Source organism: Oxyura jamaicensis, chromosome 18, assembly GCF_011077185.1.
Source record: "Oxyura jamaicensis isolate SHBP4307 breed ruddy duck chromosome 18, BPBGC_Ojam_1.0, whole genome shotgun sequence".
Taxonomy (NCBI): Eukaryota; Metazoa; Chordata; class Aves; order Anseriformes; family Anatidae; genus Oxyura; species Oxyura jamaicensis.
In genome coordinates, this window is record NC_048910.1 from 7872390 (window position 1) to 7944478 (window position 72089).

A 72089-nucleotide genomic window follows, 5' to 3' on the forward strand; every position below is an offset into this window, starting at 1 on the left:
TTACTTATTTATATATATATATTTGTATTGATAGATATAAAGGTGTCTATGTTATATATGAATCACAAAATATTTGTCCTAAGTCTATATAGAAATTTAATAATTATATTTTAATATTGCATACTTAACAGAATTTCTTTGAATAATTTTATATTGGTTCTGTATAAGACCTTAGAAACATTGAACCATAGGATGGTTTGGGTTGGAAGGGACCTTAAAGATCTAGCACCAGCCCCCTGCCCATGGACAGGGCACCTTCCCCTAGATCGGGCACTCTGTGGCCTTGAGCACTTCCAGGGAAGGACGTTTAGTTTAAAGCCATTCCCCTTTGCCTATCACTACGCACCCTGACAGAGACCCTCCCCAGCTGGCCCGTAGGCCCCTTTGGGTACAGGAAGGTCTCCTCAGACCCCTCTCTCCTCCAGGCTGACCAGCTTGCAGCCTCTCCCCACAGGCGAGGTGCTGCAGGCTTCTGAGCAGCCTCATGGCCTCCTCTGGCCTCGCTCCAGCTCCCCATACACCATATATACATATATACATCCCTGTTCGTGTGTATATATAAAGGTTGGGGTTTAAAATGTATCTTATGCACAAAATGTACTTTAATAATTCATAAAAATGCACCCTCCCATATACATGTCTGTGTATCTACATATAAATTTTTCATATTGTGTGTTTAACAGAATTTACTTAATGAACACACTGAAAGATGTGTACAGACATTCACACATAGAGCGACCCTGACCCTGCCGCGTCCCTGGTGCCATGAGGCCTGGGCCTGCCCATCCCTATGGCCATGTTCTGCGGCCTGTGTCCTGGTTGCCTTTAACATCACACCCTGTCCTTCCTCTGCCAGCTGCATTGCCCCCAAAAACACCTCTGGCAGCCTGTGTCGATGGGCTGCTTCAGGTTTTTAATCAAGAACAGAGCCAGCGCTCAGTGTGTGGCCTTCAGCCAGCACAGCAGAACCCGCACCCCGGCCAGCACTGAGGCCGCATCTCCAGCCTGCACGAGTAATGCCCGGCTGCTGGCAGCCTGGCTCTTCCCCACTGACCTACAGCTTTGTTTGCTATTTTTATGGGATTTCAGCCTTTCTCTGAGGAGCACCTGCCGCCTCAGGGTGCCACCAAGGGCCCACTTCAGCTAAAGCTGTCCTTACGCCCCCTCCTTGCCCAGCGGGATGCATGGCACTTGACAGCCTCCTCCTCTCTGGGAAAGATGGCATCCAAAAGCAGCGCCACGAACTAATTAATGGCTGGTGCTGAATGCAGCGAGTCGGGGGGTGGGCAGCTGACCCCCAGGGCTGAGCAGGACATAGCCGCCGCTTGCCATCGGTTAAACCGCCTGCACCTCCATCCCCGCAGCCTCGGTTCCCATTTGCCGGTGCCTGGTGCCCCCTGGAGGACACCGGAGACCTCACCACGGCCATGGCCAGCCGCAGCCGCCCCCGTTTCAGGGCCAGAAAAGCCCCACGAAGACACGGAATACAACGTATTTATAAAAAAATCTATAAAAATGAGCCTATGATTCTATGATTCTATGAAAATTGCCTCCAGAAAGAGCCCACAGGCAAGAAACTACGGCACTGTAACCTCAGCACTGAGCACTGGGTCCTGCACTGCCTTGTGAAAATGTCGCACTCCTGGCTCTGTCACGTTTCAAGCCTGGCTGTGTTGCTGGGCTCACACGGCTTTGCTTTGCCTCCGGACACACAGGTCAGGGCTTGGCTTGGTGCATGACAAGGCTGGGCTGGGGTTTGCGTTGCCCCGGCCACCATTAGCAGGGCTCAGTGACCTGGGTGAGATCTTCCTGCTCATCCTCTTCCCCAGAGCACGTAAGATATAAAATAAATACGACTTTACCAGGCGCAAAGAACACATCTTGGATCAGCAGCATCAACAGGAGTTGGACTCGATGATCCTTGTGGGTCCCTTCCAACTCAGGATGTTCTGTGCTTCCACGATCCTATTAACACAAGGGTGTCACTTATTTACAGGGTTTTAAGCTCTGCTTGCTGGCAAGGAGGCAACGATGGCTTTGGAGACCTGGGGGTCTAATGCTGACAGGGCTTAGCAGCCATTGCAGCCGTTTTGGTGCCCTGCTCAGTGTGCGAGCACTCCTTGCAGCCCTGCCATCACTGGGGTACCCAAGGGTGCCCTGTAGTCTTTTTTTTCCTTTTTCTTTATTATTTTTTTTTAATAAGCTCCACTTTTCATGAAACCTGTAGGAATTTAAAAGCTTTAAGAGTTTTTTTTTTACCCCTCTATTAAGCTTGTTCAGCTATGTTGCCTTCCGAGGCAGTGGCGACCTGGTTCAGGAACGGCACGGCGACCAACCCCAGGCTGCTCGGGCCATCTGCTCACAGACCCTCAATGTGGAGGATGGCAAATGGCGTTTATTGCTGAGTTACACAGAGTTATATAGCTTGGGTTTACAACGTCACTTCCGTCTGCTTACATCATAAACTACACACTATTGCCTATCAAGGGAGGGGCTCTATCCATCCGTACAGCGCGATATCTTCCGGCCGCCAGACCCTAACTACCTACATTTCCCCCCTCCCTATGCATAACTAAATTAGCTCAAATATAACAATCTAAAAAATTCTGCTCCTGTCTCAGTTCTGTACTTTATAAAAATCTTAAGAGGTAGACATCATAACTTGAATAAAAAGCATAAAGCACAATAAACAGGAGAAAACTAGGGGGTAACTGGTAATAATGGTGTGTAACTTGGGATAGCTAGGGATAACTGGGGATAACATTGAGTAAATACACTCTTAAAGCAGTTGCTGGTGTTCTACCAACATAATGTTAACTTTCTCTAGCCGGCTTTTAACAAACGACACAAGCTTATTTAGTATACAGGGTCCAAAGATCAGTGTTATTATGATCATTGTGATCGGCCCTACCAAGGTAGATACCAGGGTGGTTAGCCATGGTGAATGGTTAAACCATGGTTCAAACCATCCTTGTTGGGCTTCTCTATCTCTTTTTCTTTTTTTTTTTTTTGTTATGTTTTCCTTTATCACTCGATCGCTTGCAGTGTCCTGCAGGAGCCACTTGAATGGCTGATGGTGATTGTAATCTGATTCTGTCTTACCTGTAGTAACAAGCCCCAGAATCAAGATCACACAAAGGCATCGCAGTCCCCCCCCCCACAGAGGCCGCTTCGCTGTTGTCTGGATTCTGCCAGTGTGGAACTCTCAGGCTTAGACAGGGCGCTTGCCAACTTGTTGACTTCTCTTGTCACCAAGGTATACGGATTACGGGGGCGTCCGATGATCCAGTCCTGTGAACAGAAACTCACAGTTTTCATTAGTTTTATTCTGAAGGTCCAGTTTGATGGATTTTTATCTGGGGGGGGGGGGGGGGGGGGTTATGTAAAAACGTGATCCCCACTCCCAAAAAACTTACACATGGTCCTTTTTTAATTTTTGCGCTCGTGATTTCGAACCCGTTTGTTTTTAGAGTTTCTGAGACTGTTAACACTAGCTGGTCCACTTGACTTCCTGACGGCGCAGCGATCAGGATATCATCCATGTATTGAATGATAGTCGCGGTCAGGTCACTGTGCTGAACTGGCACCAGCGCCCGATCCACCGTGATCTGGCAGATAGTAGGCGAGTTGATCATTCCTTGAGGCAGCACTTTCCACTGGAAGCGTAAGTTGGGGAGTTGACTGTTTGGAAACATGACAGAGAAAGCAAACCGCTCCTTGCCTTCTTCATGTAGGGGTATCGAGAAAAAACAATCCTTAATATCAAGGATGGCACAAGGCTGTCCTTTTGGTATCATAGAGTTCATAGGCAACAACGTTTGGACAGGACCCATTGGTTGAATTATCACGCAGGTCATGGAGGAGGTCATGGAGGAGGCGAAACCCTTCACCAGTTTGCTTGGGTATTACAAAAACTGGAGTGTTCCATGGGCTAGTAGAAGGCTCTATATGACCTCGTTGTAGTTCGTGGTCGACTAGCTCAAGAAGAGCATCCATTCAAGAATTCGACAGGGGCCACTGCTCGACCCACACTGGGTCAGACAATTTCCACATCAGTCTAATCGGTGGAAGTGGGTATGCGGCAGTGGCCCTTATGGTAAATTTGTCACCCTGGCTTTTAATAGGGCTAAAGCGTCCCTTCCCAACAGGGGTGGGACTCCAGACATGACATATAGGAAAAGAGTAATGGTTTTCTCCGGTCCCTTTTCAGTGTGGAGCGTGATTGCAACCAATTGAGCGCTCTTCCGAGCTCAGGTTAATCCCCCAACTCCACCCACCATGGGGGCGTCTTCCAATTTCCAACGCGGAGGCCAGTTCGTCTCAGGGATAACTGTAACGTCTGCTCCGGTATCGATCAAAAAGGGGACACTAATGGTGGTGTCATTTAAGGTATTATAAAGGGAACAGATCCCCCACACCACTGGCGGGTTATCACACTTTACTGCCAGGGCCACCCTGGGGTCTCGCCCCCAAAGGGTGGTCCTTGCTGTCCCTGAGATAAGGACAGGTTCGGCTGGACCGTCGGTTGAGCTGTAAAGTTGGTCGCCTCTTGAGGGGGCAGTGGGTTCGAGGGCACCAGGTTCGAGAGCACCGCGCCCCATCCGGGGTTGGCATAATTGGGCCGCCTCATGTCCCAAGTTGGAGAGGGCTGTGCGCGGCCCAGTTGCCCTCTCCCCTTCCCGTTTCCCTGGGTTTTAGATCTGCATTCCTTGGCAAACTGCCCTTTCTTTCCATAGGCCCAACAGGGTCCTCTGGGTCGGTTTTGGCGTGGGGGGGTGCTGTTGGCGGACCCCCCAACTGAGAGCAATTTGCCGTGACGTGGCCTGCCTGGCCACATTTAAAACATGTCATCACGTTAGCTATTGTGGTGCGAACAGCTACCTGGATCAGGGCTAGGTGCTCTTCTTTCGCGACATGTTTAATCATGTCTGTGATACTAGACCCTGCCGGCAGTGATCGCAAGATTTCTTTGGTTGCCGAATTACACTGCTGGCATAGGCATTCTGCTACGACTGGACCTTTTGCCTCCACGGGCAGTAGTGAAGAGTTGACCGCTGCCTGGAGACGATCTACAAATTGCATAAAGCTCTCACTTTCTCTTTGTTTTATTGTCGACCATGGCGACAGTTTGACAATAACTCTAGAGGCTGTACAAATAACTTCTCTGGCCGCACAAGTAGTTGCCATAGCTTCATGGGCCCGCAGGCCCTGGGCTTGCGCCTGGGGGGAGTGATCATTGCTGGGTCCGTACCCATTAGCCACTGCAGGCTAGAGCCATGTAGTGGGTGATCCGCCCCAGTTACTTGGGCCAGTTGTCTCGTACAGTTGTCCTCCCATTCTTGTTTAAAAACGATCATCCCTTCCCCGTCAAAGATCAGTCTACAAGTTTGTTTTATATCAAACGGGGGCATGTCGTCTCCCCTGAAAACACCATCTATGAGGGTCGAGACCATAGCAGAATTAAGCCCTTTATCCGCGATGGCTCGTACATCCTCAGGGTTTATTGGCGAGTGGACTCTCTGTCCCCGGTCCGTCGCCGGGACCGGGACTGCTAGCGTGGCTGATGGGGCCCAATCGGCGCACGCAATCTTATTTTTCCTCCAATCCGTGAGAGGAATTTCTCCCCCTCGCGGTTCCGCTTTATTTCGGATGGGGATATTTTTGCTTTTGACTCCGTCTGTCCCCATTTCCCTCTCCTCCTCCTCCTCCGAACGTGAACCAGTACCGCATCCGCAGCCGGAACTCGACTGACCGGTTACTTCCGGGTTCCGGTACCCTTTTGTGGAGCTCCGGCCCCGCCCACCGGCCTTGCGGGCGGGCCGTTCCCTCCCTCCCGGCTCGCGCCGCCTTCTGCCCGGCGGGGTGCTCGCCCCGCAGAGGCATTTTGTCAGACGGGCGTTCTGACTGACTCTCTGCCCCTCGCTCGCGCCTCTACCTCCCTCCCGGTCGCCCCCACAACTTTTCTCTTTCTCGTTCTCCTCCGCCTCCCGTTTGCGCGCGTTGGTTAGACCTGGCACTTCCCCCCTGTTCCCGCCGGAGGCGTCTTCCCCCCGCCGTCCGCCTTCTCGTTCGGCGCCATCTTGGGCCGCGTATGGCGGTGGTCTCGCCCAGACTTCCTCAGACCCTGGTTTCCCAGCGGCGCCCCTGGCTTCCTCGGCTAACCCACCCCAAAAGGATTTAGCTCGCTCCTGCCCCTCCGTGAGGGATTGAGGGGGCACGTCGCCCTCTCGCAGATCTTTGGGCTCAGCAGAATCGTCACCATCTGGGGGATGCAGGGTCCGCGTGGCTGCCCCGACTCCCAGCTGCGGGGTGGCCAACAAACAGGCCTTTCCTGCCCTCCAGGTTTCCTGTGCTTGTATGGCCTTCCGCAGGGCCTGTATGACTTTCCCCCACGACTTAAGGTTTTTCCCACAACCTGAGGACATCATCTCCTCGGCTAGCGCTTTAGTGCACTTGTCCCACACTTCAGGGTGGAGAATATCCATGACCCCAATTTGTAAATGACCCCAATTTGTAAAAGCCTCACAACTGCGAGAGTAAAATCTTTGGGTTTACAATCAATACCCCATTGCTTATGTAATTGTGATATGACCTTCACAAGGGCTTCCATCTTCCTTGTTGGTCCGGGAGCGTCGTCCCCGCCGGGCTGGTCCTGCCGCTCCGGCCGCCGTTCACCCGAATCCAGGAGACGATTCCCGGGTTTCGGCACAGCTACTTAAAAAGCATTACTCTGGAGGGAAATGAACAGGTAGGTGAATGCCTGGCAGCTGTGTTTTCCAGAGCAAGACAGACTTGGAAAGAAGGAAAGGAAAAGGAAACGGAGCCTTAAATTGGTACTTTAAAGAAAGAAGTAGGACTCACCATCATGACTGAATATGACCTCGGTTTCTACTGCATGTTTGCTTTTCATTTCTACATACAATCACACCACAAATGTGAGTGTGCTTGGGAGAAATGGGAGATACTGTGGGTGTGAATACAGAGCTGCATTTCATTGCCAGCTACAGAGAAACCTCTTGAACAACTGCAGCTGTATCGGCACAAACCCTCAGTCACTGCTGCAGGGGGCTCACAGCTCCAATGCCATGTGCCTGGCTGGGGATGCCAGGCCCCGTCCTGCAGCACTGGACCCTGCCAGCTCCAACACAAGGGGTCATGCACGAGCCATGCTCAGCTGCTGAGAGCTGGGCTCAGCTCCAAACCACTTTTTTTTTTTTTTTTTTTCTTCATGGCTATCATCTCCCTGATATATTTCTACTATATTTCTCTCTCTGTGATGCTGCAGCAGGACAAGGGACCCTGTGAAAATGTGGGGCCAGGTCCTCACCAGTCATGGTCGTGAGGGGCTGCAGGGCCAAAGGCCAAAGTCACCAGCGCTGGGGGACAAAGACGGTGTCACCACATCAACACCACAGCTTTGTCCCATACTCAGCCTGATGGCACTGGGACTCTCCTGAAGCACAGGCACATCTTCGTCTGAACCAGGAAGCCCAGGCTTCAGCAGTGCACAGAGACAAAGGAGCATTTAGCAGGAGATGGCTGTGGGTGGGGCGGCCACTGTCTGCTCCTGGTGCAGATGGGTCCTGAGGTCAGGTCTACAACACCAGCTGGCACGCAGCAGCCCCCTGCATGCACCCCAGGGCAGGCCTGGTAATGTGGCTTGCCTTCCTGGGCTGGTAGATGCTGGTTTTGCTCACTTAACTTCTATCTAGGTTCTTGTAGCACACTTACATTAAGCACACATATATGTACATATTTTGTATGTACGTATTTGAGCTCATGTAAGCATTTAAATACACTCGTGTATGCAAGGACTCCGCGTACGGTTCAGTTCAAGTTGTACATGCATTTTAGTGCCATAATGCAATGATCCGTGTTGCCTGATTAGATGAGGTGGGGCATAGGGATGCTCCTTGGAAAAGGACCTTCCCACTGAGAGGGGGGTCAAACTCCAAGCACTGATGCTTCAGCACAGCCTGGGACACGAACTCAAGGGCCCGAGGCCAAAGGAAAACCAGCATAATTCAAAACGAACAAATAAACAATTATATCAGATAGTTTATCTGAACTGCTTCCAAACTACACACATACTAGATGAGATAAGCACAGAGCCCCAGTGCTAATGAATCCGATCCTGCTGCCCTGTGCAGGCACAAACAGCAAGGATGGCCCCAGCAGCTGTGCCTAAGAGGGAAAACAAGGAATGACCAATAGGATCTTTAGAATAAATCTGGGCCTCCCAGAGCTCCAGCCCACCAAGTGTGTGGGTAGCTAGATTTTTTTTCTTTCTTTTTACCTGGTGGTCAGGGTTTCCAAGTCTTTCTCCCTCAGGCCCCCACAGTGGATGACAGCCTCTCACACTGTGCTGCAGCCAGCACAGATGGGATCCAAAACGCCATCAATCACCACCAGGCACGTAGGAACACACCTCCCACTGCAGTCCTTTGGTGCTACAAAGACGAGATTTGAGGTCTCTGTGGACCTCTTGGGATTCATTCATTGCTTAGGGGACACCCGGATCCACAGAGGCTTTCTTCTCATGAAACACAACAGGTGCACAATCCCCTGCAAATTGCAGCGTTAGGGTGGTGGTTAGGAGGGTGGCTGCACTGGTTGAGCTTGGCCAGTGCTACCCTTCTGCTGGTGGCAGGAGTGGCCCAGGGGCAGGGAAGCATGGCTGTAAGAAGGGGGCAAAGCACTGTGCACTCCTGCCCTTGCACCCCACAGCTGGGGGTCACCTTATGAAGAGCATGAGAAAGACAAGGACTGCTGGAGATGTGATACAAGGTATAGAAAATATAGCCCGTGAAAAAAGATGGAAGAAATTGTGTTTGAATCTAGGGGAGAATAAAGGAAGGGAAGAAGCGGCTGTCTGCAGACACAGAAAACCTCACTGTAAGGGCTCTTCTCTGAGCACACCGCATACAGGACTAGGAGTAATGGGCTTAAGCTATAGCAAAGAAAATAAATACAGTTTAGATTGCAGAAAAAAGTATAAGAGGGCAGAGGGTGAAACACTGAAATAAACTGCCTGGGAGGATTGTGAAATCCCCATTGTTTGAGGCTTTTTAGAGCAGGTTGGACAAGCCCATCAGGAATGACAGGCAGAGTTCGTCCTGCCTGCAGGCAGAGGATGGGCTAAAAATACCTGAGTCCCTTCAAGCTTTATTTTCAGTGATTTAGCAGAAGGCTGATTAAGCTGTGCAGCACCACCATCATCTTCAAGACAAAGGCTGCTTTCATTCAAACACATTCATAGATGAAGGCTTATTTTTTTAAAAAAATCAGCATTCCCTTCCTAAACTCATCCCTAGCTTCCCAAGTGTCTGGTTTTTAATTAGAGAAGATGGTTGAACTCCCAGAGCAATGACAGTCAGTCCTTTAGTGTGCATCACTAAATCATTGCTCATTGAAGCCAAATGTACCATGGATTCCCTAAGTTCACTGGGTGTTGTGGGTTGGGTTTGGGTGTTTCAACATATTCAATAACTAGAGCTCTTCATCCAAAGAAGCCTGTGGTCTGATCTGAATGTCTAGGTGAGGCTTGGTCTCCCGCTGATCATGTCGAGGAAGCTTCATACTGTCACCGGTCACTGCCTGCACCCCAAACCTCTGCGTCACTCCTGGAACCAAACGTAACACACCAGAAAGCAAGAAGAGCTCTGCTGCAGCTAAAGCCACTAATTCGGTAGGTCCCTACTAATGGCTTTTCACCTACATGAAAATATAAGGGAGATTTTCAAAGGCACCTAAAGGATTTGGGAGCACAAATCCACAGCCAGCATGGCTCATGCTGCTAAGCAACAAAGACATGAGCATATCCTTCTGAGAGCACCCAAGCCTCATTAGAGTCAATGATGTAACTTCGGTTATAAAACTGGTGTTGACTTAACTGCTAGCCTTCTGCAAGAGGATTTTGGTTTCCTAGCTTATCCTTAGTAACAAGTGCCCTGGTCATGCAAAGGGAACAACATTGCCACCCTTACTGCATGCAGTCAGACTCACCATGTACAGGGCAGAGATGCCTGGTGCGACACAAGCCATCCGACACCCAGTTCAGCAACAAGACGTCAGCCTGCTGCAACATACTACCCGATCAGGAATTTGGAAAACTTCTTTCAAAGAAACACCTGCTTTCCCTAGAAGTAGACCCTATAAGATTTAAATACTGCATTATTTCAGACTGTACATTGTATGGACATTCTAAGGGGCTCCAACTTGAATATCTTTGCATTGAATTTTCGATGTAGGCTGTAGAGCACATCTAACACCTTACACGGGGCAGCCTGTGGGTGTTTAGCTCCAGGCATGGCACTGCTGCTACACCACTGCTCGTGCCACAGTTGGGCTGCACATGTAATACCATCATGGCTGTAATACCAAATTAAAAGCATCAAAATACTTCCAAATAGCCATTAGTGAACATTTCAGGCACCTTATGTACATTCCCTTTTAAGGCTATGACAGCATTTCGTGAATTTAGCCAGACAAATGATGAAAATGAAAAGCAAACACTTCAAACATAATAGAAGAATGACAGCAAACAGCCCCTAGCTGTTGAAGAACAACTGTCCATGCCACAAGCTAATCAACCTGCTTAACTTCACAGGAAAGGCAGAGAGCAGGCAAGCGTCCGCCTTGTCCTCCCGGTCATTCTTTTGTTAAACTATTTTTAGATTTAATCTTCTGACACCTATTGACAGTGAAAGCAATTAATGAGCAGAGACTAACATCCTGCATTCTTTTAAAAATAGCTATGCATGGAGAAAAGACTTAGTCAAGCACATGATGTGAACATGACAGACTTAGTCTCCAGAGAAATCATGTAGCTAAATACACCAGAACTAAATAAAGAATTGTATAGGTGACTCAGTTTTCCAAACATGGGGCAGGGCCCCGAGTGTGAGGAAGTTAAACAAAAGGATTAAGAGAAAAACACTTATGAAAAGCTTAGCATCTTCTGTTTAAATGGCTCATTCTGCACACATTTCAGTAAGAAGCGACACTAAAAATGCTGTTACACCTGTGCGATTTACACAGTTCCAAGGTCAGCATGTAAGAGCTCAGCTACAAGCTCAGAAAATCATGCAGTAAACTATGAATGTCTACCACAGTGACAGCCCTGAGCCCAGTAAGTGTGTTATTCCCTTCAGTGTACTACCAATACTGTGGCAATGCTGGGATATGTAACAAGAGTGCTACCTAAGAGACACAGGCTTGGCATTTCAAACTAGAAAAAAAAAAATAAAAATCAGAACAAAAACATGTAAAAAGCATTAAATATAACCACCTTGTATCTGCTAATATTGGGCCATTCTGAATATCTAGAATTCAGGTATCTTTAAAAATTGAGGGAAACTGATAAAAAAAAGCCTTCAGTCCAATAGATACAGCAAAGGCTGCAAAAGCCATTTTTAGACACTCGAGACTCCTTTGAACAGACTTCATTACTTTCCTAGAGCTTGGAGGCAGTAATACAAATTCTTATGATAATCAAAAATAATTAAGAGGGATGCGGGGAAAACAGAACTGAAAAACTAGTCTTTTATGACTGCTTTTGTTAACAGAGAAAAAAATTACTTGAAAAAATCGTTGAAATACAAAAAACAAACATACTCTAGCATAAGTTCTTCAGTGAATCCCTTCAGGTGACTCACAACTAATTCACTTTCTGAGACCATATGAAAGTAAGAGTAGCAGACTGCATTTCCAAAAACTGCAAAGCTTTAGGCTTAACGAAGACTCAGGAGGGAGGGACAGCTACTGCAAGCTTATCAAATAGCAATAGTTGAAAGAGATCAGCAGCTTCTTGTGACAGTGTGCTAGATTATTTTTCCTGTCCACAATTGAGGCTGAGGGTGCCATTCATCAGCAGGTATTTCACCACGAAGGTGCAGAGCTCCCTAGTACCCACAGTACCTGTTGCATCCTGGACATCTCTGGAAAGACCCATTTGCAAAACTAAAAAGCTTGTTATCGCTGCTTCATTTAGACTCAGTGTACTTGTTGCAATTCTAAAACCTAGAGACAAAAAAACTAGAAGAGCAAATGCTTTTAAAAAATTTTGCTTCCAGAAGATAAAGAAATCACATCTTTGTTACTGCAGAAAGCATTACCAGAACAAGCACTATTGTTACTCCTGGGAGGAATCAGCCTGGAGAGCTCAATTAGCTGGCAGAGGGGGCGGGGAGTGGAACACAAAAGGATAATTGACATAATATTTGTTTTGCAGACAGAAATGCATTTTTCTTTCAGCTTGTCTATAATTTATGCAATAATACACCTACAAGGATAAGAGGAAAATTATGTATTTTAGTGTTGTATATTTGAACAAAACCAGTACAAATGAGAAAGCTGATCTAAAAATGGCAAAAATAGCAAGGTCCCAACACTGACCAAAATTTACACATAAATAAAATCTTCTCCCACACCCACCGCACAAATGGAATCATTTGAATCATAATCCTTCCTATATTTTTACGGAGTTAACTATGCAAGCATGATGGTTGCATCATGTTCATACCACCTGCATCAGGAGCAGTGTTAGTCCCTTACTTCCCTGCCTAAGTATTGGAGGGGGAAGATATATTAATACAGGAATACAAGGGTTTCCAAATTGCACAAAATGTTTATTGTTAGTCTAGTACATTCAGTATCATATTGACTAGAATACAGTAATTCAAAATATTTTTGGCGAATTGAAGTTTTTTAAAAACCATTTCAAACACTTCAAAAAGCAATGCCATGAAAAATTAACTTAAAATTAAAACAAACATATCTGAGCAATAGTTTCACTTTTGACTACAGAAAACCTTTACATGGGTTTTAGTGGTTTTAACAGTACTGCATTTAAACAAAATATATGAAATCACAAAAAGTGGAAAATACTAAAATACACACAATGTTAAAAAACTGAGGCATCCAGATGTGAGACTTGTACTTGGAATTACCTGCCCAGTTGTCCCATTTTTACTCTTTTGGGGCAGTTAATTACTCTGCTGTAGTGGTGCTGTTTCTCCAATCATCTGCTAACACTGTACAGCAACTCTTCTTCAATGCCTTAAATCTAAAGTTTGTCCCTCTTATTAAGTTCCATTTACAAATGTATATAATCTAAAATATGCAACCCACTGACAAACCTAGGTGCAATATTAAACGGTACCTTGAAAAACATCCCTATCTTGCTACTTATCATTTGAAGATAGGCAATATTCAGAACAAAATCTGAAAAAGGCAACAAGTTTTGCTTGTTTTTGAATACTGACATGAAAAACAGTAAATTAGAAAAAGGATAAAGTCAATCTTAATATAAGACATTCATTATATAGTGGGACAGATTACAATTATTGGATAAACAGTATTACAATGACTCTTCTACAACTGGTCATTAAATGCACATGTTCTACAATTGTGACTTACTACCACATTTTGTTTTCCTCTATGGAAAGACAGCAATACAATTGAAGACCAGTTTTACTCTGTGTTAAGTCCTAGAATGACAAGTGCCACTGAATGAAGTTCTTTACTCTTTCCTCCCTAAAAGGCTGTGCTTGTGAAGAACCAATAGCCATGAATTCAAAGCGGTCAGCAGTTGCTCTCTATCTGCTGTTCTGATGAGGATTTCCCAACAAAATGTCAATCAATGACCCCAATCAAAGTTGGTGGGAAGTGGTTCTGCTGGCCAATTCAAATCCCCTTGAAAAAATCCAAGCCTTAATATTACAGCACCAATATACGTATACATGTTTTAGAAAAGTTACTAACCGTTTTGGATAGAGCGATATTAGCTGGGCACCTTCCTTAATACTGCCAAGGTCTGATGTCAGCTTTCATCCAAACTGCTGCTTGACTGGGCAGCACAGAGTTGAACTGGGAATCTTGAGAAGAAACTTGTGTTAATTACTTCTTTAAAGCACTTCATTTCCATCACAGATAGAGCCAAATTAAGGTGCTGTTTAAGTGGTACTATAGATGAGCAGAATATTACCACGTTCCAACTCAGCAGATGAGCATTTATATTTTAGTTTGTAAAAAGTGGTTATTATAATTACACCTATAATACAACCCTTGAAAGAGGTACGTTTGCTTGTCAGTACAGTATGTGGAATGTAACCATTTCTTGCAAGAGATTTTGCAACATGAATAACTGCATAGATGACAGTTGTGTGTTTTCAGTTCAGTAAATGTACTTTTAAAGTTTACAAAAAACACAAAAAGTTTCTATAAAAGTCACATTGTATCAAGATAATGGGTGGTATAAAAATCATTCCATCTGTGATTCATGTTTAATAAATGACTAGTGGAAAGGTGACAGAAACCAAGTTCAAATCAGAAGTTACATTTTCGCTATTGCACTGACTTCACTTGAATCACTAATTTAGAAAAATTCATGTAGTTAAAAATTGTAAAGTTAAACTAGAATACAAAATTTATTTGTAAACATCAGGTAGCCAGTTCTACTAACATGGAATGGACTCTTAGTACTGCAGTACAGTATCTTAGTTATTTACAGCACTTGCCATACGAAGGACAATTCCAGGACACACACAACATCAGTTCACAGTAATTGTGTTCAGAGAACTACCAACATCAGTGCAGCTTTTCTGTGCAATTTTCTGATTTCCCCGAATTCCTTAAGTCAAATAATACTGTTACAGAGGCCAAGTGCAGATTACTCCCCCCACTCTGATATATATGCATATATCATAAGTGACGAATGATGTCTGCAGGACTTCTGTAAAGGTACTTCCAAATGGCATAGTAATGAACAGCAGCTGCTGTGGCCACAAATACGTGCCAGATGGCATGGGCAAAAGGAATGACTCCATCACTCTTGAAGAACACCACACCAAGACAATATATCAAGCCTCCCCAGGCAACCTCCTGAAGTCCATCGGTGTTGCTCTGACAATTAACAGACAAATTAGAAAACCAGCATACTAACATTTAATTACATTTTGTGAAATACATTATATTTATACAATATGCTTCAATAGCACAATAGAAATAATAGTGAGATAAATCAAAAGTTAAGACAAGTCTGATATTTTGCTTCAGGCTTGTTTTGTTAGCAGAGCAGACAAGCATGAAAAAGCCAATTGCTGAGAAATCATGTTTCTCAAATACAATGCATTAGTCTGATAGAGTTTAAATACTTCTCATCCATTCAATTTTGCCCTGTTTCACTGAAACGAAAAGCCTCTAGTATGAGACAAAAAGCTAGCTTTGTTCCACATAAGTAATTTTTTAATGGGGCAAGAGTCAATTTACTTCCCCCATTTTGACCCAGACCACAGAATCAATCGATTAGATTTTACCTAAAGCTCTTCAACATACCAAGAAAAAAGGACAATTTGTTACCAGAATTTCATTCTACTGTCCTAAAGAAAGCTTCTCTTACAACTTCTAAGTCTTGAGCAGGCATCAGATACATTCATGAACAGTGAAGTCTAGAAGCATTACGTGACAGGTTAATATATTTTGTATCTTCATCATTTTTACTAAAAATCAAGGTAAATTAGTTATTACATCCAATATCCTCTCGGAGGTGAGGATCTTCATGAAGTTTGGAACCCAAGCTCTTTTTATCTAGACTCCGCGGCCCAGATTCAACAAAAGAAGGTAGCATTTCACTGAATGCAAACCATAAATCCAGAAACATAGCTGACTATATTTGGTTCTTCTGCAGGGAAAGTTTATAATTATGGTGGACTAAAATTAAGATCTTTTCAGAGGAAACAGAGCTGCACCAGTTCTTAAATCAGTTATAAAAGGAAAGTTTGTATATTTGTAATGTCAACAATCACATTCCTTACCATGGAGGTCACTACCAGAGCAGGAGAAAATCCCATCGCTAAGTAGAAAAAGAGTTCAACGATCTTATACCTAAGACGGAACAAAATGAACTATTTAAGGTAGAGTACACAAAATACAAAAATTTCCTTCAACAATAAAGAAAATATATCTAAGTTTTTATGTTAGCCTGAGTCCATTCAGCTTCTCAAAAAGCTTTTCACATAGATATGTTTTATTACAACAATAAAGCTGTTATTTATCTCTGTGCATGCTAGTTGCAGACAATACCTTCTTCACTGAATACTGCCTAGATGCATTCATTTGCATTAAATACTAATGAGAATAAAATATTCAGACAACTTATATTCCCTTACTTGAGAAGAAGCTCAACAGATCATTGCCAAAACAATCTGTCTTGTCCACTGAAAGTACATAACAGAAGGTTCTAGAACTTACAGCCAAAACTCAAGGACACATTTCAAATTAGAAACACTACCACTACTACTATTAGAAGGTAGCAGGAGTCAGTAAATCTCAATATATACACAATATAATCTATACATATTACTACATAATTAGAGGCATGAAAAAAGTCATCTCACCTTTTTTCTTACATTACCCACTCTCATTCCTGTTTTATTGTAGCAAAGTTAACAAGTTTTAAAATTGGATACTTCCACCCATTTAAGGGGAGACAATAATATAGCCTAAAGACAGGTTATGACAGAGTGAATGCACTTATCATTTGACAAGATAGAATTTTGCATCACTCATCACTTATTTCCACCATCTCAAAGGTCTTATTTCCACCTACAAAAGGCCAGATACTTTAAGGAACATTCAGAAAGCAATAAAACCACACGGTTTAAAGTTGAATGCAAATAATAATTCTTACTTTTCATGGTAGAGAAATACATAAATGGTCCCTCCAGCAGCCATCAGCCAGATAAACCAACGCATGTGAGATGCTAGAGGTCCAAGCTCACGTAGATTTAGCCTGGAAGTACAGAGATTTCAACAGACAAAATGAATGAATGAAGCATATTGACACAAGAGTAGGAGGCTTGATAAAAATAAATATTCAGAGCTATAACGTAGGCACAATGAGGGAGAAAATATTTGGACATACAGAGGCAGAAGGTATGTTTATATTGATGTAATGACAGCACAATGTGGAATATACATAAACAAAGAGCTTGCTAGTGCTTTCAAATACTACTTCCTGTTTTGCAAATCCCAGGAGATTATTACGTTCCATTGCACAATGCAGAATGTAGGCAATTGCTTATATGAAGACACCTATAGAATGTGAAATGTCACAATGATGGCCTGTTTACATTGGAAAAAGCTTTAATTCTGAAGCTGTGCTTCAGACTTCCTACCATGGTGCATATGATGCTGCAATGAAGACGTAGATCATCATTCTGTCACACATGTGAAAGCAATGCTCCATTGTCCTAGTAGGAAAAAGAACAAGTTCATCAAGTAAGATACTGGAAAGATTTTTATATCATCACATTTTCCTGACACATTTTGGAATTACTTTAGGGGAAATACCATTATCTCCTTAACCTCTTAAAACCATTTGGAGGACTGTCAACCTTTCTTCTACTTCACAAAGTCATAAGCAAGACATGTAGGAGATCAGCGCTCTTCCATCCCTCTCCCTTTCTCCATCTCATCGTACATTCTTCTCACTGTTAAGGAGGCAGAATGCTGTCACATCAACCCTCCCTAATCCAGAAACTTGAAAAATCCTGAAACAGAAATCCTGTTACTACTAGTTAAATGCAATTTATGGCCCAGAATTATATAGGGGTAATAAAAAAACACAAAGAAAAATCACATCTTAGTTTTCCTGTTGCACCCTTGCTCCCAAGGCTGTTAGCCATGTATCACATTTTAATTATCTTGGCAAACTCTGTGTTGAAGTATTTGAGCATGCCATAGTCCCAAGAATCCCTCATTTTAAAATGGGCTTATATCCACCATACACTTGTATTATGTTCGCCCAATGCAATTGCTAGATTAAGACCCATTAGGTTATCAGTTGCATTGGAAGAACAAGAAAACCCTCCTCAAAGGGCACCAGACAGTGTAAGTTTGTTTGCACATGAACTTGGCTCATTATTTCTTCCAACAGAAACAAGGGTTCGGTTTATTTTGTTTGTTTGTTTTGAAGTACAAGGCACTACCCCAACCTTCTGTAAAATCATTACTTTTGGACTACTTTAGAAATACAGTATTAAAACATCACAGAACATGAAAATAAAACATCGTATACAAGAGCTAAAATAATACCTTAAGTGACTCTTTTTCCAAGAAACTATATGAAATACTGTGGAGACAATGAAGAGCGCACAGAGCCCCATGCCATACATCCATGCTGTTATCTTTTCCCATCGATCATCAGAAAGCCGGTGGAGAAGGGCACTACCCACAATTGCAGGAACAATAAGGAACTAAAAACCAAAACAAAATACAAACAAATGTTAGAACTGTACTGGCAACCAACGTAGCTACTACCCACAGTACCATAACAGCAGGGCAGATGGTTTTATGGTATGCTGCAGAGTTACGTGTATGCCATTTGATGGCAGCCTCCAACTGGAACAAACATTTTATTTAATTGTAAGTTGACGCACAAGGGTCTAGACTTCGGCAACATCTCAGACAGCTAGGTTATACCTGCCTGTGATAAGTTTCTCCTCACATGGAATTAGGATAAGCTACTAGCTCCTCTAGCCATGATACAAAATCAGACAACAGGATTTATGAAGTCTGACTTTTTTTTTCCTCCCCATTCTGCTTTGTATTTCTATAAAGGTTTTCATCTTACTTTTACACTCAGATCTAAACCACAACTTGTGCATAGAGGCTAAGCAAAGGACAGACCAAAAGAAACTTAGTTAATTTTTCAATTTGAAATCTATTTCAAGGTGTGCAGTTAAACAGAAGGTAACAGAATTAAGCAAAGGCTTTGCAGAGCTCAGGTTTTAGATATGAAATAAATTGCCTGCAGACTTTTATGAAGATTCTTAATGCACAAATATGAAGTTCTTATACTGCAGTGTATCCCAGACTGTTTTCCTTACCATCTCCCTCTCAAGCAGCTTTAATTCAGATTTTCCAAAGTCACCACTGCTATAACATCATGATAGAATTAGCATGCTCACATAAAGTATCTAAGAGGTGGGCTGCAGGTTTCATACAATCATTTTCCTTTCCAGGATAAATGACCTTATCTACCTATCTGTTGAGCCATACAAATGAGAAGTATGGCATTCTTGTGTCTACAGCATTTGGACCAGAGGTGAAAATACTTTCCGAGTTTTGCAATGAGATGATGAAAGTTGACCTCACACACTTTAAGGCCATAAATAGTCTTCCAGTCTGGCTTCTCATTTATCACAAACCACAGTTTTCCATATACATATCCTGGAGAGCCCTCACATTCAAGTACGGTTAAAAAGTGTTTCACTCCTCTGGAGATTTGTCACTCCTGATATCCACATATGACATACGGTTTAAAGTGTGGCTGAAGCCCTTGAGACAGCAGGGAACTGATTAGATGTGACAGTTGTTTCATTTCATATTTGCAGGAGACAGGAAAATGCTAAGCTCCAGAAGCTTTTTTAGCTGGGTTTCTTTAAGCTGCAGGATCATGCTGCATCCACATTTGTCAGCTTGCTTCCCAATTTCTGATACAAATTTCAATTTGACTAAACTTGACAGAGAACTGAAAAGTTTCAGAGATTCATCCACAAGTGTCACGAGCATGACAAATCCCTACTAAATCTCTGTTACAGGCCTAGGCAGGAGCTGCTCAGAGATTCCACCTGGAGCTCCAATTGAGACCTCCTTATAGGAAAGAAGGCCTCCGAGGAAACTAGATTTTGATATTACAGAACATCTTGCCTTTCTCTCATGGAGATATCCCAGCTTCTTACCAGTGTACTAAAAGAAATGTTTCACAAGATAAGCTATAATGCATAATGCTCAAAGGGACCAACACATAGTTCGCTGCCAATTGCTTTTTCCAAAAAGCTATTGTATATAAAGTTTCAGGATAAAAACAAGCAATTTTCTGATCCTCTTTCTTTGCACCTTCAGAGAAAAGAATACAGCCAGAAATGAGTATGTGGTTGAAGGGCTGAATTCATCTCTTTTCTGCCTTGTCGGGTCTCTAACGAATGATTCTATTTCTCACAGGGAACAATACCATACTAACATGAGAAGGATTTATTGTGTTTTCTTTTTCTCCCTAAGTATTCTATTTGGAAACACTTTGCCTCTGTGCCCAATATGCATCATGGGAACAGTTAGACTAAACAAGAGATGTTCTATTGCTTTTTTTCCTGACCAAAAATAGCTAGATTAAAAACAAAATCCAGAAATGATACTCTGCTGTTCCAGACAACTGGATAAAAGTTCTTTAGGTTCTAACACCATACCATATGACACGTGATACAGTGGAATTTATTAAATCTGATTTGTCTCACAAAAAAAAACCCACTACCACCAACAAAAAAAAGACAGCTGAACAAACATCTTCATTTTAAAAAGTTGCTAGCACAAGAACAGTATTCTTCAGAATAGAGAAGCAATCAGTCCTTTAAAAGGAGGGGTAATTACCAGAAACTTAGTCAAACAACCAGAATTGATAGAATGAATGTGGTTGTGCTGTGTCACTCCTGTAAAGTGACACAGCATATCTAAGTTGCCAACATTCCTAATAATAAAATTAGCTAGAAGTTAAAGAAATTTTGCTTATTTCATCATGAAGTACAATTCTTCCAAATGAATGTCACCCACCAACTTAATGTGCTGTGAACAAAACAAGATCCGTGATGCTCCAATTTACTGCCTCCACTGCCTTCACTAATACTTGCTAAGGCAGAAATGGGGCTGGCAGAAGGATTTACAGAATGAGAGAAAGGCAAGTTTCACTAAGTTTTCTGGAGAAGTGCCAGAACAAAATGATCCTGAAGTTACAACAACACAAAAAGATGACAAAGGATTACAATATACTTGTTTACAGCTACAGGATGGAATCTTTAAGAGGCAGCTTAGGTGCAAGCCCCCTTGATATATATTGCAGAAACTGACTACCACAACCACGACTATCACAAGTAACAGCCACTGTAAAAAACGATCCAGAATCAGTAAGCTGTAGACCTGAGCAGGCATACCTCAGTGAAATTACACTCTCTAGGTATCTCCTGTCTTTTTGGGGTTGCTGAGATGGTACTTTGGTCAGTATTTTATCTGTATTTCTTCCATATTTCTGTAGACAATCTCTCCCACAGAGAGGTTTAAAAAAACGTTAAAATTGCTTTTGTCTGGAACATTCATGGCAACTTAAGTTATTTCCTTTGCACACAAGGCTATGCAGGTCATACAGTAAGCAACACGACCTTTGATGCACAAGCCACTGTGGCAAAGCACGTATTACCATGGGAGAGCGTATGCATGGCTCTCCCGTGCCCTTTATTGAGAGGGAAGTGCTAATAGCATAAAGATAGCCACTACAGTTCCTCTTTGAAAAGGAAGACAAAGACCAACAAAGCAGCCAAAAAGGCCACGTGACACTTAGACGGAACCATGAAGGACTGTGTCCATCTCAAGCATCCTGCTCCACAGTCGCGGCCCTGAAGCCAAGTAGTGTCTCTCTACTCATGAATTTTCTCTTCACAGATATGGACAAGCATCACAGAACAAGAAACCTACTGGTGACTTGGGTTTTGCACTATACAGAGGACAGAGAAACTGCTACTATCAGTCAGGTAGAACTGAGACATTTTCATCATAAGAGCACTTCTGAAATTTTGATGATTCCTCTTTCCATGCTCCAATGGCCTGGAAAATGTTCCAAGCCTCATTTTTGAAATATTTACACTTTTTCCATGCACTGCACAAACCAAAACTAGAACTTATTTTAAGAATAGTTCCTCCTTTCAAGGCAGTTGGAAGAAGCTTTTTAGAGCAGTATAACACAAGTTGTGCCTAAATTCTGAAGTTTTTATAGATCAGAACATGTCTTTTGTCTGATAAACCTTACAAGCACTAAAAAGTTTCAAGATGAAATAGCAACTTGCCCAATGCTTTGATTTAGCTTACAATTCAAATGCTTATTACTCCTGCTTCTCAAAGAGTTTCCTTCCTGTTCTTCTAAACAGAGAGCAGTCTCTTCTGTCTCTACATTCAACTGCTTAGCTGCCCTTCCTGTCTCCAAGTGACTAAAGGCAAGTGCTTCATTTACAAGAAGACATTTTAAACAGCCTTTCTATTAAGAAATCTGAAGACACCTTACTATGCTACAGAAGTTATCTTTTAAATATCGAATCACAAAGTGACGTATGGGATTCTGTATCCCCATTTATTAATGTTTTTGAAGCAGGTGCTTAAACTGACTATTGTATATTTTTAAGTCAAAGCCAGAAGAGATACCTACCTGTGGGCTACAGTTACGCTTGTAAAATACAAGTTGACTGTTTTCTGAATTGCAAGTAAAAAGAAATAGGAGGAAAGTGGAGAATCATTGCTGTTAACCATAAGCTATTTTGTATATATTATGTCACTGCCTAATTGAAAACTTATCTAGAAGCTAATATTCAGCTACTTGGCCTTCTAACATTTAGTAAAACAGGCTGTAACAAGGAAGAGGAAAAAAGCATCCCCCTAGCTTTTTCCATATAGTCTACTGTGTTTTCCCAGAATAGATTTCTATCTCAAGGCTTTAAATTTTGATTAGAAGATATTTATCGCATACAGTTTTATTTAGGAGTAATCCCTGTATTGTAGTATACTTCATATTATATTTTCTTCCAAAGTGTATGCTAACATATGCCCAAGTTGTGAGCAGATCATAGTAGTTTTTATGTAGCTTGACTGTTCAGAATTAGACAAATTCACCATAAACAGCATTATACCACAAAACACTGATATGACACCTCGGCTGTAACCTGCCGCGAACAGGCAGGAATATGACATGCCTGTTGTTCAACTAGATGAAGCCTAGAATTGCTAAGGAGTACAGCAACTTCTGCCAGATATCTTGAGAGCCAACTTTTTGGCCAGGATTTATACAAGGCTTAGGAGATAAACTACGTACTTGTGCAAACTAACAGAATGTTGCTTCATTTCTCTACACAAATAAGCACATATTTACATAATGTTGTACAAGAGACCCTTGGCTTAAAAAACACACACAAGCTTCACTTAGCTTTTCTATATGTAAACGAAGAAGATTCCATTTCTACTAGCAACACAGAGCTGCTGTTTGTTATGTTTGTTATTTATAAATGTTTGTTATTTATAAAATACACACAAAGGATCTAGGAAGAGCTCTGTTCTTAAAGGACTGAAGAGTCCCATGCACCGCACCATGAGCATTTGTGGCTCGCTCAGACACATTGCAGATAAAAGAATGTGGCCAAAGTCAAACATACTTCAAATGTTTGGAGTAAAACAAGAGATCAATGAGAAGCACTAGCTGCCTTTGTAAAAGGGCAAATGCTAAGTTTAAAAAGAGTTTAAGAGTCCTTTCCAACTACAAAAAAAAAAAGGGACTGCTTTCTTTATTTTATATACATATTACACATTCAAATCTAGTATTGGTCTTCACATTACGAAAATAAGGACAGACTAGGATTTTTAAGAGGGCTGTCTAGAGTTTATGATCAGCATTTATATTTTCCCTTTCAAAACAGGGAATTGAAGAGAATCAGATAATCAGTTTACAGATATTAAGTATCAGAACTAAGCCATTTTAACTCTTCTAGCTATTACTATCCACATTATTATGTGTTCCTTTTTTTTTCTTTTTAATTAATCTTTTGCATTCTAGCCTGAATAAATCTCTGATACTTCCAAGATAGAATTCCATATTACTACATGACCACAGCACCAGGAAATATGAGTTGCAAGATCGACTAGAATGTTTACGTATTTGCAGTCATCCTTTCACTGGCACAAGGTAAAACCACCTAAAAACATGAAACAAACTTTGGTAAAATGGAATCTTGAGAAGCATTTGGAACTTCTGGAGATACAGAACAAGGACTAGGTAGTGACTACCAGCCATCTAGTTAGTGTTACATTTAATGGGCTGTTACAGCCGAAGCTTACACAAAAAAAAAAAAATATAAAAAAATACTGAAACACACAGTTCAAAAAAAAATGAAAGTACTTACTGCATGTGTGTAACAATTAGCAGCATGTTCATAGCAAGTGGGTTTGTAGCGGCTGTTTGCTGGAGCTGGGTGGTTCATGAACCTGTTGAATAATTAAGGAGTGTTGTTAGGAAAGTTAATAAACCATCTCTTTGGAGCATCATGAAGGAATACCTCCAACCCAGTAGCATTAAAAATATGTGCACAGACACGTTTAAGGTAACTGTTATTAAAATTCAAATTTTTCTCAAATATGTTCTCTTACCAGAAAGATCAGTTGACCATTCAGTACACAGACAGTCACAGAAGTGTTTTATTTTTTTTTTTATCTTTAACCAATGTTTTTCACATATAGAAGAAGTTGCATATAGAAGTTATACCTCCTCTTTTCCACTTGCTTGGTCAAATAAAGAATTAACTGTCTCCTATTTTAATTACATAATAAAGACTTTTTTTTTTTGAATTATGGTCTTCATCATAGCTGCCAAGGGTTACTCTACTTGAAAGAAATCCTTCAAACTCCAGCAATATTCCAGTTCTATAGCACTTCAGAATATGTCAACTTGACCTTTGTCTTTTCTACTCCTATAGCAAGCAGTATTTGCTGTTGGAGTGTCAGATGGCTCAGGTTTTATTCTTTGCAGCTGGTGCTATCTTCTGTCTGTAACTAAGACAAGTTACACAGAGAAGAAAGGATATGCTAATGGTTAACTCAGAAGAGGAACCATTTCAAGAGGATTTCCATGACATTCCATTTTTTTCTCTAAGAATTTTCAAACATTACCTAACAAACAATCAATCTCATCAAACAAAGCCTATGCAAGTCAAACCAAGTGTGATGAAACTTGAGAAAGTTATGGAAGAACTAGCCAAAACAAACGTTGCATTTAACTATTCCAAGAAGCCCAACATTTGAGCTGTTTCTGTGAAAATATGAAAATTAAGCGTGTGTATAAAAACCTTGGAAAACCAGCACACATCCATATACAATCATTAAAAATCAAAGTCAGAAGCTACTGCAACAACAGTACCATGCGTGTTAGCCCAGCGCAGCCTACTGTTATACAAAAGAGCGGCTTTCACTACTAAATTCTATATTCTGTATACTAAATTCTATCGTATATTCCAGGTTATGGCAGACTATTATAAAACTATGCATTGGCAATTAGTCAGGTATCCAACAAGGCAGGAACAGCTTCACAACAAATACAGAACATGTCTATGTTCAGAACTGACAACAGCCTTATTAGCAGTATTTTTATACAGGGATTGTTAGAAAAACGTTGGTCCTGCCTCACATCCCGCCTGGTTTAAGTCAGAAACAGTCCTATTTTCGGGACATCTATAAAATATTGACCAATTTCAAAACAGGGAGAAAAAAGGGGGAAAGATAAAAAAAACACACACCAGAAAAGCCCCAGTCAACCAGAATCTTGTTGTCTGAGCAAGCAGTTCCTGATTTATGGGATAAGATACTTGGTTTACAAATCATTTAATAAACCTTTTTTTTTTTCCTCTAAACTGATATATGAAAATTTGCTAAGACTTAAACAGCCTTGATAAAGTAAGACAGTATCATCATGTCCAAATTACAGCAATTTCAAAAGAACTGTTTCAACTGTTACTAATGGAAAGGATTAAAAGAAATGTGAATTTTAGTCACAGAAGCTGAGTATAAAATGTTACAAATGAATAGTTCCAAGGAAGTTAATGTATAGAAATGGCTTTTTTTTTTTTTTTTGCCAGTGAAAAATAACACTCTTCTCTAAGAGGATAATGAAATTGTAGTCATATGCACAGGCTTGCGGAACATTTGGAAAACAATTCTGTTGCCCTGTGCATACAGATCTTCAACAGCTGCTCAAGACCATCTCAACATCATCTAAAGATGGAACGTTCAGTTCACTCAGTTCTGCTTCCAAGTTTGGAAAACATTTAAAAATAAAAGCATCTGTTGGCTCAGTTGAGTGACCAGGATTAGACTGCCCTTGCTCAACTCCATAGACTCAAAGTCACAGAAAACCTTCCACTGATCACATCTAGAATATAATTAAGTTTCCACAGCGGCCATGGTGGTACCTTGGAGGTCTTACAAGAAGAGAGAGGCTACAAAAACCTGAAGAACACAGAGGAATAAGCTTATCCTCAGTATTAGTCACAATTTCTATTGTTCAAAACTTCTGTATCATCTAATAAACTATAAATAATTGAAGGTAGCCTGCTAATGGGATCTTCCATTACCCATTAGAGGATTAGAACATGAAGATATTAACAAAGCTATCCTTTCTCTATTATCTATGCAAAGGGCGTTTTCCCACTCTTGGTGCCAACACAAGAATGATGCAAATATTCATTTATCTACATGGTAACTTTGTCTGAAATCTGACGCTTGCCTGCTTTTCCAGGCAAATTTCACACATGCACCTTTACTTTCAAAACATTTCAAACATCCTTTTTACATTAAAAAAAATATTTCAGTTCTGATAATTTCATTTAAAACAACTTTCTTTTCTTCCAGAGTTCTGGCAGAGTAATACCGCTAGGAATACTTCATCCATCTCTTCACTTACATGTTTATACCACCACCACCAGCATGTTTTAATGGGAGCCAAGACTTTACCTGTACTTTAACAAACAGGCTCTCCAAACAGCCCAGCACCTACCTGCTTTACATTTGACATACCTACACTTCTTTCTGAAACATGTCAACTGCCACAGACTGCAAGACCCAGACAGCAAGTGCTGCAGCATATTTGGTTGGCTCATGGCTCACAGACAGCATTTTTAGTAAAGCCAAACTTCAGTTATCTCCCTGTGATTTTTTATAATACTTATAAATGTTACAACTTCCGAGGGAAGATCTTTCAAAAAGTCGTCGAATAGGGGAATAATCAAATGCAGCCAGTGCCACTCTTGAGTTTGCCTCATTTCCAACTGACTTCATGTTCAGTGCTTTGAGAAACAGACCGGACATTTGAAGATAGCTCCTTTCTGATAGTACGTTGAAGAGCTCATCAAAAGCAGGACAAATCATTTTGACACATTCAGTTTAAAAAGTCAGTCATTTACTCCTCTAGTTATGTACACATAGGGCACTGCAACACAAAGGCAGAAGAATTTGGTTGTAGACTTATTCACAGTATGGAGGCAAAAACTGCTCCATTCCTTCTTCAAGGCAAATGAAGAAAACAAACCACACCACGGGCAACAACTGCTTTTGTTTTCTGCAGCGTGAATAGTGTAATACTAGGACATCGTTTTGCCAACTACTTACAGGTCAAGTTTGCCTCTTCTGAAAAAAAAGATAGTTTTGAGGAATACACACCTTGCTAACAGAGGAAGTTCGACCGACAGCGCTCAAATGCTGTTTACTCCTAAACAAAGGCTCTCCATAACACAGCGAGTAAGGTTATTACCAAACGCAGGACAGCCTGAACAAGTGCACTCCAATTTACAGGAAACATCTCTAGGTGAATGCTTTTGATTCTCAAACAATCTAACATATTCTTTAACAGCAGCCCTAGTGAAATTGCAGTCATTCGTCAGGAGATATACCAGAGTATCTCACAAGAAAGGGCATATATGTCTCCATTTAAGGTACTGACAATCTAAGGTCTTTAGCATAAAATACTAACTCCTTCAAAGTCAGAAGACGATATGGATATAACTACAGAGTCTGAAAAAATAGTTTGAGCATCAGGATGCAGCATTTTCAGCTTAACTCAGCTCAGCAGGCTTCGTTGCCAGAGGACAAACACATTGAGCCAGGACAGCACCACTGACTGCTCAGACACAGCTGCTCCAAATTCTACATAATCAGCTCTTGGTACTATGTTCAGTTCCTTACAGATCGCCATGAAGAATACAAGCATCTCCAAAGTTTCCTGATTTACTTTAGATAAGCATGATATAGTCTAACTTCTTGTACTGGAATTTGAAATTTCTGAATCTAAGACTAATAAGTACTTGGGGCCAGCCATGAGATCATAATGGTTTTGCATTCAACTCTGTTATAAGTTTAAGTAGCAAAAATGAACACATGCTTGGCCTCAAATAGATCTTGAGCTTTAAGAACATTCAGGCTTTATAATTTCACATCATATAAACAACATTAGTTAAGAAATACATTCCCAGCGGAAAAGACAGTGAAAGACACGCGACTTCGTTTAAAACAGGGGAGGAGAAACTCATACCCTCATTTCCTTTACACAACCTGACCTTTGATCTTGAAACACTTCAAATAATTAGCATTTTAAATATATAGACTAAACTGTTTTTTCCCCCAGAGACCATTGATCTCAAGTTCCTGTTCATTTCCAAGGGGACAGATGCTGTATGACTCACAGTGATTTCAGAATTAAGAGATCACAGTATTGGGAGAGAAAGGAGCAGGAAAATTGGAGGGTCCTTAATGCTTTGTCTTAGCTTGCAAACCCATCTTTAAAAAATAATAATAAGAAAAAAACAGAATCCTAAATCTATCGCACATACTTGTGTGGCATATGTTCTCTGGTATCGCCGTAAGCTTATACCCAAAACTGCAGAAGAGAAAACACCTTTCAAATCTTGCTTTGTTCTCGATTCCCATCTGCTGAATGAATTGTTCTTTGAAGCATGAAGCAAAACATCAGTAAAAACAGCAAACATCAATAATGGTCTCAAAGATCTAGATTTTTGGGGGTGTGGGGGGTTTCTTTTCAGGAAGTATATTTCCTTTATTCAGGTCAAAAGGCCTCATACTTCCTTTTAGCAGCCTAAAAAACTCATTGTCTCTTTTTATATCTTGTTTTGCCTTGTGCTTTCCAGCAGCAGGAGAGACCAGGGAGACCTCATAAGCCACAAATAACAGCGTATCTCCAGAAATTGCAACAAGGTGGGGACAACTCCACAAAAACAGCAGTAGCATACATTAAGTTGGGCTGTATATCTAGATACTGAAACAGTTTGTTATGTTGTCTAAGCTCTTTGCTTTTGAGAGGAAAAGCAAAAACCACAAGCAGGCCAAAATTGATCAGCACCACATTTTCGTTTATAACCGCGTAGGTAAGATTTTGAAGAGAAACAGGCAGGTTTATAAGCAGCTTGATTCCTTCTGACCAAATCAGTAGATATTACCTCTTTATGGATTCAGTCCATTCGGTTTAAAACAGAGGCATATTTCTCTGGACTTAGTACCTTCCTTCCTGGATTAGGAGATATCTAGTTGTGGTTTGCAACTACCCAGATAATTTATCTTTACTACTGCTGAACAACTGAGTCACAGAAATAATTCCGATCAACAGCAGCAGACCACTTGTTTGGAAACATCCGTGAAATTGCATATGTAAAGATTCATGTTACAGCATGACGCTAAAGACTAAATGAAATCAGCTATAATCTAGGAATCCATTAACAATTGTGGTACCACACACACATCAGGTCCTGGAAAAAAGCATCTCTGCACCCCACTGACTTCCCAAAGGATTCCTCAACCTCCTGGCAAGTACGAAAGGCAAAACCTCAAGTGAAGCACGGGCAGAAGTCACACCGGGTGCAGCACATCTGGCCGCAGGGACAGGCTAGCACATCACCCTAGGTGTGGGTGGCTGCAGAAATGAGGTCTGATCGCGTTGGTATCTCCCCTTCCCGCACTTCCCTTTCAGTTTTATTTTGCTTTTAACCCCCAGGCTTTGGTTTCTCGAGCGAGGCGGCGGAAGGAGAGCAGGGCAGCCCTACCAGAGCCTGGCCTCACCTGGCGGCAGCCTGCCTCCCAGAAGTTACCAGCCCTGCTCCTGGGCTTTGGGTACCCAAACCCCTCGGGGACCCGCGTTCCCCTGAGGGCCCCCCCGGGAAGGGGAAGGCGGGCAGCATCCCACAGCCGCCCCGGCCCCACAGAGAGCCCGAGCGTCCCGGGTCTGTGACACACGGCCGGATGCGCGACCCTTCACCCAGTTAAAGAGGGAAAAAAAAAATTAAAAAAAAAAAATAATGAAAACAGACACACGGGTCCCCGCTCCCGCCCCGCTGGAGAGGCGCTGCTCGCGGCGTGTGCTCGCCCGCTACAGCCAGCGATGCCCCGGCCCTCAGCCCCGGCAATACCGAGAAACGCTCCCGTGGCTGCCCCCAGCCCGGCAGCCTGACCGCGGGGACAGCCGGGGGTCCCGGCCCGGGGGGGATCCCTCACCTCCTAAACCTCTCCTGGAGCCGCCGCATGGGTCCTGGCCGCCCGCCCGGCCAGGCGGCGGCGAGCGGGGGGTCGGGACGGGAGGCTCCGGGCGGCTCCTGAGGCGGCGAGGGCCGGAGTCCGGGCCCTCATTGGCGTGCGAGCCGCCGCGGCGCCGTCCGTCGGCGAGGCGCGGGAGCCGGGCGGGCGAGCGGCGGCTGCGGGCGGCCGCTTTAACCGGCCCCTCGGCTCCCCTCAGCCCGCCCGGTCCCCGCTTCCCTCCGCCCCGGCCCGCCCCCGGCCGCCCGGCCCGGCCCGCCCCGCCCCTCGCCGAGGCGGCGGCCGGGCCGTGGCGGGAGGATGGCGGCTGCTTTATGGCAGCCGCGGCGTGAGGCGACCGCGCCGCACCATGGCACACAAATAAGCACATAGCTGAGGGTTTGGCTATTTAAGCAGGCCTGATTTTGAAACTGCAGAAGCTGAAGGAGCCCTTCCGTGAGGGAAGCCGGGTGGCGGCGGGCTCTGAGCACCACACAGGCCCTTGTCCCTGTACCACGCAGGGGGCTGCCGGGCAGAACACAGCAGAACGGGCTCCTCCAGCAAAGCCGTGCCTCTGCTGTCGCATAGAGCTGCACGTGGAATAATTTACTGTGCTCTAAACCGAGGTTACAGCGGCTGGGCTGCTGCTGATAACCTGCTAGCTATTTTACTAGTTCCCCCAGCTGTTAGCCACTGAGGTGTTACCTGCTTAAACCGTAAACTTTTCCAAGCAAGGGTTATTTTACATGAATGAAGAAACATCGACCATATTTCTATGAGATGAACGTGGAGTTGCCTTCCATAGTACAACTGGGGCATGAATTAGGAGAACATTAAATTATTGAGTAAGCTTCTGTCTTCTAATCTAAGACCTTGTTTACAGTGGGATTTGAACTGTTAGAGCCCTCAACAAAAGCAATTAGTACAGGCACACCAAAGCAAACCACCAGTTTAGACAAATAAACTATATCCAGCATCAATATTATTTGTGGCAGGGCAGAGACAGATGGGATCGGATCTGCTGGCCGCTGCCGCAATGGTTTACGAGTTGCCTCCCCAGCCGAAGGTGCCACCTCTGCCAGGTGGCAACCAGCTCCACCACAGGCAGTAGAGGGAAATGTGGACATTGTCACTTGGCTGGCAGTCAAGCTAAATCTGGCTTTTCATGGCCCTCGGTCCCTTTTATTAAGTCTTCCTCCACATCAGGAGTTAACAAACGATTAGGTGGTAACAGCTCTGTAAACTGCCACAGCAAGACTTGCTTGACCCTTGGTTTCTCTCCTTTCACGATGAAGTAAGCTCTTCTGGGACGAATTGCAATTTTCAGTTTCCCACGGGGGCTTGCTGCAATGATAGCTGGGGCCGGGCCAGGTGCTGCAGACAGGCAATCGCTCAACTTTGCTCCAAGGCAAGGGTAGAACATGGGGCTGGAAAGGAGAGCTCCTGAAATGCAGAGCCAAGCTAGTTCCTGGATGCTTCTCCTGAGTTTCAGGAGGGCTTAAATTACTTCCATTAATCTCAGTGAGGTATCACTGTTAATAAAGTGGTTCAATCTGTCATCTGATTTAAGTGTCATGGCTAATAAAAGAAAGCTCCATGTTGCGGATGTACATCCTGCTTATGTTATCTATTAATCCAAAAGGAGCAAAGCCTGAGGACTCCACTGAAGAACCCAGCCACATGCGCATGACTGCATTTTATTGGCATCCCAATAGCGTGGCTTTATTTTGAGGTGGAACTTGTGGTAGTACAGCTCCCTTCCTTAATACCACATACACATCCTTGCATTCCTCCACTGCTGCCCCAGTAATTTGTTCGTTCAGGCTGTAAAAATGTTCAGGAAAATACGATTCTGTGGACACCAGGACTGGAAGACTGGCTTTTTTTGTGGTTCTGGTAAAAGCTGGAGCGACTCCTGTAAAACAAATCTTCTGCAACCTTCAAAGGTGCCCACAAAGTCATCGCATTTTATCTCCATCTTCTCTCACTCCCACTGCTCTTCTTTGGCTGCTTCCTCTGTCTCTTCCCAAACCCCTCTCATTATCTTTTCCTTCCCTGCTGCTTTTCACATTTGATCTAGATTCTACCAGGAAATGTGTCACAGAGGCTTTTTCTCCTCTGTTTTCAAAGCCACTTTTTCCATGTTTGTTCTGTGGTCACAGATACCACACACTGTGAGATCTTCAAAACAACAATTACTGTAGCTTCCTGTTGTTGGAGCATCAAAGATTTACAAATTAAAGATCTAGTTCGAATCACTGTTTCAAACTTGTTTCTTTTGAATAACAACAAGAGCATTCAAACCATGAAGCTTGACAGAGTGGAACCAGGTTAAGCAGACCACCAGCCATCATGAGAACTGTGATAAGACTGGAAAAGTTTTGACAACACTCTTATCGAACTGAATCTCTACGTCTCTTAAGGATAACACTAAATTACTCAGCATAGATATATTTAAAGTGGTCCTGGCCAATAACTTTTTTTTTTTCGTACCAGTGACTCTGGTTGAACTCATCATTTTTATTTTTTTTTTTAATTAAAAATAATACAAATTTTTTTTTTTTTTTTTTTTTTAATATTAGAACAAAACGCCTTATTATGGATGAAATGACTATTAAATTTAAATCCTAAAATTTGGCAATAAGCATACAGAATTAAGGAAGTAAAAAATCTTATTAATTTGATTACTTTTATCAACAAAATACGAAAGAAAAAAAAAAAAAGAACTTTAGATGGAAGTGGTTTTTTGATTCAAAAGTGTTCTCAAGACTAGAATTATGTGATAGTAAGTTCAGCTGGGAATATATTTTAATAGACGAGTCAAGGTTACAAGAAGATGGAAGAACTTTCCTTACTGGATGCATCACTGCTATAGGGGTCTCTCATGTAGTGCACTTGGAAGAACGACCAATGGAAAATAAATGGAAAAGAGCTCATTAATAAGGAATTTAACTTATTTTTTCATTGGACAAAGAGAATTTAATTCTGATCAGTGCTGTGAGGTATTCATAAAATGGATTTTACAAGATGAACGAGGCAATCCCGCTTTGATCCCTAATAGAAGGTGTTTGCATAGCAACCCTGTCACTAATTGCACTTCTTGACAGTCTCAGCAGCGTGGTCAGTGACAGCAGGAGCTGTGTGGTTTGCCCTTATTGTTTCTAGGTCAGATTTTACCCACGCAGAATCTCCTGCACATCCGTCACGGGAACTATCTACAATCTAGGGACAGAGGAATTTGTTCTCCTGGACATTTAATCCATCACTTTTATGAGCATTAAATTGACACAGACATGTGTCATTTCTTAATCTGACATCAAGTATTTTTATAGTATTATGCAAATATGGACACAAAAGTGGGGTCTGTAGTTACAGAAATGGCAGTTTTCACTCTATTACAAAATTGTCCTGGTTGCACAACCCTATCAAGCCAATAGGCAGGACTTGCTGAAAGCTTCCTTTTCCCCAGCCAAGGTGAAATTTTAAGTGCCACATGAGGTGTCAGCGGGGAGTGAAATTCTATCAGGAGGTTAAGCTAATAAAACTAAACATCTCGCACAAAACCTGAGTTTCTTCTAGCCATTTGGCACAGGCGAGTTGCTACCACAAGCCTCCACAATATAACTACTCTCTTGATCTGTCGAACAGATAGCAGTCACACAAACATTTGTAAGCAGCTCCACAGCTGCCAAAACAGCCCCATCAGGGACCTGACACTGCTAAGAAATGTTCCCAGGTACTCACTTTTCGGAGCTGCTGGTGCTGACGGGCTCTGTCAGAGCAGCAGGACGGCACGCGGTGGCTCGGGAAGCTCTCGGCCAATTTACGCAGCGGAGGCGAGCTGAGCAGCACCAGGCCCTTAATGAGGCACGGGAACAAGTCTGACAGGTGAAACACCTCTCCACTCCCAGTTTACATGAGAGAATAAATCAAGCGTTTCTGGTAAATAAGGGTGGGGAAAAATACCTTTCTGCATTCTTTTTACTTCATAACAAATAGAATATGGGAATCCAGCCTTTGCCTTCCTGTCTTAGCAGTGTATGTGCTAATGGATGAAGCTGATGGTTTGACAGAGGTTTGATTTAGAGGCTTGAGAGGCAAAGTTCCTTCCCTTTCTTAGGTTTAGAGTACAAATTCAGAAATAAGCGATGTTGTCACTGAGTGACTGCTTCAAACATGCATGTGGTCATGGTAGATTTGCAGTCCGACAAAGCTCTTCTTGGCTGGTAAAACAATTTACTGATGCAATTTTTGAAGGAAATCCTATTCTTCAAGGTTCTAATAGGAAAACTGGTTTTGCAATAACGCGGCCTGTAAGACCAGGACAGCAACAGGTCCCTCGTGAGCCCGAGGCGAGGCTCTGAGCACTCCACTGGGCTCAGGTTCGCATCCCCTTTGCCCCTTTGCTTGTGCCCAGGTGCATCCCGTGGCACACAAGCTGGCAAACCAACCCGGGGTCGCTCAGAGGTGGGCCTGTTCTTTTTTTTTTTTTGCCTTTTTTTTTTTTTTTCCTACAAACTGACCCAGCTTTCTGCTTTACTGACAGTCTTTTTTTAAGCATAGTGCAAAGGAGAAGCATCCTATACTGAAATGCATGTCAACGGTCTTGTGAAACAAGCACCCCCCCCTCCCTCGGCCTTCCCCCGGCCTAACTAATAAGGTCATCCCACTGAAGGCAGCTTATAAATAGCTTTCCAAACACTAATGGAATTAGTTCTGCCCTGGACAACTTTTCCAGGGTGACACAGGTATCTAAGAAGGGCTGGCTGCTTGGCATACACAGCCACTTGCAGTGGAAATAATGTTGAAACAAACATTTACCTGATGTCATAGCACTCTTGCTGCCAGCATTAAACCTGAAATGGGATTACAGCATTACTTAGTAATATAATAGAGAAGATTTACTGCAAGTAAAACAAGTGATTTTAGAGGGATGTGCCTTGTAGCAGATTAGATTAGGTTAGGCTAGATAATTACATTTAAAAATCTGCTGAAGGCTTCTTTCCGTCAGTGTATCTGAGAGAAGGGTAATTTTCTTGGCTACAGAACCCTCCAGATTTTGTGGGGACAACAAACAGCTTTGTTGGGGAATAATTCAAAGGTACTTCAAGTTAGTAGGGATCTTTAATATTATGGCAATCAACGGAAAATGAGTAGGGTAGCTATAAAATCTCAGAGAGTGATGTTTTAAAATTATTTCATGGCTTAAATCATCTGTGAACTGAGCCATTGAATCCCTTTGAAAGCAATAGCTGAATTATTAACACCTTAAATTTGGTGTGAGATCTGAAATTTTATACTAAACAAAAAAATGATTTGTTTAGAAAAATGACACCAAAATTCAGAGACAATACATATCGATTGTTCAGCGATGTGGAGACTTCAAACCACTTAGAATTAAGTTCCTAAACAAGAGACAGACATGAAATTATAATTTGATTATCTATGTGACTAATGAAGTTTAATTGCATCTTCAAGGAAAATAATGCAGAAACATTATTTTGCAGTCATTTGGCCTGTGTATCAGCTAACAGTCCTGCCATGTATTGCATTTGAAGATGAGCCTGTTTCAGATTGTAAATAACATTACATAGATTTCAGATTACACACTGAGAAAAATAAAGGTCAAATTTGATATTAATCTATCCTTCCCAACAAACAAACAAAAATATGAAAAAGGCCTTTTTGTAAATGTGATAATATCCCATGGCACACTTAGTCATAAAAACACGGCGTCTCAGATGCCAGTTGCTGACATTGCTTTTAAAACACCAAGACTTTTCCATGTTGTGATTAGCAAATGTGTGCTCATCCGGAGTCACAAGGTACCTCAAATGTATTCCAGCCAGGTACATTTTCTCGTAGGATTGCAGTGCTGTGTCTTACAGGAAAACTTTCTGTTGGAGTGAAAGATCAAATTTCTCCTTATGGATGTTAGGCGCTCAACCCTCTAAGATGAAGAAGCTCCCACAAGGCCAGGAGGTGCTTTGTGTGCCTGAAAGGAGATTAGAGCTGCAGAGAACAAGGAGAGAAAAGCAGCACTTGTTGGGCTGGGTACTGGCCTTGGACCAGCTGCACGCACACGTCTGAGTCACCGGGTGAACCGAGTCTGTTACTGACGGCAAAGAACTTGTATTTCAAACAGCACAGAAATATCCTGCTTTCCATTATTGATCCTGTAGTATTTCCTTTGTGAAACGTTAGTCATAACGTACCAGAATTCAAGGCTTATTTAGAAACGTCTGTTTGTTTTGGCTTTCAGTAATTGTACTGTGAGAGAGAGGATCAGGGATTTCAACCTGCTGCTTACGGCTGCTAAGTGCAGAGCCCTTGGAACCTCTCCTAGGTCTCCCATCAGAAATAAGTACATAATTTAAGCTAACAGGCAAATGTGAGTTTTTTTTTAAAGACAACCTAGTCCTTAAATTCACTCATAAAGAGAATTTTATGCACAAGACCAAATCAGGACAACACGACCTGCGGGCTAAGGAGCTGCTGTTGAGTTCAGGTTTGGTTTGGATGGTACTGTCAAGGATCCCTGAAAAATTACATTTCAGGTTTTCAAACCAAAGGTGTAACAGAATTCAAACTCATGAGATTTGGGGTTTTAGTCTGCCTTTAGGAAGCTTGCAACAGCAAATAAAAAATAACTCTGACTGTGCTACTTTCACTGTTTTTAGAAGCCTTCTTTTGAACATAAAGCTTTGACAGATGTTGACAAGAGCTCATCTTCCATCTTTCTCTCTTGGGGTCAAGCGTGAGTGGGGAGAAGTGGATCTGGCCTAAAAGTGCCCATCATTTTCTTAACCTCTTTCGAGGGAGTTCTCCTCCTTCATCTACCTTTAAGTTCCTTTCCACTGACAAAGCAGACTGCTTTAACTGATGTTAAGTTAAAGGTAGTTTGCATGGCGTTGACATACAAGAACTTTTATCCCCCTTTTTTCTTCTTGCCATTGTTTTTTTTTTTTTTTTTTTTTTTTCTCTGCAAACATGCCTGCCATCCATAATCGCTCTCCATACCTCATTTTTGACATCACAATCAATGAAGTGAAATAAGCTGTTACTTAATGGGTCTGACATAAAATCCATTTAAGTTAAAGGAAAAACTCTCATTGTTTCCTATCAGCTGTAGGTCAAGCCTAAAGAGAACAGAGGGAGTGGAATTCAGCCCATCATTTGTCATCCGAGAGGAAATGGTTTCCACATCCCATTTGGACTACTTAGAGATTTTAAACATATTTAGCGAAAGAAAACAAATTGATTTCATGTCAGTGGTTAAATGGTTGGAGTTTTACTGTGATTGGATATTCTTTCATTTTCAGATTTTTAAAATAAGTTTGCCTGAATTGTATTAATTTTTATTATTGTATTTCAGCTTACAAAGCTTGCTTTTTTTTTTTTTTTTTTTTTTCCCCCCAATATTTTAAAAAAATCAAGTACAGGAGTTAAAACCCAAGGAAGGCAGCAGTACCAACGAGGAGCCAGACTGCCTGCATGGCCATGGAACACCAGCTCTTGTGGAGCCAGGCAGCCTGTGACCATGGGCTGCACCTCCTGCAGTGACCCTGCTGGGCTTCTCACAGAGCTGCTGGCAGCCTGTCAGGTCTTGTTTGTTTGTTTGTTTGTTGTTTTGTGTGTGTGTGTGTGTTCCTTAAATACATTTGAAAAGGGAGAAAACATCTATCCTCAAATGCACATAATTATCTTGGGTCTTCTAGGTTATATAATTAGAGTTAGTAAAGCATGAATCCTTTTTTCTCTTTTGCTCACAACCTTTTCTAAATGTAACTCAAAAGCAAACTGAACCTGTGTGTTACTAGAGGCCAGCAAAAGCCTGTCCCTGACATATCTCCAGTCTAAATAGCACTTGTTAGCCTTGCAAAGAGGGAGCAGAGGGGCTGGCAGGGACAAGATGAGCTGGGTGGTCATCTAGCTGATAGGTGGAGACAAATTTCTTTCAGTGTTTCTGCAGAGATAACCTATGGTATTCAAGGACAAAAATCCAAAAGCTCTCTCTCAGTTGTGGTACGCTACGAAGAATGGAAGGACTTCTGTTTCAGAATGCCCCTTCTGGTCGATAGGAAGCTCCTGGTGTGTACCATCTAATGCCAAGCTGCCAGGAGTCATGGCACTAGCAAGAGACGATGACACAGAGGTGTTGAGGGGTCTGATGCTTGATTTAATTCATCTACTCGGCTAGCAGGCAGAGTGATTGCAAAACAAACATCATTGCCATTAGCAACCTTCATGGGCCTTGCCTCTACCATCCAGTTAATTTTCACCACGCCCTTGTGAGAGGGTTATAAATTGTATTATCTTTGGTGGAAGGAAGTTTCCAGACAGATTCTGACCTGACTTCCCGTTCGGTTGTGGTGGATGAAAGCCTGCTGAGACCTGGTGGTGGAACTGAGGTGGCTGAACTCGTGCTGCTGAGGCTCTGACCCATCTGACCCATCCTGTAACAGCTGGAAGGCCCACAGTTAAAAACAAACAAACAACAACAACAACAAAAAAAGCTAATAACAGGCAGGGTTTTAGATGCCAGCTGTACAGAGAGTAGGCAAGCAACAATCCACATGGGCACAGCGTCCCTCGAGCTATTTTTCAAGACTGCAAATTCCTGTCCTCCAGATTCCTGGGTTTGAGGCTCCGACAGCAACATTTACAAGGAGAAGATAAGTTAGTTTAATAACTCAAGAAATAACAGACAGTGCCCCTGCCCAAGGGCTGAAATAGGGGTAACTGCAGGTACACAGCACAGAAACTGTTCCTTCGGAGCAAACCAAGGATTGGCAAACCTCAGCGGGATTTATCTTGTTCTGCTGCACTGGACGGAACAACCTCTTTATCTGTAGCTTGTGGGTGTACAGTCTCAAGGCCACATTTTTGGGAACGGAATGCAAAGGCTTGGAGAAAGGCCACGCTTCAAAATATGTTTCCTCTGTAGCTTCCCCAGCGGCCGGGACGCAGCGCTGGCAGCAGATCACAGCCCGGGAATTCCTGAGCTTTGCTCGGACCATTCCTCTCGGTTGAGGTCACACCACTCTCCGTCCTTCTGTTTGCTTTTAGCAGGATCAATTTTATAAATTACAGGGCGAGATAGAGCGCCGGTGTGAGAGCGAGCACGGGAAAGGTGCGCGGCTGCCCGCGGAGCGTCACGGCTAACCGCGGTGGCAGCTGGCAGTGCCCTCGGCTGGCCCCGCTCTGCTGTTATCAGCCGTGCGTGACTCCCTGCAAACAGCCTCACGCTTAAAAGGAGTCTTCGTTGTCGAACTGCTGCCAATTCTTTGTCATTTCACTGCGATCTTATAATGTTTTTTTTACTTAAATATCAGTCTATATTATAGTCAGAAAGCTGCGAAGCTCTCAGCACCCTTGGCACAGGAAAAACCCCTGCAGAGGTCTCAGTGAGAAGGACAAAAGTTTGTAGCTGAATTTTCAAATCTGATATTTTCAGTTCTGGTGCCATATGGCAACTTTTCAGTGAAGACCCCAATTCCAACATGTCACCAGTAAAGCTACCTGGGATACATTTAAACTAACTTTAATCATTTAAAGATATTTAGAGTGCTTCAGGGAATCTCCTTCATGGAGAGATGCCTCAGCACACAGCTGATCCCTCTCCTCTTCTTCCAGAATTTGAGGGAGCAGAGGCCCAGCCTCTGGGCAGTTTCACTGACCTGTCCAGACCGAGGGATGCTCTGTGGCTCTGGGGACACACTTGCAAATTAGAAGGTTAAAACAAATGGACCTTAGGCTGTGCAGTGTAATAGCTGTTAGTCATCAATAGGTTGCTGTTGATAACTGATACTTTTAAATCTTCGGGTTATGAATGAAATGTTAAAAGAATGTTTCCTTTCCACTTGAGATTTTATGATATCATGCAGCCATTTCCATAATTAAATATGTGCTCAACTCTGTCTCCTGTAAAATAGATATTAATGGGGAACTTACTAAAGACAACTGCCAGAAATGTCCCTGGGCTTAAACTTCAAAAATATCAATATCAAATTACAGTGATGGTGTAAGTCTGGTGTGAAATCACTAAATGAAATTAAGGTTAAATGTTTTGGGTTTTGAAATCGTCCAAGACAGCTTGTTCCAAGTGTTATTTTTGTTGAAGCTTTCCTCCAGGCTGCAGCAGAGACCTGTGCTCCACCACGCAAGGGGTGGCTTAAAAATGAGTATTTCTAAACACAAAATCCCTCCACCTACAGCACAAAGGAATCATGCCAAAGCTGCAGTATCAAAGGCCTTAACATTAGGCAGTATCAGAATCAAAGTCGCTCTTAGTCTTTCCGTATATGTCTGTTATGGCACAATGTTTAATGCCAAAATCAAACTGTATTTCTCCTGCAGGAAAAATGACACACCGGGCAAACTCTGTTCACTTTGGGAGCAGCCGTTTGATATTTCATTTGCTCTTTACTTTTCAGTTCATGGCCTAAGGTTGTATCCAAAGTGGGGATCTTACCAAAAGCCCTCTTGACAATCTGATCCCGTCCTGGTTCGTTCGCAGAGCCGTTTTAACATAACTTGGGCACTGGCTGTGCTGTTGCTTGGATGCCCACGGCTTGATCCTGCATTCTGGCGTGCAGGTGGATGCTTGTGATAACTAGGTACAAGCACAACTGTACTCGTGGCTGGAGATCTAAAGGTGCCCTTTAGACTGCTGCCTGTACCCAGTGCTACGCAGCAGTAGCTGAGCTGCACATTACACAACCTACAGAAGAGAGCCAGAGGTCTGTAACTGCAAAAAAAAAAAAAAAAAAAAAAAAAAAAAAAAAAAAAAAGGATCGAGATTTTTGTAACGAGAGAGAGGGACCTTACATGGAGATGTTGTTTGTAGGGATCCCTTTGCTGCCAAGGAGCAGAGAACAAATATTTGTACGACAGCCCTCACAAATCCCCTCCCCCTGACAATAAAAAGCTGCCAAAAGCTGCCTCTCCACTGAACTTTGCTGCAGGTGATAAGCGTGCCTGACTCCAAAAGCAGCCGTGTGCTCCACGCCAGCCGTGGCCCGGCAGGAACGAGCCGGCCCTGCTTCTCAGCTCCAGGGGCTGACCACAGCCGCTCTTGGGAGCTGCAGCCCAGTGCTCCTTCACTCTGACTGGCCAGCTTTGCAGCTCTGTGTTCCAAATCCTGCTTTTTCTGTAAGCTGAAAAGTAAAAAACTCAACCGAATCATTCAGGGTGTCTGTTTCAGTCACCATTTACTGCCTGCAGCTGGGATTTGATGAAGGAGGGATGGAAAGCAGCGTTATGGGAACACCAGCTCTGCCCATTGGCACTGCAGCCTTAAACTCATGGAATCATCTGGGTGGGAAAAGACCTCCAAGATCATCAAGTCCAACCATCAACCTGACCTACCGAGTGCCACCACCCAGCCATGTCCCTCAGAGCTATGTCCCACACGTCTCAGATACCTGCAGGGATGGGGACACCACAACTTCCCTGGGCAGCCTGTTCCAGTGCCTGACCTTAGCACCCTCAGGTCAGCCCTCGGGAATGCATCCTGGTGTCTGCTGCTGGAGAATTCCCAGCTTGGAAGGGGCAATGGGAGGATGCCCGTCCCTCCTCTGATGCTCACACCGATGAGGGGATGAAACTGTCCTTTCTCTTGCCAGAAAAGGGCAGGGTGGTGGGGGCGCAGCCTGTGCTGAGTCTACCCGGGGAACCGCTGCCAGTTCAGCCCAGCCCTGACCTCGCACAGCCCGGTGACTGCCACTCCCAGGGCTTTGTCCTCAGCACAGAGCAGGGCTTGTTGTGACGGCCGGGTAATTAATGTGCCTCGGCTCCCTGGTTGTAAAATCCCCGGGAGACGAGGCGTGCATAATTTTACTGCGCCACAGCTAGGTGAGCGTAAGGCAGTATTCCTGCTCAGGGATGACTGTGCTTAGCTACCTGACTGTAAAACAGCTGCTTCCCTCATTTAGCACTGGCAGAGCTGGTATCCATTAACCATACCGCTTTAACAAACAATACCAGCTTCCCACAGAGGCCACTGTCAGAACCTTTCAGCTACAGCAGGCTGTTTTTTGACATGGCCAAGGAAACTGCGATCACTTTGTGGTACTGGGACTTCAGGCAGCGTCAAAGGAACGAGCCCTGTCCCGTGCTGCTCTGCAGGTGAGGTTTGAAGCTGCTCTCTTCCCTTATCAAACAGGAGCTACCACCCGTGTGGCGATGCCAGAGCCAAGAAGACCTTGGCTAATGGCAGATCCTGCTTTGTGCAGAGAAATCCCACCCTGGTGCAGCAGCACTGAGACTCCTGTCGTGATTTAAGACCTAAGGGAATCCTTGTATATGCACATACATCCCTACCTACAGCAACATCCATGTCTGCAAACTTCTCCTCCGTCCAGTTGTTACCCTGGTTTCATAACAATTCCTGTTCTCTCTTCCTTGGCTCTCCTGGCAGCCGAACTGTTCTGCCCTGGTTTGGGGTTGCTCACCACCTGCGTAAAGGCACTGAAGCAGCAGCAGGGAAAGGTTTAGTGACACTTTTCCCCTATTTCCATACAGTTTAGTTGTGTTCACTGTGATTTATATTTTGTTCACTTCACCATCTATTTTTGATAATAAAATCTGCAAACATACATATATAGCAAGACTGTTTTGTATCTGTATTTGACGTTGATAGAATAAATTACCTTTCCTACAGATTTGCAGTTAAATATCTGCTTCTGTCATGTGCCGCACAACATCAACACGAGAAGGAAACGTTTGCCTTTACAGCCCTTTGCAAACATGGTTCTCTTCCAAGCTTTCTGCCTTGCTGCTAAATAAATGTGTACACAAGATAGCGCGTGTGTGTGTGTTACTACAAAAGACTAGTATTTACACAACATCCAAACCTGTACAAATTCCTGTTGAAGCAGCACTTTCTAAGCCATGGGGCCATGCCAACATCACCTCCAGGACCAGAACACCCACGTGCAGCAGAGCCCAAACCTGGGTTCCTCTGCGGAGCCTCTGGCACCCGGAGCTGCTGTCTGCCAGCCACTTCCAGCACCGCCTCGACACTTTGTGCTCACTGAAGCCATTTGTGCGTTTTCTTCCATTTTAGTTGTACGAGCATGTTGTCAGCTCCTGGAAGCCTTGCAAAGCTGTACGTGTATATGCACTGAAAGGTGGCCCATGGTTTGCCATCTAGATTTGGCTGCAGGAGTGACAGAGATAGGAGCAAAGACTGGGGTGGTTTACACCAGCTGAAGACCTGAGCTATATGTTGCAACATACCTCTCGCAAAGTAAACATGGCCTTGCATCATAAACCAGAGGCTGGGGCCAAGAAACAGCTCAGCTGGAGAAGGCACAAAATCAGGAGAGCACAAGCCCGTTCAGGTAAGAGAGCTGTATCTAAAAACATGCCCTGACATACTCACGAGAGGAGGGTAGGTATTTCTGAAGCTATTTTTTTCTTGCAACTCCCCAAGCCTCTGAGCTCATTAAAACGAAGACGCTCTAATTTCCAGGAGGGGCCAAGAGGGAAAGGTCAAGGAAGGACTGCTTTGTAATGTCAGTTCTCAGATCCCAGCAAGAACAGCAGCGGAGTTTTCATTAAGCCATCATCAAACACTAAATTACTGTGCTACTGGCAGCAAGTAGGACTGCTACTGCCTTATGCGCAAAAGGCAGTGAAAGCAATGACCTGATGGCTTACTGCTTGTGTACAGGTCTGCCTTCTGCGATGCACAGGTCACTGTACAGGCCTACCAGAAATGAGACCTCAGCTTGGCAAGGCCACGGCTCTGGTGACAGCAGGTGGCCCTGCCCCAGGTGAGGGCAGCCAGCCCCGCTGTGCCTGTGGTGGTGTGTGTCCCCTCCACACCGGGGGCTTTCATCCACAGGAGCCCAATTCTGAGGGCACAAAACCACCCAGAGAATGAGGCGCTTTGCCAAATACTGAAGTCTCTAAAACGAGCAAAGCAGCTGTTTTCGTTGTTGCACCAAGCCTACAGTAATGCAAGGAAGCCCAGGGAACCCAGTGCAATCTCTGCTCGGCCTCTCGGGGGGGGGCTCAGCTGTAAGCCCAGAGCTGCTGCTTATCTCCTGGGGCTTTGTATTTCCTGACAGGCATCAGAGGAGGGCAGTTGGATTAGACAAATTCCAACTGAAACAAATACTTGATTTCCTTCATCCCATCTGCACTTTGAAATTGCTGCCTGGCCCAGCGTTGTACCTAACGAGTAGTAAAAGCCATGGCTTGAGGCCCTTAGAAAGCAAAGGGAGGGGCTGCCTGCACCTCTCAGCACAGCTGTCCTGTCTTCTGACAGTTAATTAGCTGGAGCAATTAGTGGTCATGGTGTTGTACAAAGAGCAACACGGAGTGTGAAAACCACAGAGAGGTGCTGGACCTGAAACCAGGGTGCAAATGGCAGAAGCCCTCAGGCAGCTCCTCCAGCAGCCCTATCACGTCCTGCCGCCAGCCACACAGTCACTGTGTGGCCCCACAGGCTCGGACCCCCTCTCCTGCTCCGGGTGGGCTCCCAGCAGATCACCAGTGTGCAAATCCTGCTGGTCTGTGGGGAGACACAAAGCACATGTGGGGGCTGTGCCTGGATCCCAGAACGCAGTTTTTGGGAAGATGATGCTCAGGAGGGCGACTGCTTCAGGCAGCTGACTGCCAGAGCACCTGCACTGAACTTTTCGGAGAAGGAAGGGGGTGATGTGAGGGGCAGGGAAGGATGAGAATCAAGCTGGGGCAACTTCTGAGTTAAAGTCAAGATACCATAGTACCAGGTGAAAATAGAAACACCTGCGATCTCTGTACAACAACCTGCAATTATGTGCACAAAGGCACACGTCTCCAAGTGTGTAGGTGTGTGCATGCATTATACGTTAATGTGTATAACAGCCAAAGAAACTGGCAAGTTGCTTTTCCTTCTATACTACCCTTAACTAGGAGACACATTACAAATGTTTCAAGTTTTCAAATCCATGGCAAACATCCCAGCACTTTCTGACTTCTCTTTGAAGGCCAACACCTTCTGCTTTGCTTCCCCCTGTACCTGCTGCAGTCACCCCACTGTGACGGGGTGCAGTGCTGCTGGGCAGCCCACGTTGTAAACAGGAAAGCTGAGAGTGTAGGGGTGAAATACGGTGGCATGAGCAGGCAGTGAGCCCTGGCACACCATCTGCCCCTGTACAGATTTAGTGAGACACAGCAGCCCCTGGGAATTTGCCCGGCACAGGTGGGGGCTGCGTGGGGGACTTGCGGAAGGCTGCACTGCCCCACAGCCAGCACCGTGCCTACGGACCCGCTGGTGACATGCGGCCACCTCACCCTGCTCTGTCCCGGGCACCACCTGCCCCCAGCGGGGTCACCGTCAGGCATACTGGTTTTAACCCCAAAGTGTCCCTTTGAACTCAGAGCTTAGCTGAGCCCTCGTTACCTTCTGGCGGGTTACTCTGCGAGCCTGAGCTGGGCATGATCTGGCCGACGGAGCTTTATCTGCTCAGGCAGGGAAGCTGGTGCCCTGCAGGAGCAGAGCTAATCTGGCAGGGTGGTGCTGAAACAGTGAATGGCAATTTTTTTCCAGGTGTGAGATGATGCTCTTGAGGGCTGAGCAGGATGCAGTGCTCAGGAAACCACCCCACGCCCACAGTGCCAGCTGGGTAGCTCCGAACAGTAAAGCTGGACCTGGTCTAGGCCAGGTCCGAGCAAGACTTTTTGAAGTGTATTGACAGAGAGGTGCAAGGAGGGCACAGCCTGGACTTTCATCATTTTCCTTCAGCTTTCCCCTTCAGTGAGCACACCTTCACTCCTGCTCTAAAAGACGGCAGCGATCTGGGCTCTCCAGTTTCCATGCTCTGCTCCAGGTTACCCCGTGTGCTGCCCAGCACAGACGGCACAGCAGGCCCATGGTGTAGCACGCCTGCTCCCCACCAGCTGTCCTACTTCAGCAAAACAGGAAACTGAGATCGTACGACACGACTGCGCTGCGAAGCTCTGCCCCTGAAGCATGCACGCTGTAACTTCTGGGGGAAACTTTGGTGGCTGTGCTTCGGTCCCTCCAATGCTGCAGCTTGGTTTTGCCCTCTTGCTGCAGACACCTTTGCTTGTCCCTCCAGATGCAATGCACTGAGCTGGGGGCTGGCGGGTGGTGCTCCCTCCCACTGCAGGCCAACATTTAGGATCAAAACCAGGCATTCACCTTCAGCAGATGAAGTGGGGAAAGCATTTTCTTTTTGCAAAAGGGGAAGAGTGGTGAATCCAGCTGCAGAGCTATTTCCCATTAAGCAGCCCACAATATTATCTTACATCCTCCTAGTGACAGTTTATCTGCTACCCCGCAGAGCAGCTGGACTTTTGTAACGCTGAGAACACAAAATCCCAAGTGGAGGGAGCCCTGGGGATCTGCCATGTTGCAAAGCTGGTGAGACAAAATCAGCTGGAGAGAAAGGAAAAGGATCCTTCGTCCCTCCAACACTATAGAGAGATCAGCAGAAGAGGAGCACATGTCCTCCCAGACCCAATCACCTTGCCCAGATGGTCACAAAACCACGCAGGCTGGATGATGCCAAGCCATGTCCTCCCTGCAGGTGGCTGCAAGCTCCCCCTTGCCCTAGCAGCTCTCTGACCCCTACCACAAACAGCTGGTAAAACTGCTGTCCTGCCAAGGAGTGCAGCCACCAGAGCATTTCGTAACTAGCCAGCCCAGGGACGTGGTGTTAACACCTCACAGTTATTTTCTCCATGCCAGAATGAGTTAAGGTAGGAGCCTCTGCCCCGGCTTTGAATTTCCTGGCTTTCCCCATCTGCGTCACAACGCGATTCTTCCCAGCCAGCCTCTTCCTCAGATGTTCAGAGTTAGCGTTGGGAGCCCAGCCAGCTCTCCTTCCCAAAACAAACACGAGGCCTCCCGATGCCAGAGATTTGCCTTCTATTCAATACCCCAGGGACAGAGCTCTTGGCTTTACAAGCACTGCCCTGATTTTCAATTCTGCAGAGGTATATAAATAAAAATGCAGCTTTTAGAGAGCCTTGTCTGCACTAGAAAAGACTTGATGGCATGTCCCTACAAGCTGCCTCTCTGCATCATCTGTAAACAGAGCCTCAATTAATTAAAGCGGTTCTTTGCCAGGTTAGCATACATTATTTTAGCAAGGAAAATAGGGCTTATTGTCAAATTGCTTTTTCCTGGTATAATGACATCTGCCTTGGAGTTTTTACTAGTAATAAAACCACACACCCATTATTAAACCACCCTGAAACCTAATGCCCTGAAAAATGATAAAGTACCCATCTTGATAGAAAAGCTTTGCTTTCCCTTCAGCAGCTCTGGGTTCACATCTGCTGTGCTGCTGCTACCTGTGTGCTTTGCCTGGAGGGCCAGGAACTGCAGAGCTGCTGGTGGCTGATGAGAAATGATTCAGTGGAAATCCTGCCACGAGCCCTGAAGATAGCAAACCACATCACCACACTGCCCCGTGCAGGCAACGAGCTGAAATCCAGAGCGATCCATCCTCCGCGCTAAGGGAAGTGCCCTCAGCCTCCAGCAAGCCAGGGCTTCCCCTTCTTTTGGAAGAGGAGGAGAAAAATACGTGACTCATGGCAAAAATTTGCTTAATATGCTCCTGAAGGGGGAAGAACATGCAGAGAATAGGAAAGAAATCACCTGTGATAAATACTGCACTGCTATCACTATGAATATTCTCCCACCAAGTAGTGTCTTTTTTTGTTGGCTGGGGAGGGTAAGAGGCAAACCAGCCATAGCCAACGAACGTGGCCTGCAGACACTGCATCACGTGCTGCTACTTTATCCGATCCACCTTTCCTGTGTGTATTGGCTTTGATCTATGAGTGCCCAGTTTCCAGCAATAAACTCGTGGCAACTCCCTGGAGCGTCGGGGCCTCTGCGGTGTCACCTGAAGGCAGGCGGGGAAGGGCTGCCAGCCTCCTGCCTCCCCTCCCTGTCTGGAGAGTCTTAGGCTCAGAGTTGGCCTGAATTTGTACATTTATAGCATGGTTGGCATGAGAAAAGAACATAAAAATATTATCTAATGAAATTATATGAAAATATCAATGATTTAGGCAACATCATTAAGAGGAGTAGGGGTGGATGCTAAGCCTGTGTTCTAAGCCTGTGTTCTTTGCTCACGCTGAAGGCAGTAGCAGCTTAGCTCAGTGCATTTTTAGGGTAATGAAGAGTCATACTGAGGGCCCCAAACACTAAAATACTGAAAGAGCATGAAATGTGGGCACTTCAGCAGTACGCCCAAGTCTGCTGTGTGCTCCAGAACAGGCACATGTCTAATCAGAGTAGATTAATAATTCATAGTTAACAGTATCTCGATAGCACCACCCATGAAAGGATCTCATGTTCCTTCATAAATATTAATTAAACCAACCCGACACCCCAGCTGTGTAACAATGATTACTGCCCTTAGCAGATGGAGGAACTTGGGCACGGTTTCGCTGCCCACACGGGGCACCCGTAGCAGTGACCCAGCCTCAGCCCTGCAAAACAGGACAGACACAGCACGGGGAGTTGGGCCCTTGGGAGAGCCAAACACTTGGGCTGGAGCAGGAGCCACAAGCTAAAGCTTTGCCTTGCAGGAAGTACAAAGGTAGCTATGAGACTTGGGCATGCAGTTTTTAATCCACCTAGAAGATGGCATGCTGGGCTATAGGGCTGCCCTGCGAGTGAAGCAGCATTGGCTCCTGGCTGGGAGGACAGCACTTCTCATTAAACACCCCATATCAAATCCTCTGCCGCCCGGTGCTCCCACCTGAATGGCAGCACTACGCACACTGAATAGCTGGTATCGCAGGGGAGGTGGGTCTGGGCAGCAAAACCCATTCTTGATCTCTTCTCGCAGCCAAGGGGTTGTACTTGGATGTGTTACTGGGCTTCTATACTTAGCACCATCAGAGGATGAGCATCTGCATCACAATAACAACGTGCTAATAAAAAATGAGGGGGAATTTATCCCTTTCGAAATTCTAAAAACCTCACTGCATGGGAAGCAGTTCTCCCTTGTGAACGTGGGTTAGTCTGTCTGGGCTAATCCCCTATTCATATGTAGTGGCTTATTAGGGATTAAAAAAACCCTAAAGGATTAGACAGTGTATTTACAGTGGAACAGGCTCACACAAACTATATATTTTATTTAAGCAATAAATTTAATGATACATTTGACTTGAATTAACGTTGGAGAAATCTAGAAATCTGTTCTTTTCTTTCCTGTTACTTCTATGAAACCCTTTAATAAAGGCTTTACAGAAGCAGTAATATATAACTTTTAAAGGGCACTAATGCCAATTGAAAAAGAGCCAGACTGAATTCCTGCCTCCTGCAGAACAGCAATAAATCCTCCCACCAGCACTCAGTTCCCTTCAAACCACAGAACTGCAGCCTGTCTGAGCCCTGCGGTGACCACAGCTCACTCGAAACAAGAGCCCTGAAGGCCCTATGGCCACGTTTTCCCAGATTTACAGCAGCTCCCTCACCGACTTCTCTGCTCTCTGTGATTGGGATATATCTTGTTTTGTTTGAAACTACTGGGGGTGGTTCACGGAGTGAAATTTGAGTGCAGCCCCTGCATGCCAACTCTGTAGTGACCCCATTGTGAACCCCACAAACATCTGAGAAGAGAGAAATCTTGTTGCAGAGGACAGAGAGAATTAATGTGGAACAGAGCAGAGAGAAGCGCAAGGGGAACATGAGCTGCCAGGGATGCCCTACAAGCCAAGGGCAGAGCTGGAAACAGAACTGGTTTCCTAAATCACTGTTGATTCATCCAATGCTCTCCAACTCCTACTGCTCCTGAATAAATGCTAGCGCCATCTTTATCACCAGCTTATTATTATATAAATGGGACTCGAGTTCAAAACACTATTTCTGCGCTAGATATCCAGGACTTACATTACCTAATCCTCTAGGCAAAACACATGCCCACATGGGCACAGTTACGATTAAGTGAGGCACAAATCCACTACAGCAATGGAAACGCCAGATATGGAGCACGTGCAGAGGGCTGCATGGCAGGTCCGTGGGCAAGGCCTGTTCTCAGGATGCTTTTTATACCACGGGAATCCCAGCAAGGGATGTGCCCGCGGTCCAGCACACTTCAAGGAAATGGCTGCACTGCACGGCTGCCCACACCCATGGCAGAGGACCACAAGCTTCAAGGGCATTTTCCTGTGAGCTCAGCTTGGTAAATGCCCATCTGCAGGCACTAATCCTGCCCAGACACAAGCAAAGCACCATAGCAGAGACCTCCATAAAGCACTAGCACTATTCACATTGGCTTGATTATTTATGATTTTCCGTACATAACCAAGGGCGCTCTCACTGCTTTAAGTACACCAATGCTGTTCTAGCACAGGCAAAGCTTTCAGAAACCCATTTTTTCCCCACTGGGTAGGCAAAGTCCTGTTGCACTTTCATCCCTCATCTTCCAGAAGGGGATCTTGCCTGCTGCTCAGAAGCCCTATCAGGAGGAAAATGTCATTTGGTGCTTTTAGCTCCACGTTTCAGGGCAGAGTCCACCAACTCTATCACAGCCGATAAGTTTTCTTAGAGCTAAGAGCTGTCTTCCTCAAAACTGCTCCCGTGCTCGCAGCGCCCCGGGCACTGCCTGCGGCATCGCAGCCTGATTTCCTATCTACAGCTTTAGCAAGAAAACAACCACACCAAAACCAACAGATTTGCCACTGATATTCAAGGGGCCAAGAGTTTTTGGTTGATATACACAAAATATTTACTCTTAGAGAAAATTATGCGTCTGGAGAATTTCTGCTATCTGAAGTATTTATTAATGTAGCTGTGCAGGTCTCTATCTCTGTATGCATAACTGCTTACTCAAGCACACGTCAGAAGTACAGCGGCTGTGCTGTGGTACCACTATTTCCACGACCTTTGACAGAGAACTGTAGACCTTTCTGCTGGCATCGTGGCATTTTATACATCTCACATCAATAAAGAAAACAGCTGTGATGACGCCGATATTTTTGATCCATTTCATCCCCTCACTCTTCTCAGCAAAAATTATTATTTCTGGTCCCTAGCACCAAGGATCCCTTATCACCGAGGAGGCTCCCTGCATGTTAGATGATGTACAAACATGCATCAAAAAGCTTTTAAGAGCTTACAAGCTAAAGGTAAGGCAGGCAGGAGAGCCCAGGGAGTGGTAACGCCGGCCTGCCTGGGTGCCACGGGCCGTAACAGACCAGGAGCTCAGTCACTGCCAAACTCTGCCAAAGGCACCAGAACCTGCAGTTAATTAACTGAACTTTTTCAGTGCTAAACGAACAAGGCATTCAACATAGTAATTTCAGTATGATACGTGGCAGAGGACCATGCCACCAACCCCTGATTTATCACTTGTTTCACCAAATTGTGGGTTTTACTCCAGTCCCCAGCTCTCACCTTCCTTCCAAAACCAGGCGCATCTCTGACCCACAGGGGTGCAAAGGACAGCTTGAAAAGTAAACTCTTGAGGATGAGATCAGGTTTTGAAACCCCTTCTTCCTCCCTCCCAAAACCAACCAACCACCACTGTCAGAAAAACAAGAAACACATTCTGCCTGCTTCTTTTTTAATTCAGAAAAATACAAAGCTACCCTTTATCTCAGGATTTCTTCTCCAGCGCCAGGATGCTCTGCAGCCTGACGTGTAAATCAGCACGGCTGGAGATGCAGCACAGGTTGCTGCCCAGCTGGAGCACAAACCGTGCAATCCAGCTGACAGCTTTGCTCAGTCGTGGTTTGAATTTGCTGCAGTTTATTTCTGGAGGCATTTAAAATGCCTGTCTAGAAGGTGTCAGGACCGCTGCACCCAGTGAGTCATCCACTACGCCTGATGTAGGCTGGTAATAAATCTGACCCAGTGCTTACTGAAGCTGTCTACAGGACTCAGCAGGTACTTCGCACAGAGATGACGTAAAACAGCATATAGGAGAGAGAACTGCCACTGTGTGGGTCTGGTGCTATTTTTCCCTTAATAACCTTTTGTTAGGATCCGCCAGTTAAGAAGTGCCGTACACAATAACTCCAGCCATCGGGAGTCCCATGCCCCAGGGGATGCAGTAATGTAACATCAAGCATCCTGCACTAGGACTTCAGAGAGCAGATTTCAGTTTTCTGTGCTCGGGTAGAACAAAGCAACTTACATCATGAATTCTCTGTAGCCAAATCAGTGTTGTATGTATATACATGTGTGTACATATATATATGTTTGTGTGTACATACATATGTAAGAAGAGCTAGCTTGGCCACCAGTAGCAGAGTGCAGAGGGGACCAGTGGCTGCCCAGCACCCCGAGGGGGTTTGCAGCCCAGGCTGGAGGTGCAGCAGGACCCGGCTGGCTCCGAGGCAGCTCGGAGCATCTGCACAGCGCTGCAGCCACTCCAGTGGCTCCGAGCTCAGCGTCCCTGTTGTCTGCCCCTTTGTGCTTCACCTCCAGGTGAAAGAAAACATTTCCCCTTATGGGAGACGGTAACTTCAGGGCCAAGAGGGAAAAAAGCAGCAAGATGTGGAAGAAATTAGTTGGCCAAAGAAGTCCCTTAGCTTGTAGCTCCTAATTTATGGGGAGATCAACAGGAGCCAATGCAGATTTACTGGAGATACAACACCAGCCTTCTGGTGGTCCAGAGACACCCAGCTGAAGAGGGGCACAGCCAGAGGAAGGCTCGGAGGTGAGAGGGATGCACAGAAAGGCGCAGAGAGAGCCAGGACACAGCTGCATCGCTGCAGGGCCTGCTTCAGTGGGGAAGACGGAGGCGATGACTGATTCCTTTGGCATTACTGGTAAATCTACCCTGCTTCACACTTTCCTTGGGGAAGGAGGCATTGTACCAAGCTTTGCCAGGAAGTATTTTGTGTTCTGTCACATTCCTGTGGGTCTCACCGTGGCAAGGGGCTGCTTTGTGCTGTGCATGGGGGATGAGTGTTGGGACAGGCTGGCGCTGTCCTCGGGGAGCTGACAACAGCACGGGAAGTATTGAATTGTGATGGGAGCAGCAGCTGGCTGCTATCAGAAAGGTGCTGTCTCTAACCTTTTGAAATCCTTAAGCATTTCTTTTCTCACTGATGAACAGCCTACCAAGGTCATTTGCACTTGGAAGATGTGCAGAGGCTGCAGGGCAGCACAGCTCAGCCCATCGGGGCTGGGATGCTTTGCACAACACTATTCCTGCAAAAATAATGACACTAAACATGACCCGCAGCTAAACCTAAGGCCTTTCTCCAGTGCCAGAGCAGGTAACGCGTCACTGCTGCCGGCTGCCAGCAGGCTGCGAGGCAGCACCAGCATAAATGGAAATGAGTCTCGTTATGGATGACAGGCAGCAGCGCAAGCCTGCATCAGCGCAGGACACAGCTGAACACAAAACGACCCCCCTGGCAGTGGCACTGTAGCAAATCAATCGGCATCTCAACTTACCTTGTGAACGGGTTATCCTTCTGCAAACGGAGAGTAAACATAGCAGATGAGGCAGGCTGATCGGCAGGAACTGGAGCGCAGGGCAGGTCCTTTCACACAACAGTAGTCCTTTTCCCCGGCAGGTCGGAGGCGTTCTCGTAGGCAGAGACGAGCCCCTTCGCCCAGCGGGTGCCCGGGGAGCCCTGCTGCATCACCACCAGCCGGATGGGAGGCTGGCTGTTCGCAGGGACTTCGGGAGCATATTCCTTGCTGGGATCCTTCCCCCTGCAGTCATAGAGCACGCAGGAGATCAGGAAAACCAGGAGCAAAATAACATAGCTAGCTACTAGAATGATGAGATTCAAGGTAACAGGGTCAATCTCCAAATAAAACTCCATTTGATCCCATACTACAGAGTGCAAACCCGGACAGTGAAGTTTCATATGCACGAGTGAGCGAGCGCTAACTGATCAGAATAGATGTATTGGCTTTGCGGTAAAAATACATTAATCCTCAGGTCTCCTGTAGCAATGGATTTCCCCGAACTGGATGATTAAAGCAGCTCAGTTTAATAACTTAAGCTCCTTCTTTTAATGCCACATTGCCTACAGTGGCAGAAGCTAAATTTGAATGCTATATTGACAGCAAAACATCCCCCTTGCTCAGGGACTCTATCTTTCCTTGATATGCAGGCACCAAAATGGGCTTCCTCTAAGGGCATTTTGCAGAAGCTCCCGCCTGAAGGTGGGTTTGGGCCCCAGATCAAGTCACTGTGGCTGAATAAAAGCGAGCCACTCACTAGTAAACAAGTACAGAGATAAAATATGGAGAGAGTCATTTGCAAGGTAACTTTTCCTCAAAGTCTAATCAGCCTGATTCTGATTTCAAGAGACCTTTGTGCCCTGCCCCTGGGCTATAAAGGGCCCTTGTACATGAATTAAAAGCTTTTATTGCCCACTTCCCCATCAGCAGCCCCCGGAACACCTCACACACTGCCCAGCCAGCACTCACAGCCCTGTCCCCACCTGCCAGGTCTGCTGCCACCACAGCTTCTCCAGCCTGGGGAACACTAACTTTTTTTCCCTACTCTCTGTTTGCCAAAAAATGGCCAAGCCAGCAACGTGGCTGTCCCATGCCTGGGAGCCAGGCTGCCCAGCCACAAAACCTGCAAGAACTTTTTGCACCTTCAAGGTTCGCATTTCTGAAGCTGATGAGGGAGCAGGGACACACACGCAGCTGCCACACGTTGCCTGCTTGTTTCCATGGAAAAGCAAGCTGGAGAGAGCATCCCTCCTCCAAACAGCGGCGTACCAGGAGTGGGACACCAGGAAGGCAGACGGGAAGGGCATGAGATGCTGCCAACCAAACCCTACGTCAGCACGCCCGCTGCTTCCATGCAGAACTCCAAGGTTTTGGTCAGCATTACAGCACAGGAGGGTTTTAGAAAGAGATTAGGCTGTCTCAGTCTTAGTGCTGCCAGAGCTGTGGAAAAGGGCTTTACGTGTCAGTGGGAATCCGATCCGGCACGTCTAAGCTGTAAGAAATATGTCATGGGGCCATCCGGCTGCCGCTGACCTCGACGCATGCCGCTTGTTTTAAGGCCAACATCGTCTGTGTCCCCCCACTCTGCCCTCCTGGCCCTGTTTAGCCCTTAAGACATTCGTATCAGGGAGAAATAAGCCCAGATCCGGCACTGCAGGAGGCATGCTGAATGGAGAGGAGGGAAACCTACAACAAGAGGATGCACATTTGCACAAACCTCGTGCTGCATCTCTGTCACCCATTACACTCACATCCAAAGCCAACTAAATTTGGCTTTTGAGCATAGTTTAGGCCAAAACTGAGATTTTTTCAAGACAAGCTAAGGCTTTCCAGTATGCAGTTCCCCTCCAAAGCAATGATGAATGGAGCTGGGACCCGGTTTCAGCTTCTAGCTGGGAAAACCTGAAAGTCGTTTAAAAATCCCTCCTCAATGACTCAGAAGCACAAGAATCTTTGTAAGGCAGAAGGGTTCACGGTTTTAAAATTCAACCACATTGCACTACAAAAAGTTAGTACCAAAGTAATAAATTATATGTAGTTCACATGTTGGCAGGGATATGGGAGAGTACACTTCAGATTATGTTTAGGGGGATTTTGAATTAGTTTAATTCTTTTTGAGTAGTTTCCAAATAAAGCCTAGGCTCTGAAAACTCAGTACCATCCTCACAAAAGCAAGCTGCTGTTGTTTTTGTCCCTTTTATTTAATGGTTACCAGAAGGTGAATTTTCTCTAACTCCTCCCACACTGATAGCCTGTGCTCAGATGTTGCAGCTAGGAGATGCACGATGTTAAGCGTTTAATTTAGCAAGCTTTTAGAAGGACTTGTCAAAACATAAACGCTGGGACTTGATTACTGCACCACCTCCTGCACGGCAAGAGAACAGCTTCCATGATTCTACATCTCTGCAGCTTCCCAAAACACTGCTTTAGAGTAAAACCACACCACGTTTCCAAAGCGCCTCTGGAAGGCTGCACCCAGGCCCCAAAGCACGGCGAGGAGACCCCGCATTTACGCTTCTGTTGTGACCCCTGGGGCCCCATCCCCAAGCTGCCTGCAGCAGGCTGTGCACTGGAAACTGGAGTCTGCAAGGGGATTTGTCCTCAATACCAGCACACATTGCTTCCTCCCAGCCTGCGTCCAGAGCAGGAGGAAGGTGTTGACTGTTTGATACTCCTGAGCCAAGGACTGCCAGGGTTCAATACTGTGGCTGGCACCCTTGCCAGGAGCATCATGCCGCTCAGGACCCCACCCGCACGCATCCCCAGGCTCTGCATGGTGCAGTCTCACTCCAGCAAGTCGGCATTTCTCCCAGGTCAGCACCCTGTTGTCGTCCCCCCCACCCAGCCCTCACCACCTCACCCTGCCCGTGCTGTTTGTGCCACGCACCCTGCTCTTAACAAGAAGATTCTGGACCTGTTTGTGCCTCCGCTGTTGGAGTGCTGATGGCTCTGCAGTGAGCGGGCGCACATTTCCCCCTGAGCAAGTGGGAGTCCTGGAAGTTTTGCAGGATTGGGAAAACCCCAAGCAAGCTGGTACATGGGTTAGGGTGAAGCGCTGTTCGTCTGTGGGACTGGTGTTCCTCAGAAGCCTGCAGTTGAGCTCTGCTATAACTGCTTCAGAGCCAGATCAGCTCTGCCAGAGCACAGAGAGGGCAATTTGCACAAAGCCTCTGAAATATCCTCTAAAAGTGGATTTGCTGGAGTCTGCTATTTATTTATTTTTTTTCCTACTACTTATTTATTTTACCATTCTACCATTTAAACAACAACAACAAAAAGAACAAGCCTATCCCAGGGTTCAGAGCTCTGAGCTGGAGATCTGAGCCCGCCAGTTGCCACCAGTGCAACTCCACCTTCAGCTCTTCCTGCAGTTTTTTTCCTCTTATTTCATCCACGTTGATTTATAGATGCTTCTGGATGAAAACACCTTTTTTATAAGTACCCAGTTCAACTGGGATGATATATAAAGAAATAAAACCTGCATAAACAGAAAGTTATGAATCTTTAAAAATTTTGCTTGAAATCACTGTATAGTGACCTTCACAATAAATAGGTTTTGAGGTTATTAAAATAGGAAATAACTCCTCTATTCAGAGAGAAATGATATTAAAGCAAAAGCCTTGGGAAGAGGCCCCAGTGGGACAGTTAGAAGCGCTCCCCTTGCTTCAAGTGCAGCCATGGCATAAGTTGAAAGGGGACGCAGGCAATAGCTGAGGAAATCAGTCTGCAAGGAAGCACGGGGTCATCTGGTCTGCTGCAGAAGGCCAGCGGAGCAATGCTTGTCCAACTTGGCCAGGTGAAGCAGTAGGTGCCTGCTGTGCTGACCCCATGAGCATTTTGGCTGGCAGATCCCAGACACAGCAGCCTGGATGGGTGACATGTAGCACAACGCACTGGGACGATGCACGCAGCAGAATATCCCAAAGGGAGCAGCCACATGGAAACAAAAAGCAGCATTCGGACCTGGTGCTTCCGAGATGCAGCCGAGAGCACCAGCAGAGCCTGGTGCGTTGCGGAAAGGGCGGCTCGATGCAGCTGACCCCATTCCAGCTGGCTGCACCTTGGAGCTGCCGCCCAGCGAGATCCATCGGTGCTGGGCTTGATTGGCTTAGCTGCAGTGTCACTGCTAAAAATAGCCCCCAGTAAATAAATCTCTTCAATCCTGGTGCAGTGTGAACAGAGGGGAATACGGACAACAGCAACAATAATGAATTTCAAGCAGAACAAGAAGCAGACCAAAATGGGGTGTCCTGAAGGACAGACCAACTGCAGGGATCCCATCCGGGCCTTTGCAGCGGGGGACACCGAAAGCCAGCATGTGCAGGCTGCTGCCCCAGCCCGTCGGCTCCCCCCTGCAGAAGGCCGCAGCATCGGAGGGAAGAAGCCCACCGTGGTCAGCAACCAAACTCTGGTTACTCCAAGACCTACAGCCCAAATCCCAAGTTTCCATGCCCTTATTTTCCAGGGGCATCTCAGCTCAGCGCTGCTCAGAGCCGCCCCCGGCCCCCCGGCGCAGCGCCGCGGGCCGCCCACACGGGGGCACCCCGGGACCCCCGCGCTGGGCTCTGGGGGGCGGCGGGCTCCGTCCTCTGGCAGCGCTGGGGGAGAGAAAAGGTTTTTCCATCCTTGGGGTTTTGCTATGTGCTCTCTCAGGAAGCATTTAAGTGCAGCAGTTAAACCATTTCCTACTCTACATATATATATAATTTAACCTATGATCCCTACAGCTTTAGAAAAGAGCTGCTATAACACCCCTCTTGATAGGGGAATAGAAATTCAAGAAGATAAAAAGGAAAAACACAGCATAGCCGCTACGTACAGAACTAGTGGAGTTGGTTATCTGGGGTGTGGGTTCTCTCCCGAGACCCTAAACCCACAAATCCACCAGTCAGCAAAGCACCTGCCTGTGATACTACAGATGATCCCACAGAGGTGAAAGAGGCAGCTGGCACCTGAGGTTAAACATGCCCTGCATCTTGCTGAAAAAAGGCAGAAGCTCAAACAAGAGACTTAAGCCTTACCATATCAAGCACTGCTCACACATACTGCCTGCATGACTCCAGCTCCCATCCCCAAACGCTTACCACTCCCTACCCACAAAAACACTTTGCACCCACAACCCCTCGGCACCCAGCAGGCCAACATAACGGCTACATCTAACTTCCTTTATCTGCAAACCAATTTGCGAGAGAGGACTCAGCTGGGGGGGATTTGGTCCTCAGGAAAATGAGCACAACTGCCATAAGGTGGCAGATGCTGCTCAGCTATCTTTCTGGTTGCGCTTCTTTTGTCTCAGGGCTCCCGCTGAGCTGTATGGGATGGAAGCGGGGTGCTGGTGTTTCCTCCCACCTGAGCTCCTGCTGAAGGGCTCTGCTGGCATCGGTCCTGCTCTCGTTGGTGCTACGTAAAGCAAAACCCAAAGGGATCTGATGTTGTACTGTAATATTTTTGATTTGGATGTAGATTTTGCAGGCAAAATAATTTTCCCATGGATGAGTGTGCACCACTCCAGGAGTATGCATGGCAAAGGAACCGAGGGGTTGGGGAGCTGGACCCCAGCCAGCGGGTTCACTAGAAGGGAAGATCAGGGAGCACTCTCACGACGCTCTTTGTGATCTCTAGTAAGACGTAACTCAAATGATGCTGAACTTTTGTATCAAGTAGTTTAACACTTAATTGGCTATTTTGTTAACATGGAAGTTAGGAGTAATGTGAAAGGCAAAACTAGATTTTTAAAGCCGCGGTCCAAATCTTCATGGGAGAGAAATCTATAACTTTATCAACATACCTGAGCTAATAACAACAGAGAGAGGGTGCCTATCAGTCGGTGCTACTCTGTAGGGTGAGAGCATAGAGAGGAATAACATCTGAAGAAAAGGAAACGCTCATTTTTCATCTCTAGGTAACTTTCCAGTGAGAGCCAAGGAAGCAATGTGAGGGTTTTGACATCTACCCAAGTAAAAGAAACCTTGTCTGTAACGCTGCACCCATGACGCTAGCAAGCACACGAAACTACCTCAAACTGTGGCAAATCTAATTTCACATGCTCTGAAATATTTAGTCAGTCCACATGTCCTTGGCTGCTTGAGAACCATAGTAAAATGTAATTATGTTGTTATTAATGTTGAAATGACTTGAAATCAGGAGGAAGAAATTAAAATGCTTGATATTTAATGTAATTCTCCTGGAATGGGTACAGGAGAGCTCAAACAGTATTTCATTTCTGTTGGAGTCAGGCTGCTCGCTTGGATTGTCTTCTGCCCCATAGCACATTTTACGCAAGAGTTAATCAAGATAATGCAGAGATAAAATCAGAACTATGGAGAACAGTTGCATCAAATTCAGTGCATCTCCTTTTGCTTATCCCAGCTGAATTTACTCAGAATTGCACCATGTAAACTATCCCATCCTCCCCACTGTTCCCACTTTGTGCCGCACAAATCATTTCAGCCAGTTCTCTAAGGACACACTTCCCTCATGCCCCTGCCTCTGAAGTACATGCTCGTGTGCCTTGCAGAAGTGACATGGATTTAGGTGCACATTGTTCAGCTCTGGCACACACGTTGAGCTGAACCTGGGCTATTAACTACGTTGTGGCTGCCAGAAATATAATTACTAATGCTGGTAGTAAAGCACTTAGTATGAGCAAGAGCCATAAATTCTTGGTGTAGGGTGCTACAGCTTCTTGCTTTGTTACTTTTGAAGATTGAAGGCTATATTCTTTCCTTCTTTTTTTCCCCCAATAAATCAGGGTTTTGCTAATCTGGCTCCCTGTGACTGCAGCAGGCTGGACAAGGAGCCCTTGGTGGTCACTTCTTCATGGGCACAGCTACAGCCCAGAAGGGGACAGTGGGTGCTGGCACCCTTGGGTGATTTCCCAGAAAAGTCAGGTGCAAAAGACGTATACAATAAAGTCCAATGCCCAGCCTGAGAGAGGGAAGATGAGGAACTGAAGGCTCCAACTTTTTGGCAATGCTGCACACCTTTTCTTTCCATTAACAAAACGTGCTGCAGAACACTTTCCCAGCCTGTTTGGCACAAGATCTATACCTACATCTTTCCACAGGATGACATCTGTGTATTTGCCTCTTTCTGTTTGCCTTGAATAAACCTCCGTGGGGCGGGATGTAAGGAATACATCACTATTCCTGGGGCATGTTTGAGTGCTGGCATGATCATGTTTCAAATCTGCGGGCAATAAATCAGTTTTGCTTCTGAATTCAATCTGCTTTTTCTTGATTTGCTTTCAAGACTCTGCTACCCTGGGACAACTGGCAACACGTAGCTAACTTTCAAGGAACCAGAGGACTTGTATGAGCTGGGAATAGGTAAAAGCTCTTTGCCCGTGTGTGTAGGTTTAGAAAGGCAGAATAAAACACAAGTCACTGCGGTCATGAGCAGCCCCTGCTCAAGTTGCTCTGCAAAACCAGTGGCTTCCAGCTCCTGACCGCTGCCTTGCTGAGTGCCCTGCTGGGAGAAGGAGACAGGGAAGAGATGGATGATGAGAAGAAGTAGGGTTCTCTAACAGTTACTTGGCAAAATCCGCCTCAGAAGGTCTTGCAGAGCTCTCTGCTTGATGCAGCTGGGGTGCAAGGAGAGGGAGAAAACCCCTGTGGTTTTCTAAAGCAGCTTTCCTTCTTTGGTTTGATTTTCAGGCTCCTTGCTAGGATCTCAGCAAATCTGTATAACAGACTGTGTTTGAAGGCAGCAAGTAAAAGTAACTGCCTGAATTTAGCTCTTTTAGGCTTTTTCAGGGAATACAGGCCTCAAAAGAGGATACTTGAATACCAGTCAGACACCTGGTGAACAAGCCAGCTGTTCACAGCTGTTCTTTCCATCTCTCTTTTTCATTGTTTGCAGGAACAATGAAGTGATCGAGGACTAAGAGGGTTGAACTGACACAAAAAAAAAAAAAAAAAAAAAAAAAAAAGATATCCCCAATTCCCAAACTAATTATTTTTTTTTTAAAAAAAAGAATGTAATAAAAAAAAAAAAAAAAAAAAAAAAAAAAAAAAAAAGAGAGACCCAAGTGCCAAGCTCTTTAGTGCTCTTTGTAAAACCCAAATAAATGGAAAAATAAATCAAGCTTAGACATCAACAGGAAATTGAAAAGTTACATCAATGGCAGGACAGAAATGTATACGTCAATCATTTGGCTGGAGATGTTGTGGTATAAACAGATTTTTATCACATATAGCTCTCTATTCAAATAATTATGTCCTAGATTTCTTTTGTAAAAGTACACAGGGTACAATTCTGCCAAGAAACCTCTGAGAACAAATATGAAAAATAGAGCAGGACTGGCTTTGCTGTCCCTGATTTCAAGTTCACAAAGTTTTTAAAGCATGAGTTTAATTCAGAAAAACAGAAGAGGCTTTTACACAATCCTCCACTAAGTCTTCAGGACTTGTTAGATGCCTACAGCTATGCACATGATGAGTTCTGCTGAACAGAGATGGTCTCCTTGAACTGCGCCATCCCCACCATGTTCAAACTGAGTCAGCGTTGTCACCTCCCTTTTCTCTCATTTCTTTCAGTTACTTCAGGCGCCCACAAAGAAAAGTTGAACGTGACAGCAGCCCATTACCACTGAGCGCCTGGAGCTCCTGTCCCCATCACCGCACCTCACAGCTGACACAGAAGGTCAGCCTGGTGCCACCTCCATCGAAAGGACATCGTCACTCATCATGGGAACCATGCTGCTGCCAGCCGCCCTCGGCACAGATAACCAGCCCTCGCGGACAAAGCCTTTGCCTTCCTTTTGAGATGTAAGATATCGGTATACAAACAGTAATAAATAACCAGTGTGTCAGCCTGAACTGAATCCTGTTCCCTTGCCTCACCCACTTCCACTCCATTTACCACCAGGATATTTTTTTGCTTTCTCTGCTTGTTCCGCACCCACGTTTTTATTTCTTATTCCCTCGGACAAAAGCGGCTTGCAGCAAGCAGCATCTCCTGGGAGTTTTCCATTTTCAGTGCAGAGGGAACCATGTCCCCATGCTGTTGGGAGGTTTGGGCCTCTGGTCTCCTCCTTCCAGCCTTATTCCTGACACTTGGTCTCTCTCTCCCTGTTATATGGCGGTCAGTCCTACCATGCTCCTTGGATTTCTTTCTTGGCACCAGGCACATTTTTCTGCTGCAAATATAGCCCAAATCATTTTTGCATTGTTTTCTCCTAGCTGCTATCTTATCATTGCTGCATTGTTCCTTCTTGGCTTCCTCTACAGTTCCTGTCTGTCTTCTGGCTTTTTGTATATCACTGTAGGCTTAGCTTCAATCAAGTTTTGATGTCATTCATCAGAGCTCTTGTTACCGGTATTTCACAACCTTCTAGCTTCACTCTGTTCCTGTCAATGCCTACCAACCTCTCTTACTCTGCTGAACTCAAATCAAATGTATCCTTCAACTGAGCAAAGTCCAGGTTGTGTGAAGAAGGCCATGAAAATGTTCACATGCACAACATGAAATGAGGACTTGTTTGCCCTGAGCTTACCCCAGAATCTCGGAGCTGAGCCCATCTGCCTGAAGCCCCTGTGACGCTCTATGGGCCCGACTGTGTGACCTCCTGCCAAAGTAAAGTTCTGTTTTGAAACCAAGTGCTGCTTCTTGTTTCACACACAATTTGTTGATAAACCTGTTTAATAGCCATCATTCTGGCTGAGCTCTGCCCTGATACTTCAGGTTGCTTTTCCCTAAAACTGGCGATAGCAACACTTCCATATATTGGTAGGACACAAATGCCACAAGTGAGATCTGCGCCAGTCTGGAAATGAAATTGGAATGCCGAGACCAAAATAAATTATGACTCCACAAAAACATAGCTCGATGTCTATGGCAGCCCATTAGTCAACACACTGGTTCCAAAATGGAGAGTTCAAACAGATGGAGCCATGCAGGCGTCTCTCAGGTCCCTCAGCTGCTCTGGTTCCAGCCAGAGGCTCTCGCCTCCTTGTGCTGACATTTACTTCTACTTACTGCTGTAGAAAGTCTTGTATGGAAACGCTGCCATGTTTCCTGTATCCAAGTCACTGCTGAGATGCCAGTTTGCCAGATCTTCAAGCCAACTTGATGCACATGTGAATAAAACTACTTCTCTTTATGCTTTCCTATAAGTAATTGCCTACACCGTAGCACTTAACTGTACATTGGGTCATTCAATGGAGAAAATTCAGAAGCAAATTTGACACATGATATTCTGAGAACGGTTTCCACTTTGTTAGCCAGCTGCTCAGCAATCTCCTTTGATTAGTAGCATATTTAATCTTCATGTAGCAAAGGTGGCCAAAGAGGAAATTTTGAGAGCTTAAGCTTTATATCCTCCAGGCATTAAATCCACCATTTTTGTCAGAAATAGGTCATCCTGTGTAAAGGGAGGATGATACATCAGTTTATGTTCTTAGACTGAGTCCCAAACTATGTAAGGATGTCTATGTTCAATTTAACAAAACAAATCTTTCTTTTTGTTAATGTTTAGCAGCTCTTGGCCACAATTATCCTCAGATAACCAATAATCCCTTGGGATAGAGCTGCTCTAGTCAAATTCTTAGCTACGTGCCTTGTCTGACCGTGAGCCAATGATGCATTCCAGCAGCCACAGCCCACAGGAACACGTTTTGTGCAGAGACACAACCAAACCAAAGGGACGCTTTGTGTGATGCAAGACTGGTACAGGAGAACCTGCTCTCTGGTGTCACTTCACTGATCACACTTCGGTTACATGAGGGCTGCACCTGGGCACTGATGGCCAAACCTCCTGATAGAGAAAAGCCTGAGCCCGCCATCGGTATTGTCCTGGGCTGAGCAGTACCTCAATAAACAAAGTCCAGCCAAATGCTGTTTTCATTCTTACTCTGACAGATCAGCTAATTAGAGCACAAAATAATATTCTCATGCTTGGCAAATCCCTTTGACCTTGAAAGAATTGGCCTGCTTTTTTGCTCAGACAACATGGAGACCCAGTGTTAAAACGACACAAAACAAATTAAATATCCAATTTCAGACAGTTGGTCTGGAAGGACTTCAGTTGTTTGCCGTGATTCAAAAGAGAAAAAAATGATTTCATTTTGAATACCGTAATGCTTTTTAAGCAGCACATTGGCTGACCCATCCTGGATCATGACCTCAAGAGCTTCAAGTACTTGTTTTTGAAAATAAGTTTCATGCCTTGCCTCAAAAAATGGGTGCTCGAGCTTCACAGCTGCCGTAAGGGGCGAGGAGATGCCCACCTGCCCCTTGGTGCTGCTTCGAGGGCGACACGCAGAGGTTTGATGCCCACCCCAGCTGCAGGGCCCTCAAGTGCAAAGTAGTACATATCTGCAGCAGATATGAGAAGTTCCTCAGCGATGAAGGGAACCATTCACTTGTGAGCATGGAGGGCGTATCTTTTCCACAGACACCATAATTTTGCTTTAAAGTTTTCCATTCATCCCACTACTTTCCAAGAATCCTCTCTCCTTTCTGCTCACCTAGCCCACCCAAAGGGCATTTTTCAGACCCAGTGCTGAAACCCCGCAAGAAGGCACAAATCCCTACAGCTCAGGTGGCAACCAGCAGCCATCCCCCAGCGCCTGTCCTTCAGCTCACAAAGGGCAGAGCTTTAACGCTGCAGCACCACGGCTTTCAGAAAAGTCTTGGGACACAACAGGAGGTAAATGAAATACCTGATCCTGCAGAGGAGCTATCTGTGCTCAGAGGCATGCTAAGTTTCACAAGACCCAGCACGCCACCCAGGCTCCACGCGGACCACCCAGCTGCACGGCAAGAAACCCCTTTTTTTTTGTTTCTCATGGTTTCTGCCATGTCTTTGCGGGACTGCTGCTTTTATAGCTCTCTTGTTTTCCCAGCTGGTTTGTGTGCCTGAGATCAGGTCACTGAAAGCAAAGGGCTTGCTCAGAAGTTAAACAAAATCTCTTTTAAGTTTAAAAATAAAGAGAAATAAAAAGCCCACCTGCGGGGAGCCTCCTTTCCCAAGGAGGAAGAGGCTGCCTTTGGGGCCTTTCTCCAAGAAATCCACGCTGAGGTGGCCCATGACCAACACCACCAAGGTGTGTGGGGAAGTAAGGTTTGACTGCCTCTTCAAGAGAAGAGAATTTCAGGAGAAAAATTCAGCGACAGATATTTCTGCCCAGGATTTAAAACAGGGGATCAAAACCTCTTCCTGATAGACAGATGGCAGAAAAACTGAGAGGGCGGACGGGACTGGCCAAAAGGCGAACGGTACTCCGACGGCTGCACCCGCAGTGCAGCAGCTCAGCTCCCACCGCCGCCACAAGCACCAGGTGTGACTGTAGGAGCTGCTGCAAGGAGGAATCCAGGCCTGGCTGCAAGGTACAGGGAGCTCTTGGGTCACCTGAATAACAGAGGGACAAGGGAGAAATCCACCTGGTCCCAGGCCCAACACTGGCTCTTCCCCATATCCTCGTCTTTGTTCACCAAATATCCTGGGCAGTAAATGAGGAGACGTTTCTCTCAGTTTTGTTTTTCTTGGAATATGGGTCAGGCCCCTGCTCTGGGGGAAAACTTGCACCGTTCAGAATGGGCACCCCAGACAGCTGCTGAGCCCTCTCAGGTAATTTGGGACACACCAAAAGTAACTGGTCTGATTTTGCTCTTTGAGACCAAGGTGCACAACCTACAGCTGTGAGCAAGTGGCAGCCAGCAACAAAATCTCCTCTGCCCTGCTCGGAGGTGGTTGGGGGGCAGAAATCTGCACCAGCACCTCTCAGCCCCATCATCCTGAGCATCTCAGGCAACTGGTCCTGGGGGAGGACCTGCAGGATACGGCCAAGGGAGGAGGATCTGTGGCACACCATCCCCAAAGGCAGAAGCTTGGAGCTGGGCTCTGCCCCCAGCATACAGGGAGCTGCCAGCGTGAAGTCCCATCTGCTCCTTGGGATGTGCCACTACCCAGGTGCTCTCCTGGCAGCAGAAGCAGCTCAGCCACGAGCAGTGAGATGGAGCTGCACGTCCCGGTGGGACAGCATCTCCCCAGCACGTCTGGGCTGCAGCGCTGAGCAGCACGGAGGAGCTGGGGTGAAAGTTTCCCCAGGCACATAATGAATGCATCCAGCTTTACTGCTGGTCAGATTTCCAAGAACCAGACTCTATAATCAAGTCATTCAATGGCAGCCCTTTTTTTCTTTCTTTTTTTCTGGAGCACAGAAATCAAAACTTGCCTGGCAGGAACAGAACAGGCTTTGAAGGAATGAGAATTACTGGAGAAAAATGTACAGCCTTGAACGTCTTACCAAGAAGACCAATAAATGCCAGCATTTGGTGGGCACGTTGGGGTGTCATACATCCATCCTGATATAAAATGTGTTTTACACATACTGTCTTGATTTTTAAAGAACTGCAAGAGAAGTTTTGTTCCCATGGAAGCTATTTTTTATTACACTCCTAAACCTAATCTTAATTCTTCCAAGTGTATTTTGGACTGTGGCCAGCCCACGCACGTGTTGTAGGAAGCTGCCTCGCAGAGCTCCCTGCAAAATGGGAGAACCGAGAGCGGCTCCACGGGCTGCTGCGATATCCGAGGGCAGGAGGAGGATGGAAAGGCAACAGCAGAAGGCAGGGCCAGCAAGCAGGGGGCAAGTGGCACCTCTTGGGGACCAGGGAAGCAGCTCCTGTTACAGTAATGGGGTGGAAAAGCAGCATATACAGATAAAATAAATAAATAAATAAATAAATAAATAATAAAAAAAGCTACTATGATAGCCTTAATATCACAATCAGGAGAAACTTCCTGGCCTCATATTTTCCATATAAACACTCTCCGCTGGATAAAGTTAATGGTTCCTCAACTACAACGCAGAAGGGCTTGATCAGCTCAATTGACGTCACAGATTGAGTATTTTAATGAAACGGGCTGTGCTTCCCCCATTTATATGTTTGACCCTAACCTTTACCAGATGTTCAATTCACGCTCCCGCACAGACACTGGAGTGCTGTGTTCTGGAGGCGCTCAGAAATCTGAAATGCTGAAGTGGAAATAAAATGCTCCGACACAGAGTCTGCGGTGCGAGTTGCTCCCCGCCACAGCACAGAGGGCTCTGCTCCCACTTACACAGGAGACTGTCCAAGAGAGAGGGGGAATAAGGCCAGAAGGGTTATACTGTGCATTTCCTGCCCGTGTGGGAGCGTAGAGGATTCCCCTGTTGCTGAACTGGGCTGAAATCACAGCTCTCCCCTGTGCCACCCTCAGGCCGTGTCCGCAAGACCAGCAAGAAAAGGGGATGGAGCACAAAAAGGGGGAGAAAACATGAGCGCAGCATTTGCTTCTGCCATGTCTCCTCATGCAAAAAAACTTCTGCTTCTCAGCCATGTTTCCTAGACAGAGAATGGAAAATGTCCCTTTGCCCCATCACACCTTGAGCTTGTCAGGGGCTGGGCAGTGGCCGCATGCCTGGGACTCCAAAGGCTTTCTTGTGCCCCCCAGGACAGCCCAGGGCTCTCCTTGGGCATCAGCAAGCCCATATCAGGAGCTGCAGGCTCCATGCAGTGCTCCACGGCAAATCTGCTCCACACAGGGACTTCCCTCGGCTGCTCTACCTCTATGGCAGCTTGTCGCTGAGCTTTGTAAAAAGCAAAAGGTAAAAATAAAAATCTAAAAAGCAGCTTCTCCAGCCTGACAGGCCTGTGCTATTCTCACCACAGAAAAACAGAGAGCACGGGTCCCATCTGAGCTCTGGCCGCCCTTCAGAGGTTGCTGCTGACAGCCATGGAGCAGCCGCACTGGTGTGGAGAGGTGCGAAGGACCAAGGGGGAGTCCAAAACTGCCTCAGCGATTTCAGTCTGTAAACCAGATGTCATCAAAAGTTTTCTGGTATTTGATGCTCATTTAAAAAAAAATAATAAAAAATCTCCAGCTCATTCTTTCTACAAAGAGAAGATAAACGAAGGAGTAAGAGTGGGTTAAAAGGAGATCCATATTCCCAGGCCTCAGTCTGGTTTTGGATCAGTTCCTTTCAGATAACTTGGAGGCTGGACCCAAGCCACACTTCAGTTCTGGGTTTGGATTAGCAAACTGAAAGTCACAGAAGAGGTTTTACAAAACCAGACCCATATCCTCGTTGGCCTGCTCCTAGCTGAAACGGAGCTAGCCCTGAGCAAAAATAAGTGAATCACTCCTTCAAACACACACACGAAAAATGCTGAGCTCAACAACCACAAAGGAGGGAAGGGACACACGAGAGCCCGTGCAACGCGCTCAGTCCCTTTAACCCAGGAAAGACCAAACTCACAGCGCTGGCACTTTGCAACACGAGACAGTAGGAATGTTTGGAAGTGTTTAGTAAATAAAAATCAATGGATTTTTTTTTTAGTAATTCCTTGTATACTTATATAACCAACGTATTCTGCAGCCAAACAACTCGCATCTGACCCCGAGCAGATGACAGCGGCTGTTAGCACGGCAGCCTCAGACCAGCCTGCGTTTCTCTTCGACATCAACCCCACAGACACAGCTGAGGGGGTTCAAGCAAAGGGGGGCCAAGGCTCTCCTGACTCTGGAATAAAGATGTCCACACATGGAGCCGGACCAGCACAGCAGCCCTAGCCCAAAATAGCAGAAAGGACACATCCAAGCTCCTGCTGCAGGACGGACCCTGCATTAGTTTGGCCCCCTGTTTGCACCAGCATGCGGTGAGGACAAGGAGATGCTCATGAAGGACAAGTCCTCCCCTGCCTGTGTGCCACAGTGGGGGACAGGACCCCTCAGACAGGCACCAACAGGGCACAGCCATACAAAAACCCGAGCTCTGGATGTGGGCTTGTTCCCATGTGCCAGAGGAGACGTGGCAGCGGGCTGGGGTTCAGGCTGCCCACTGCCCCAGCTGTGCCACTGCAGCACTGCCAGCGGCTCTGCCAGCCTGGGTTTTTCTTCCCAGAAGTTGCACAAAGAAGCGGGAATCGGCTGGTAACTCAAACCACATGGCACGAAGCAGCTGCTCTGCCCGTGGGTCTGCAGCACCGAGGGGCTGGGGGTTTGCTGCGGGGCAGCACGGGCATGGAATCACGCGGCTGCTGCAGATTCAAAGCAGGTACAACCTGAGCATTGGTGGTTGGAGTGTTGAACCAGAGGCAACGAGAGGGAGTGAGCAGGGAAGGAAATAACATCTTAGTTGCATTAAGGCTGCAGACTCAACCAGGACATCTTCCCTGCCACACCACACACAGCCGCACAGCCATGCCTACCGGGAGTGATTTCTGCAGCCAGGCAGGAGATGGCTGCACAACCCACATGAGCCTGCTAGGGATCACAGGCATCAGCCCCCAAAACATCTCTGCCTTGCTGGTAAGAAGAACGTGGAGGGTTGCTTTTCTGGTACCCCTTAAGCCCTTAAGCTCATACTTACTGGCAATAAATGTTCCATTTCTCCAAACACTTCTTTGATATTGGTTTGAATTTTGTTCACTCTTCAGTTGCGACAGAGTTGACAAAAGACTCTCTAGGTTCACCACATCACACACCAAAGCTGACTCAGGGTGTGTGGCTTTCCAGAGGCATTTAAAACTGCTTTCAGCTGCCGCCCCCAGCCCCTTGAGGCCAGCCCCTGGGCCAGCCTTGCTTTCCTCATCTCGCCTTCCTAAGCACGACTTTTCCACCAGCCCTTCGCCCCGGGGAGGGATGTAGGATCCGTGCATCCCGTATCTGCCCGGAGGCATCCAGCCTCCATCTGCAGCTGCCAAAAACCATCCATGTGGAGTAAGGTCCAAGATGGGCACTGCACAGAGAACTGTCCCACGGTGCTGCAGGGTGGGACGTGAGCTACGTGCAGTGCTTCAGTCCACAAGAATAAGTTGCAAGGGGATTTAATAAGCCCGGTACCTGCAGGAGGAGGGTTCTTCTGCCTTTCTCATGTGCCCTGCATTTTCTTGGTTCCCACTTACAGAGATCAGGCTCACCAATAGGAGTTTGTACCCTAAGGGGCAGAAAGTCAAAAAAAGACTGAGCAGCAATTATTTAAATTGCCAGAGAACTTGAGCATCACCTGGCACATATTGTTTGAGGACCAGGTAGGTCTCCCTGTTGATGTACTTCTCTCCCTCCTGGTTAAACAAACTGAGAGCAATAAGCCATAATACCAGCCAAGCTCAGAGGTGGGACTGCTGTCCCAGCTGATGCACAGCTCCCCAGCAGCAGCCAGCTCCCTCAGTGCCCCAAATCTAACTGCAAGAGGGAATTGCTTCAATGAAGGGAAGTGGAGCCACCAAAGCAGACAGCAGAGTACTTTTTCTTCTGTTTTCACAACAGACTGACAGTCTGGATTTATGGCTGGGTTTACGGCCTTCGCTGCCTCCCAGCAGCTGTTGTGCAAAATAAACCACCACCCAAACCCCAAAAAGACCACTCCTCCTGAGATGAAAAACTGCAGGCAGTTATTAATAAAATTAGTTAATTATAAAATATCCAAGAGGAATACACATTTATCATTCCATTGAAGTGAGATGTGTAGCTCTCTCTTCCTTGCATTCATTAATGGGTGCAGGCTCAGGACCCCCACTTGGCAGCCCCAGTGCTTGTCCCAAGGCTTTGGCTAAAAGCTTTACCCAGCCCTCTGTTCTAGGTAGGGTTGAACTGGAGGAAGATACTTGGAAAAACCTGGGAGAAAAGAGTGTTTAGCAAGCCTCAAAGAAAAGGGGAAAACAAAGAACACTCAGCCTTCCTCACCAGGTAGTGCTGGACACAGTATCCAGCGCCAAGGTGTATCCAGGCTCCCACGTAAGATGCACGGACCGTGGTCCAACCCATGGCATTTCAAACCCTGAGCACAGAATGTGCCCAAACCCCACAGCCCCAAGCAATCACTTCACAATGTTCAGAAAGATTTGGGAAATAAATAAATAAAAGTAGTAGTGCAACAACAGCACAGACCAAGGAAGGCAGAGGGTTGGTGCGAGGGTTAAAGCACAGGGTTCGCAAAGAGCAGTTTGGGGCCAGCACCAGCAGCGAGCTCCCAGCTCCTGCAGGAGCAGAGGAGATCTGAGGATGGCCCTCGTAACAGATATGCCAAAGACACTGCTGATTTTAGGCCAGAGAAGGATGATCTGGTGCCTTCCCTGGCCTTTTGGCTCCCACTCATAAAGGCACTTAAAGAGCTGTTTAGCTTCAAGTACGTGCTTAAGTGCTTTGCTGAATTAGCCAGTTAGCATATTTACTTGCCTGCAAGTCTTTGCGAAAGTGAGAAATTGAAAGCACTGGGATTTTGATGACTGCGTTCGATGACGTTTGGATCAGAACACAGGTACCCAGCCTCCCCTCCCTGAGCCCACCTCCTCGGCTGGTGGCAGCCCTGCCCTGCCGAGCTGCTGTGCCAGCAGCACCTGAGCTTTGCTGCTTGTCTCTGCCCATCTGTCAGTGACACCGAGGGAATTTTTGTGACCAGCTTCGCTGTGTCATGTGCAACACTCGGTGCCCTTTGGAAACTCTTGGCTGCACGAAGCAGAGCTCAGTGTGTCCTGCCAGGAATGGGTTTAAATGCTTATATTTGGAGTTTGCTTTTCCTGCTAACTGCAGCTTTGA

The 72089-nt window shown here is 45.5% G+C and overlaps 1 protein-coding gene and 1 long non-coding RNA gene across 3 annotated transcripts; both read right to left on the minus strand.

The window, feature by feature from the left end:
* Positions 1-2200: 2200 nt before the first annotated feature.
* Positions 2201-6817, minus strand: LOC118175957. The gene is made up of 2 exons (XR_004755216.1): positions 6716-6817; positions 2201-2289 (listed from the first exon to the last, which is right to left on the minus strand). It is a non-coding gene; the product is annotated as an uncharacterized LOC118175957 (long non-coding RNA).
* A 5791-nt stretch (positions 6818-12608) lies between these two features.
* MMD (monocyte to macrophage differentiation associated) lies at positions 12609-53680 on the minus strand. Of its 2 annotated transcripts, none has more exons than XM_035342339.1 (7): positions 53543-53680; positions 23991-24072; positions 18097-18257; positions 17178-17252; positions 16691-16792; positions 15816-15885; positions 12609-14904 (listed from the first exon to the last, which is right to left on the minus strand). In XM_035342339.1, exons 1-7 carry the CDS (start codon positions 53581-53583, stop codon positions 14704-14706), a joined length of 732 nt encoding a protein of 243 aa, XP_035198230.1. In that variant the 5' UTR covers positions 53584-53680; the 3' UTR covers positions 12609-14703. The 2 variants fall into 2 exon arrangements, with proteins under 2 accessions (XP_035198230.1, XP_035198231.1); XM_035342340.1 differs by lacking the exon at positions 53543-53680 and adding an exon at positions 30133-30374.
* Between the last annotated feature and the right edge of the window lie 18409 nt (positions 53681-72089).

What these genes read in the sequence shown, in the direction of transcription:
- MMD (XM_035342339.1), bottom strand. Translation starts at nt 53,583, where the DNA reads ATGTTTACTCTCCGTTTGCAGAAGGATAACCCGTTCACAAG. An exon ending in AAGGATAACCCGTTCACAAG is followed by an intron (nt 24,073 to 53,542) that starts GTAAGTTGAGAT and finishes ATTATTCAACAG; the next exon opens with GTTCATGAACCACCCAGCTC. An exon ending in GTATTTCTCTACCATGAAAA is followed by an intron (nt 15,886 to 16,690) that starts GTAAGAATTATT and finishes GTTCCGTCTTAG; the next exon opens with GTATAAGATCGTTGAACTCT.